Below are 72,089 nucleotides of genomic sequence, written 5' to 3' on the forward strand. Positions count from 1 at the left end.
CTTCCTTCACGATCTAAGTCAGGGCTGGGCAACACCGGCCCTCCAGATGCTAATGAACTACACATCCCAGGATGCTTTGCATTAGTTTTGCTATGTGGCCATGCTGAAACTGATGCAAGGCATGCTGGGATGTGTAGTTCATCAACATCTGGAGGGCTGGTGTTGCCCAGCCCTGATCTAAGTGGACATAGACTTAGATTATAATAGTGTTCAGAAGGTTAGGTTATAATAGTGTGCTTGTGTCAACCTACATAGACCATGTCAAACTTTTTATGTGTTGCCCTATTGACTGTCGACCAATAGGAATCAACCTATGTACTGTCATCCTAATGATCTCCACCCATTTTTTTTTTTTTTTTTGGAAGGCTTTATTTTCAGAACACATAATTAGGTCCAAATGTGTGTGAGAGAATCAGAAAGTGAGAGGAGCGGTTTCCCATTTTTTTAAAGCGGCATTCATTTACACTGAAAAACCAGGTTGATTTTGCCGTGGAAATGATCGCCGCTTTAAAAAAGTAGTGAAAACTCTCCCAAAATCTCTCACTATCTGATTCGCACAACTTATTTAGTGGTGTAATTCCCACTAGGCTCGTTAGTCATGTGCCTAGGGCGGCACGCCAGCTTCCTTTCCTGCATGATGCAAGGAGAAGCGCAGCTAGAACGGGACAATGCATGGGATCTAAAGGCAGTGTCATTTTTCAAGACCAGCCTGTTACATGGCAGTTAGGAGCTGATTGGCTGGTGGTTTATCACTCTCCACTTTATCACTTTTTTAAGCTTGATACATCTGGCCCTAAAGGAGGGGGGGGGGCACATTCCATCTATACTATAAGGAGGCACATTCTAATCTATGGGGGGGGGGGGGCATGTGCTCTCTAAGCTTCGGGCACACTATTCTTTTCTCCCTCCACGCCCTAGTGGATGGTAGGGCATGAAATACCGCCTGTCGGCACAAAAAAAGTGGAAAACACATGCCAACATTTTGCAGTTTACCTCACTTTCACATTTGATACATACTGCTCGAAGTCCCACTGGTGCAAAAGCCTTTAGACGAATATAAAATTGAACATTGGTAAAGGACATGTCCAACTGAGAAAGTCATAGATGATACGTGAGATGAAACAGAGGTTCCCATTCAGACACTTGTCACTTTCAACGGTCTAGGATTTAAGGGGGTCATTCAGACTGCACACCAGGCAGCCAAAGCGATTGCTGAACGGCTGCGCATGGTACGCAGTGCGCATGCTATCTGCCCGAAGGCCCATGCAAAGGCCAGCAAGGGTGATTGATACACTGCATGCATTTAGGGGTGTGCCACTGGCATTTACTGGGTGTTCCCCAGACAACTCAGTCATCCCGTGGCCATTGGGTGGGGAGGACCGCTAACGTCATCAGCAGCCTCCTCCCCACTCTGCAGCATGGCCGTCGTTAACTATAACCTCCCTCATCCGGACAGGTTTGCGCTGCCAGGAAGCTTTCTGAGCGATATTGAGAACAACATCGCCTAGTGTGGAGCTTAACACAATGTGTAATTAGTGGAGCAATTAAAAAAAAAACAGGAGGGAGGTTGCTGATGGGGGGTTTATTAGGGAATAATGACCATGAAACAGGTTTAGTGCAAAATGAAGAAAAGAATAATAATAAACCAGTTTATTCCATGGAAGAGACCACAAACAAATGTTCCTTCAAGTACAGAGTATGTCCGCCAACCACACCAGCTAAGTCTGCTACTCTGAAAAATGAAATAAAAAACAAAAAAACATAACAGCGCCTACACAAACTGGAAAGACAGCACATGTAATATAGGTGAAGTTTAGGGACTGATATTACTTTATTTTGTATGGAAAACTAGAGATATAATTCCTGTAATCTGGTGAACCTTAGGTTCCTACTGACATAGTTCTATTGTATGTTACCGGTAGGGTCAGGATGATACGGTAGGTTAGTAGTAGCTGACAAAAGTGGCCCCGCAGCTTGGAGCGGTTGATGTTGCATGCGGAGACTGAGGCGGAGTCCCCGTTCATGACTAAAGGGTATATACAGTAAGACTGGTTTGGTGCTACTACTGCCGAGGTGAGTAGATAAGTGTGTGGGCCTGAGCTGGCAGTTTTTCCCGATCGCTGCAATTGGAAGATTGGGGGACGTTGGGACCAATTCGGTCAGGATCCTATTTGGTCAAATGACTAATTTTATTCATGCAAAAATGGTTATAGAAAGTACTGCAGCTTGAGAGGCAATAACTGTGGTATTTAACATGTTAAGATAATTACATTTATGACATCTTATTTCAATTATAAGCTCCTATTGATATAAATTGGGAAAATAGATGTTTTTTCTTCATGGCTCCACTGCACTGATTTGGATAAAACCAAGAGAAGATGGTCCGGTTGGATCCTCGCCGAGGTTTTATGGGGGTTCAGGGTCCCGGTGTGCCCTAAAGGCAAAACAGGCTGGTCAGAACTTCGATGCAGGGAGCCTGTTTTGCGCATTCCACTGGATGTATTATTTGGAAATAAACTCCACATGGTGGTAACATTGGATCCTAGAAGACATACTATGGTGTTGGTCGGACCTCACAGGTGAACGTGCCAGAAGAACTTTGACCCATTAAGTACATCCAACTTATTAATGATTTAACTGGAAAATATGAACTTGGGCAATGCTGGGTTCTTCAGCTAGTCATCGAGTCATAGTCAACTTTGCCACTTCCCACCACTTGTGGATTATGGTTTAACATCATAGGCTTGGGTTCTTCAGCTAATCATCGAGTCATAGCCAACTTTGCCACTTCCCACCACTTGTGGATTATGGTTTAACATCAGAGGCTTAAGTGAAAGCCACCAAAAGGTCAACCTTGAGTGGAATACCACCCTTAGTGGAGAAAAGTCATCAGCCCCTTGAAGGTGAGTCAGGTGATGATGTTGCATGATGTTGGATTGATTGTTAATGTAAAAGTCGATACTACTCAAACAATAAACGTAGACATCGGTAAATAAGACTATTAGAACAACTTACAGAAATGAAAAACAGACAAAAGTTAACGCTACCAACATTATAAAAAAACCAACATTTATTTTGTAATATATAGTGAAAAATAAAATATTAAACGTGGATCCGAATACCGTTCCTTTACAGGGAATCCAGTTCAGTGTAGGACTTCTCAATCAGCGCCAACATGTCTTTATACACTGAACTGGATTCAACCTGGGAGAGCTCTCTTAAAAGTTTCTTGGAGTTTTTTGACTTCTGAACAGTTTCCTATAGAAAAAAAAAAAGAAAGAAAGGCTAATGAAAATGCAGCTAACATTAGACAGCGCAAACAAATTGAAACATCAAATGATTTTTGATACTGTAGATCTCTACTGCTGGACAAGGTATCCCAGAGTTCACTTACACCGGCATGCTCAGGCCATGTATAGAACTGCAGCAATAGCATTGTTGCCTAAAAATTAAGGCTAGCATACACCAGTGACTGTGAAAGAAGGATGCAGATTGATTTCTGTCAACAAGTACCAAAGTCTCATAAGCTCTAGGGGGAATTCAATTAGGTGTGAATGGAATGAATTAGCCATTACTGCAGCGCTTCACTGTCAGCAGCCGGTGAATACTGGACTCTTCTAAAAAGACTTTGCTATCCTATGGGTTAGTAAATACTTCGGTACTTGTGGAGTATCACGGCTCCCACGACCTTCATCGTATTCTGATTGTATGCTAAAAATCGCATCGCATCGCATGCGATGGCACCCGATTTTGCACTGAAATGCATCAGAATGCATTGAAATGTGTATTAAACTTGTGAAATGCCCCCAAATGCCATTTGTCATAGTGCACCACCCCCACTATCAACGTCAACCCGAAGCGTGGCGAGCGCAGCTAGCCCGCGAGGGGCGGCGGTACGCGTCCTATGACCTTTTCATACCCCCACTATCCACGTCGGCGTGGAGTTGAGAATAGAATAGTGTGGCGAGCGCAGCGCGCCCCGCGAGGGGACGCGGATACCTTCACAGCTATACGTGTCCCCTCGCGGGCTTCACAGGTATCCGCGTCCCCTCGCTGCGCTCGCCACGCTTCGGGCTCGCCACACTATTCTATTCTCAACTCCACGCCGACGTGGATAGTGGGGGTATGAAAAGGTCGTAGGACGCGTACCGACGCCGCTCGCCACGCTTCAGGTTGACGTTGATAGTGGGGGTGGTGCACTATGAAAAATGGCATTTGGGGGCATTTCACTAGTTTAATACACATTTCAATGCATTCTGATGCATTTTAGTGCAAAATCGGGTGCCATAGCATCGTATCGCATCGTATGCCACTACATATGGCATACGATGGGAGCCGTGATACTCCACAAGTACCAATACTTCTCAGCGAGATCCCTGCTGCTGTAAAGTGAGGCAGTGATGGGGGAATCCTTCCAGCACCTAATTGAATTACCCCAATGGTTTCTAAGGGGATGTCAGCATGGAGCTCATAGGAAAAGTGCAACAGTGGACAGAAGCGTGTTATTCGTGATTGTTAGAACCGAGCATTCATTGGAAGTGCTTAGAAGAACAAGCCAGCAGATGCAAATCATTGACTGCTAATTGAATTAAAACCTGGGGGACAAGCAACCAGTATTCAACAAATATGGTTGCTCAAAAACTCAAGGAGAGTCCGGCAATGGCGGATAACCTGCTATTTACACCTGGCATGCATGCCTGCAAGCTCTGTGGTACAAAGCACACAGGCAACAGTGTGACGTGTTAGGAAGGTGATACGGGGAGATGAATCGTACTTCACCATGTTCTTCACGAAGGGACAAGTACATATATGCTCCATGACTAAAGACTTCAGAGCTGGTTGGCAACGGGTGACTAATGTAGCGGAGGGCATTTTCCCAGCATGCTTTGGGTGCAGTCTTTGCCTTAGAAGGAAAGCTAGTGGCAGTTGCTACTTCATGTCACGTGATCACGTTCAGCTCACGATAACCCGACAGACTGATAAATGATACTGAAGATACCACACCGCTGGTTCTCAAACTCTGTACACAGGACCCCACGCAGTGCATGCTTTGCAGGTCTCCTCAAGAGCCACAAGTGAAATAGTAACCTGTGCGCCTGCCGTGTGACCTGGAAAACGGGAACTGTGCTGGGTCCTGAGGACCGATTTTAAGAACCCCTGCTCTACGCAATAGACAGTGTCTAAGTCCATATCAGATTTTTGGAAGTCTGCTGCAATATGAAATCGCAGCTGTACAGATCCTGCGTGCAGTGCTTGCCTGGGGCATGAAGGTCCCACTAGAGGAATGCATTGGTAGGGACCCATGCATGATAATGTACCAGACAACAGAACATACACCATAGTCCTGTGCAGTATAACATAGGTGCAATGTATCATTCAAGAACACAGCCTTTAACCTGATATGTAGAGGAGGTGGGCCCCTCTAGATAGTGGGGCCCACAGTGGGTTTACCATGTACCTCTGTAGGCCAGTCCATCCCTAACTGCGTGCATCTTTGAATCAGGGGCAGATTTATTAAGCCTGGTGAAGTGATCAAGTGGCGGTGATAACACAGCAGCCAATCAGCTCCAGTTGACAGTTAGCTGATTGGCTGCTGCGCTATCACTGCGCTGTGATCTTTTTTTTCCTAAATCAAATGCTATGGTATGGATAGATAACACTTTCCCACCAAAATCCCAGGTCATACCCGGGATTTATGACTGGATTTTAGCGGGTCTCCACTGCACTGTATTTCAGGGTGGACACAGTTTCCACTAAAATAAAATAAAAAAAAACAGGAAAGCAGGGCAGTGTGTGGTGATCGGTGGCCAAGGCAGTGGGAGGAGTCTCCATTTATAATCCTAGGTAAGAGCCATTTCCACAGCTCGTTACCCGGGAAGAGACCCACTGAAAACCCTGCAGGGTAAAAATCCCGTGTCACTTTACCTGGGATTTTCAACTTGTCACTATTTCCACTGACAAAAATCCCAGATAGGTACACTTTAATGTGCAGAAACCCAGGATTTTTAATGTCAGTGGAAAAGGGGAACAAGAAAACAAAAACAAACAAAAAATTAAAATGCGGGAACGGTTCTATAGAATATTCTTTACAAAAAAAAGCAAACAAAACATACCTGCATTGTCGGCGCACTAAAGGTAGCTTTCGGAAGCTGTAGGGGGTCCAAATTTTTAACTGCACCCTGTATATCAGAAATAGAAAAGTGAAGAAGAGGCCGTGTGCTCCGACACCATACAAACAGTTTAAATACCTAAGTGACCTATATAAAGCCCTGAATGGCCAATTCAGGATCACAGAACACTCATTGCACCGTCCACTGCAGTGAGGAAGGGGCGGGCAGCAGCAGAACACCCAGTGTTCCGCTGTAGAAGCAGGCGTTTCAGTATAGACTGACTTATTACCAAAGGGGAGCGAAATCATTCGATAGTCAGTGACCATCGAATCATTTCTCTTCCCTTCAGCCGCATTGCAAGGGGAGTTGTACGCGTACACCTCCCCTCGCATGCTACAGTGGGGATGCGACGGTGGGGTTCGGCCAGGCTGCGTTTATGGGCTTGCTAGGCAGCCAACCTGAATAAGGCCCTGAATCCAAAGCGTGGCTTCAGTATCCGAAAAGCTTCCTGACAGAGGCCACATTTTGTTCCGATGACAAATAGGAACACAGCAGACGTCAACGATTATCTGCAGCCTGTGAACACTGACTGAGAAAGGAGACCGGTATCGTCCAAAACATTTCAGGGTCATGGAAGAATTATGTCACCTTGCTCTTATTCATTACGCTTCTGCCAGTGAGGACATGCTATTTGTCATTCGCCTGTTAATTATACACACCGGTGATTGGTCATCTCCATCAGCTCGCTGTTCCAACGACTCAAGCTTTGCTTCTATAGCCTCCGTAGATTCCTCGATCGTGTTTGCAGCCTCCACGGCCTTTTCCGTTTCGTTCTAAGCAAAACAGAATCACTGATTTGACACCATTTCTGCTTTATAGCACACATACATGAACTGTACTCAAATGTGTGATCGGTCTTGGCATGCTGATTTGGCTACTGTCTACTTTGCCATTGCTGTGACCGCCACCAGTATTAGATAAGACCAAGGTCAGCAAGGGGACCAATTCACAATTAAAACAACAACAACAACAACAACAACAACAACAACAACAACATAATGGAAGAGTATTACGTGAAGGGGAAAAAAATAAAAAATTACGATTATGATCCTTAGATCCGTGTATATAAAGTAGACATATTTAATATTTTTAAACTTGGTCCTCAAGTCACCTTTTTTAACAGTCCAGGTGTCTAGTATATCCATGTGTGGCCACAGGTAACTTAATACTTAAGTTAATTTGATTTAACATTTGGGCAGTATGGGTGGTGTAACTGGTAGCATTACTGCCTTATAGTACTGAGGATTGATTCCATGGCTCCCCCTTTTTATCTGCCGCTTCTATCTGTGCTGAGGCATGGATAGACTTAAACCTAGAGATGGCCATCGACGATTCAAAATCATCAATGGTTTACGGCCGATGTCGAATAAGTTCAAGATTGTTGATGGACAGACGGGATTTGAGAGCTTTCCAACGACCTTGAAAGGACTTTACCACAGCTCCCCAGCCCCAAAGAATGCCATCTGTTGTCAGCAGAATTTAATCGGGTGTGGCAAAGGAGGGGCCCATGCTCAGGTGGGAAGGTGATCCTCTGTGAATTTAACTGTGTGGCAAAGATCCAACCTCTTGTCATTCGGCAGGAAGACTCTCTGGGCAACTGTGTCCAACCGAGCTACCAAATAAAGCATGTCCGTGGAAGGAGAAGTGCAACCATGGGAACTCAGATGTGTCAGATAAGTTAGGCGGAGATGATCTCGAAGTACCTCTGAAGACTGGGTCAGCAGAAGGAAGTCATCCAGTCGTCCAGGTAAGGGTGGATGCAAACTCCCTGCTGGTGAAGGGTTGCCGCCATCACCTTTGTTAAGGCATGTGGCGCCGTTGACAAACCGAACGGCACAGCCGGTACTGAAAACGACGCCTCACACCGAAGGAATTGCTGATGAGCCTGGTGTATCGAAATATGCAGGTAGAAGTCCCCCAGTTCCAATGAAGGAATTATTTGTGATGTATTGTCTTTTTATGCTTGTATTATATGCAGTATATGAAATGTATTCACTGGCTGGCTAAACTGGTGTACTAAAGTTTAAACGGTATATAAATATTGCCTATTCCCCTACGCAGTTTTATTACAAAAACCTCCCCCCGTTTTCTGAGCCCCCTCCCCTCTTCTCTCCCCTCCCCCTCCTCCCCCTCCCCCTAATACTACAGCTACAGGGAATACAGGTAGCAAAAATCATAGGCACAGATAGGATATCTTGGTTGCAGATCCAGACTTAATAAGTTGCTGGTGCTGCTGTGTGACTGTAAAAGGTACCTTGTTCTTCAACTGTAAACGAACAGAGAAGCTAACGAGCTTAACGAAACAGGGTTTGTTCAGAAAAATAATATACACCCTGGCCTAGCAGGATGCTGCAGAAACCAGCAAATTATAAGCACTATACAGGTTTGTTTCTAAAAATAACAAATACGCCAGCAATGTAAATGGTATATTCTAATCACTAAGCTATAGTGTTACTACAGAATATATATGACAGACTGTAATAAAGCTAGGCAAGAAGCATACAGAAATATATGAAACTGAATCAAATAGGAGCAGAACCAAGTACAGAGACTTATACAGTAATAGGAGCACCTTATACCCGACACCAATACAGACAAGTGAGGTGGGGCAGAGAAAACCTGGCACCGGGGCAGTGGAGGTATAAGAGAAGCGGATACAGTTTCTCCCTGCCGCTGAGCAGGCAGGCAGTCTGTAGCAAGATGGCCTCTGGACACAGGAAGGAGATTTCACTCCCCAATAGGAAACCCAGGACAGGTCGCTGCCAAGGAGATGGAGGCGGGGCCACAGAGCACAGCGTCACCCCCTTCTGGGATCTCCAGGGCAGACGCCATAATGGCTCTGTGTAGCAGAGCTACAATGCCCTGGGGGTCTAAGCAGTGCCTCAGAAACAACTGAGCCCTGCTACCAGGCCACCAGGGGGACCCCCCCAGAGGTGTGAGCCCTGATTACCGGCCCTCCGTTCGTGCTGACCGCTCTAAAAAGTGTGGGCGGGGGGAGATGTAAAAATAAGGGTTGAAAATAGCTCTCTCCTCAAAAAAAAGGCGCCCTGTTACCTCAGGCACCAAGAAAAACTGGAGAGGGTATCAGGGAGGAGGAGCAACGGGCTGCACTTCTCTAAAGACGGTAACTCCTTGGTGCCTGGTTCCTTCCAGAACCAACCATGTCCAAGCATCCAACATAGGGCCGTATTCAATGAGCCTAATTCGCCATGTTTTCTGGCGATTTTGTGCTATTTTCATGCTGTACGGCGAATTTTTTACTAAAACGGTGAATCACCCTATTCAATGACCAGATGGCGAATACATTTCAAGGATTTTTTCGCCATGATTCACTGAGTAGCAATCACTATCTTTTTATGGTGAAGTGGAATGTGAACTTTTAAAATAAAGTGTTTTGTTTTTTACATTTGGTATCAAGAAATCAGGAATTTTATTCTGAGGAGGGGCATGCTATTTTTATTCATGTGCTGTAAGTACATGAATATATATTTAATTTAATGTATTTAATTACACTAGCAGCCAGCAGGGGGGCCGGAGCCGAGCCGCTCATTAGATGTTCATATATTCAATGCACCTGATCATTACCATATGCACGATCGGGTGCAGTGAATATCTGCTTCCCTGCTGGCTCTCCGGGGGGGCAGCCTGTGCTGCCTGGCACTCGGGGAGCCCACCTCCCCCCCCCCCCCCCCACAAACTTCTGGGGCAGGCAGGGAGACTTCCATCTCCCTGCCTGCCGCTGTCCTAAGGCTGCGAGTTAAAATTCGCCAGTCAGGGGCAGCGAGCCCCTGACTCGTTGAATACTGGAGCCGGCGAGGCTCCGGAACGCGGCGGGCAGTGGCGAATGTGCAGCGAATCCTAAACAGGATTCGCTGCACGTCGTCATTTTTCTCATTGAATACTGCCCAATGACTGAAAGGAAAAATAATTATTCTGCAAAGGCGTCGAAAGAAAGCCGCAGACTTAGCTTTGAAAGGTGAAAGCAAATCTGTGACTATGGCTCTGATGATTGTGGTACAAAATATTGGTAACTGGTCAGGATTTACACACTACGTACGGTCAAAGAATCCAAGGTTTTCTGGTTTATTTCCAACTTGCGTTGTTCCTCGATCAGCGCTCTTTTCAGGCTTTTCACATTCCCCAGCTTGCTCACAGGGACTTTTATTTTTTTACAGTGTTGAAGAATCCTTTAAAAAAAAAAGGCACATGTTACTCAAATGGACAAATATACCCAATTATTTTATTATCTTATTAGTTACAAGCCCGTCAAAATGAAGGCTTAGTCCCTACTTGCACCTACCTCCAATCTCTGTATCCAGGGAGTTTGAAATAGATCATTTTGCTTTCAGTTTCTGTTAAGGAGTAATTTTGTCTATAGAGTGGCCTCTAGTGGTCACTGGGAGTACTTTACCTCAGAGGTGAGGAGAATTTCGCCTAACACACACATTTTCCTTCAGATCTACCAACAGTTCATGTTTTCCAGAACACAAAAGAGAAAAGAAGTAGCGCTGATGACAGTATTCAAAAAGAAAACCTAAAGCCCGGCTGCTAACTAATTAGGATTAAGAATCCTGATACGGAAAAACAGACAAAGAGCAAAAAGAAAGCGCACAGGTTTAGGTATTTAGAAAAAGCCAGTTAGAGTGTAAAGTGAAAAAAAATAGTTTTATATATATTTAAACATACAATAAAAACATAAATTGACAAATAACACACAGCATCAAAATGTTATAACAGGTACTCGCCGATACCAAACGTACATGAAAGATAAAAAATACAATTGAAAGAATATATATATATATATATATATATATATATATATATATATATATATTCTCAACTCCACGCCGACGTGGATAGTGGGGGTATGAAAAGGTCAGAGGACGCGTACCACCGCCGCTCGCCACGCTTCGGGTTGACGTTGATCGTGGGGTGGCGTTAACAATTGGGGGGGCCATTTCACACTTCAGGGTGGCTATTTGGGGTCTGTGGGCCATTTAACATTGTTCCCTATGTAAAATCGGGTCAATTGGCCCATTTAACATTGTTCCCTATGTAAAATCGCGGTAATCGCGTCGGTCGCATCGCATGCGATTTTTTTTGGCCGCATGCGATGCGACCCACGCAATTTTTTTCCTTGCGATGCCTAAGATCAATATCGTGGTCGCCATACTAGGAAACAAGTACCTAATATTTTAAAATGACCTCATTATTTACAGAAAGTGAATACAATAAAAAATGGTCCCAATTGTAAAAAACACGTTTGGTAACAGCCGGTACCTGTTATAACATTTTGATGATGTGTGTTATTGTTTGTCAATTTATGTTTTTATTGTATGTATATATAAAAATTCACTTTATACTCTAACTGTCTTTTTCTAAATACCTAAACCAGTGCGCTTTCTTTTTGCTCTTGGTCTGTGTTTCCAGAACACCCAGCTGCTGCACAGGTGCAGTCGTTAATAAGGGTCACATTTTCAAATACGTGCTGTATTAATTTCATTTTACACATCCACAGGTGAAGTGGAAAACATGACCTGTTGATAGATCTCAAGTACTGGTTTGGCCACCCTTGCTTTACATGACAGGTTTACCCAGCGAGATTGATATGGACGAGGACCCAGCCGCGACAAGTTCATACACACTTTGACCCTTATTCACTCGCAAAGGCAAATTCCTTCTCAAATGGACAAAAGCATGCTGCACTGCAGGTGGGGCAGATGTAACATGTGCAGAGAGAATTAGATTTGGGCGGGGTTTACTTCAAAGTGAGATCTATATTGCAGTTTAAAAATAAAGCAGCCAGTATTTTCCCTGCATAGAAACAAAATAACTCACCCAAATCTAATTCTCTCTGCACAAGTTACGTCTGCCCCACCTACAGTGCAGCATGGATTTGTCGGTACTTGTTTCCTATCTGGGCGCCCAGGTTTTCTACGTACGGCACCGTAATGAAATCGGATCGCATCGCATCGTACACATACACGATATTGAACGATGCGATGCGATTTCCCATAGGAAACAATGTGAAATGGCTCAATTTAGCCAAATTCTCATAGGAACAATAGTAAATGGGCCAAAAACACCCCTGAACATTGAAATGTCCCCCCAAAAGTAGTTGACGCCACCCCGCCATCAACGTGAACCCGAAGCGTGGCGAGCGCAGCGAGCCCGCGAGGGGCGGCGGTACGCGTCCTCCGACCTTTTCATGCCCTACTATCCACGTCGGCGTGGAGTGAGAATAGAATAGTGTGGCGAGCGCAGCGAGCCACCGAGCCCGAAGCGTGGCGAGCGCAGCGAGCCCCGCGAGGGGACGCGGATACCTTCACAGTTATACGCGTCCCCTCGCGGGCTTCCCAGGTGTCCATGGCAACGCAAACACCTGGGAAGCCCGCGAAGGGACACGTTTACCTGTGAAGGTATCCGCGTCCGCTCGCCACGCTTCGGGCTCGGTGGCTCGCTGCGCTCGCCACACTATTCTATTCTCACTCCACGCCGACGTGGATAGTAGGGCATGAAAAGGTCGGAGGAGGCGTACCGCCGCCCCTCGCGGGCTCGCTGCGCTCGCCACGCTTCGGGTTCACGTTGATGGCGGGGTGGCGTCAACTACTTTTGGGGGGACATTTCAATGTTCAGGGGTGTTTTTGGCCCATTTACTATTGTTCCTATGAGAATTTGGCTAAATTGAGCCATTTAACATTGTTTCCTATGGGAAATCGAATCGGATCGCATCGCATCGCATCGTTCAATATCGTGTATGTGTACGATGCGATGCGATCCGATTTCTCTACGGAGAATAGCATGGTGCGCAATTAACTTAGTGGGCGCCCAGATAGGAAACAAGTACCGATTTGTCCATTTGAGAAGGAATTTGCCTTTGCGAGTGAACCAGAATAACCCCCTTTCTGTAGCAGGTAATCCCTAGCGACGTCCCTCGATCGAGTTGCCTGTACAGGCAACGGGGGATGTAGCTAGTGAGAAGGTGGGAAACGCATATCGCTAACGATCCAGTTGTTGCACACTACACATTATTAAGAATTGGTCATAAGGAACGGTCAGACTAGATGGGCTAATTGGTTTTATCTGCCATTAAATTCTACATAAATGTTAAACTTTGGATAAATCTACTGTGGCAGCATCCGTACACACGAAAGAAATGTGGAAGATCCAGTCCAGGTTTTAGAGCAGCAGCAAGAAAACCGATGTGTCAGGGTTGGGCTGATTGGCAGAACATGTGGCTGCGCAATAAAAGGGTTTCCAGGGCAGGAGGTCATTGCTCCTGATGGTGGAATAGCTGCCCAAGTGTTATGCTGGGATGTGGGCTACGGTAGGGATCACTGGTGCATTATGAAGAGTTTGAACTCTGCTGGGACACCTGTACTCTGCTTGCTGTAACTGTACTTGCCTATGCTGTGTACCTGGTATGCTGCAACCTTGTAGATTTACAACAGCTGTAGAGCCACAGGTTGACCAGCCCCCCAATAACATCTTGGCCCCTATTCTAACTGATACGCTCCCCTGCATGTACTTCCAGGGGATCGATTTTTTAACAGTGCCGACGGGGGGGCAACGGGCTGGGAGATACGCCAATGGGAATGCCCAGCATGGTACTTCCCCGGTGATGGGCGCCTGCAGATCTGAGACACCACTGAGGTGTCTCAGATCTGCGAGTGCTGGAGAAATCATTCGATGGTCACAGACCATCAAATGATTTCTTCCCTGCACCCAAGGCTGCAATTGGATGTTTAGAAAACATCCATTTGCAGCTGTACGGGGGATCGCGGCGTGGGGGGGGCAGTGTCTGGTGGAATCACAAGGCTGCGAAATTTGTAGCCTCTCGAGTAGGGAGGCCAATCCCGGACCGTTTTTTCAATCCCGGGATGGAGGAGCTGTGCGGCGGCATGCGGTGGAGGAGCTGTGCGGCGGCATGCGGTGGAGGAGCTGTGCGGTGGCATGCGGTGGAGGAGCTGTGCGGCGGCATGCGGTGGGGGAGCTGTGCGGCGGCATGCGGTGGAGGAGCTGTGCGGCGGCATGCGGTGGAGGAGCTGTGCGGCGGCATGCAGTGGAGGAGCTGTGCGGCGGCATGCAGTGGGGGAGCTATGCGGTGGAGGAGGCGAGGTGACTCGGCTGGCCAAGGAGGAGGTGGTAATTCGGTGTCTGGGCAAACGCGGCAGCGTGGGAAACAGTGTGTGGCTGCGCAGCGTGATGTGATCAGTCACATCACGCTGCGCAGCCACACAACCTTGTTGCCAGGCAACGCAGCGTGATGTTAAAGGTCACGCTGCGCAACCACACAGTGTTCCCACACCGTCACGTCTGCCCGGACTCAGAGTTACCAGCCTACTCCCCGGCCCGCTCAGTGCTACACGGGAGAAAGGGATCAAATGCGCATGCACATTTCGGTCCCGTAATCCTGGGATTGGAGCCTCCAATCCCGGTCAAAAATGCCCTAAATCCCGGGATCCCGCCGATCCCGGGATTGGCATCCCTACTCGCGAGTCAACCAGAAAAACCTCCCTTGTCACCTCGAAGGAACACCGCCTATGTCAGATAACAGACCCAAGACAAATCTCAGAGTAGTATCTAGATTTGGATTATCATTTGCTAGAAAACCAACGTGGGACTCCAAAACTAGTAGTGATATTACCGCCATCAGGAGGTCCATCCAGTGAGGCAGGGATTACCCCTTCCCCAAAACAAAGAACAATGTCCAAAACAGCCAAAGCAAATAATCTAAGAATGGTCTCCAACGACCAATGCACTACTTTCAAATCTGCAAATTCAGGAATGTATTTAAGGGTACAAGGCAGACCAAACCATTGGTGTAAAAAGTATGTCAAGTGGTTACTGCAAGTCATCAGGCCCACACTTATCGTAACACAAGGAGTCCTTCAGTCTGATTCCGCAGCTACCTCACCTTCTTCAGAACAGGACTCCATCAGACTCATCCCAGAACTGGACAGACAACTCTGATGATTCCGAGACTTGGAATGTCCCAGCATTCTCTCTATGGTGGGGTCCAAACAGGCTCATATAGGGAATTTAGCCAGCTGGCCCCATTACCAAAAATACATGTATGGCATAGAACCATTCACGAGGCTTCAATGACAGTGGTAAGAGTCAAAGGCTCTTTTACAGTAGCACAAAGAGACCAACCTAGTCCCAAACTGCAGCTGCAGAATTAAACATAAGGCAGCCAATCCCTGGATCAGGATCGGTGTGATCCCGGGATTTGGCCCTAAAATTGCGGGGTTTTGAATGCCAGGATTGGCCTGTGCAATGTAATGCCAGGCAGCGTCTCAGCACCCATTCAGACACTACCCGGATGTGCAGCTCTTTGCAGTGTGACGCCGTGGTTACATTGTGCAGCCCGCCAGTCGCGCCACTTCCACGCGCCAGCCGCACCGATTCTTGAGCATTTTTCAATCCCAAATCCCAGGATTGAAAAAAATGCCCTGGGATTGGCCATCCGAATCATACAGTAAACAAATCTCAACTGCTGAAGCAGCACTGATTAAATAAAGGAAGAAGTACCGAGACGGTCTGCAGATCTATATAAAGCTATATACAGTAATTACCTGCTCTTGAGACTAGAGAGCTGGGCTTGCACTGTATTGAAGGAGGTCAGTTTCCTGTTGCTCAAAACAGACCTAATAAAAATAACAACAGAAAAAATGGACAAAATGCTTATACAGGGGTGTAGGCCACATACGGTAATGCTGCTTATATCTTAGATAGCATGCAACACGCTGGACAGCTTCAGGTTCATTACTAACATTACCCGTTTCTAGTTTCGAAGCTTACAGAATGTTGAACCGTAGGGCTTAAGCTTAAATGCGGACGGGCACATCGTCATATGTGATTACGCTATTTAGATTTGTATTTTACAGGCATTGGATACAAAATAACACAATCATTGGGGTTGAGACATTGACATTTAACTCTGCTTAACCATCAATCCAAGAGAGGTGTGATGGTATAGCGCAGAGGTGCTGCTCAAACGGATCCACAAGGAACCTTAACAGTGTGTGTTTTCCAGATCATCTAGATCAGGCATGTCCAAACTGCGGCCCTCCAGTTGTTGTGAAACTACACATTGCCATAGTTTTAGCATTCCCTAATAGCAAAACTGTGGCAAGGCATGCTGGGATGTGTAGTTTCACAACAGCTGGAGGGCCACAGGTTGGACATGCCTGATCTAGATGATCTGAAAAACATGCCCTGTTATGCTTTTTGCACACGGGTTCACAGACATCGCGCTGAACAGCCAGGCCAATGGATCAGCAATATATCGGCCGTTCATATGAATGACTGATATACCGCTGGTCTGTCGGCTAGTGTGTACTAGCGATATATCGGTGATAGATGTTGTGCACAGACATATCTAGTGGCCTGTGAACTCAGCTTACTGCAGGAGCTGGTGGTTGTAAATGTGCCTGCCCTGTTGTGATGTCAGTCAGGATTGGACGGGATGTGTATGGAGAACTCACTGCTTGATTCGTTGAGAGATCAGGTGGTGCGCCTCATGGCTACATCGCAGGCGCAGATGCCCATTAAGCGTGCCTAGTCGTAGCTGCCGTTCCGCTGGCTAACGCACGCTCAATGGATCGTGGGTGCGACCAAACACAGACTAGAAGAGCATGGCTATATCTTTATATTTGCTGATCAATTGATCTGCAGATCTAGAAGTGTGTACCAAGCCGTAGGTCTTACATGAGGATGGAAGGCCAGAAGTATTATGCTTGGAGGAGTGATCAAGTGGACAGTGATAAGGCAATGGCCAATCAACTCCTAACGGTCAAGTTACAGACTGGGTTTGAAAAAGGACAGTAAGGAGCTGATTGGCTGCTGCGTCACCACCGGCCACTTTATCACTTTTCCAAGCTTAATACATCTATCCCCGAGTCTACCTCTCCCGGCACCGGATTTTCCATTGTGGAGTCACCTGTTAACACAGCACCATCAACCGGGTCCTTCCCGTGTTCAACACTGGTCAGGACCCGGCTAGGATTCCCAGGAATACGGACCTGGATTTGGGGTGTTTTTTTGTGCACGTTTCAGACCTTACACAATTATTATATAGATGTTAGAGGGGAGGGGTGGGGAGATATTTTCAGAAATACTCACATTATGGCAGTATCAATACAAATCTCGATGTACTCCAACACCCCAGGCATAATGGGCTTCTGGAATTTAGTTTTCGCCACACGAATGGATTTCCCTGCAGAAGGACTGCGGCCTGCACACAGATATGACGTGATGTCAGATTGGCACACGGGATAAACACAGAAATCAAAATGAAGCTGCCTACACGCACAGACCTGACCTGTCAGCCTGAGTGGCTGTAGTACATTAGGTCGACATACTGAAAAGATCGACATGAGATGTGTTATTTTTGGTGTTGACACCTGAACACCTGTGTCAGAGTAAACTTTAGCAACTGTATGTAGAACCTGAAATACGGGCAAACGGAATGAGCCCGTGTCTGGGATATCAAATACACTTAACCACCTGCCTGGCCTGGTCACATCAGATGCGACCGGGACAGGATGGGCTTTCCCTGACATGGTTGCATCTGATGACACCAGTCACAAAGTCCACTGTGCACAATAGCATCTTCCAGAGGTACCTTCCTGTCCCCCGGCTTCCTGGTTCCCTACCTCAGTCTCCTGCTGCCTGGCCGATAGGGCATTCTAGCTAACCTGGAGAATATCTGCCACTACCTCAAGTAACAAATTGCTCTCATGGAGCCTAAAGGTGGGTACACATGGGGAAATATATCACTCAATGTCTCCTTTTCATCGGCGACCAGAGATGGCCGCTGATGAAAAGAAACCTCTGCCGGCGGAGCCACAGAGGTAATCAGCTGGTCCAGCGATTATAACGGGGCTGAAAACGGAAGCGTGCACCCCCATCACTGGTAATATGGTACCAGCGATCATATTGCCAGCGATATCAGCCCATATCACTGCCATGTATACACGGCTTAATTCAGAACCATGCTGCACTGCAGGGGGTAAGATGTAACATGTGCAGATAGTTAGATTTGGGTGATGTGTGATCAAACCGAAATCTAAATTGCAGTGTAAGAATAATGCAGCCAGTATTTACCCTGCACAGAAACAAAATAACTCACCCAAACCTAACTCTCTCTGCACACGGGCCCCATCTGCAGTGCAGCATGGTTTTGTCCATTTGCAATCAAAATGTGCCCTGCGATCAGGTCTGAACTAGGCCCATGGTAATAGATGGAACAGGTTCCCGGCGATATTATCTAGCAATAGGACATCACCATATGGTTAACAAATGAAAAGTCAAATGAGTGTTTAAAGTTGACACATTCAAGTGGTCGACAGGTTGTGTATTTTTGGTTTCCTTTTAAGCTTTCCCTCTTTCGACTATCCACATTAGCTGCAGAGCGAACCTCATTGATATGATGAAACATACAAAATGACACCCCCCTCCAAAAAACTTGTGTCAACCATTGCCATGTCAAACTATGGACTCGGTCGACCTTAGCCACGGTCGACATACACACCAAAAAAAGTGAACTAATGTTGACCTTTGCATTTCACTCTCACTCATGTGTCAACCTATTGACCAGTGGCGGTTTTTACCTATGGGCTGCAGCCCCCAGGTAAAATCCGCCACTGTAGACTGCTCTGGCTTCACTGTGGCTGGCAGTGACTTCGAATTGGAAGTCCGACCTGCCAGTCACAAAGGCAGTCCCATTGGGAGGTGTTACCTCCCTCCGGGACGCCTTTGTGCGGGCTGCCCTGCAAAAACGGCAGATGCGCATGTGCAGTACCTATATAGGTACTGCGCACGCGCTGGTCCCGGTGCCTGTAACTTACATTGGTACTTGTGAGTTATCCGGGCTGCCGATTTTTTGATTGTATGCCTTAAGTTAAGGCATACAATCAGATGCGATGCGATGCGATATCGCATCGCATGCGACCATCGGATGCGATGACCCGATTTTTCCATAGGAATCAATGTTAAAATGGACTGAGTCCATTTTAACATGGAATTCAATGGGAAAAAGGGGCCCTTTTATACCCCTACTATCCAAGTGGGCATGGAGTTGGATATAAACCTGTGGCGAGCGTAGCGAGCCACCGAGCCCCGCAAAGGGGACGGTATTCTGTGTCCGCTCTCCACAGGTTTATATCCAACTCCATGCCCACTTGGATAGTAGGGGTATGAAAAGGACCCCTTTTTCCCATTGAATTCCATGTTAAAATGGACTCAGTCCATTTTAACATTGATTCCTATGGAAAAATCGGGTCATCGCATCGCATCCGATGGTCGCATGCGATGCGCCCGATCCGACCCGATTTAGAAATCGGCAGCCCGGATAACTCACAAGTACCCTTACATTGTACAGGCGCCGGGACCAAAATTGCTTCTATGGGCTGTTGCCCAAGCAGCCCATAGAAGTTGGCTGCATGCGCGGTACACGTGTGTACTACACATGCGCCAGTCCCAGCGCCTGTCACTCATCGCAGCGAAGGCGCCGGGACCGGGTCAGAAGAGGAGGCAGGAGCAGCGGTGGTGACAGGGGTGCCTGAATCGCGGCACCCCCGCTGCAGGCAGAGGCAGTCCCCCTCCCCCAATAAGGTACGAGCCGCCCAGTAAATGGGTAACCATGCCAACACAGTCACCTAATGAACTTAAACATTCATTTCATGTGCGGGAAAGATCACTGGATGAGAATAAGGAGGAAAGAGGTTCCATACGTTGTTTTTTATTCGGTGCCTGCGTCTGATCATCTGAACCTTGCTTCTTGCGCTTTGTACCCTGTGAAAAAAAAAAAAGAGATATTAAAAGGGTGTTCGTCACGCAGTTATATTTGTCTTTTGTGGGCTGTGTGGATGTTTCTCCGCTGCATAGTAACAGCGCCAGCAGCAGAACTGGGCCGCTCTAGCAAGACAGAATGACACACGCTGGAAGTCACTGTGGTGCAAATGTATGAAGCTTGGACAAGTGGTATCTATCCCGGGTTGGGATCATTTGGTCTACAGCATTATGGTCGACAGTCATAAGTTCGACCGGTCATTAGTTCGACATTGTCTAGGTCGAGTCAAAAGGTCAACATGGGGTTTTTCACAGTTTTTTGACCTGAATGTCAACACAGTCAACATGGATACAGTTTAAAGTGCGCCGCATCCCCTCGGCACACTGTGTTATTCTCCCACCACACCCTAGTGCAGGCTTTCCCAACCACGGTCCTCAAGGCACACCAACAGTGCAGGTTTTAGTGATATCCAGGCTTGAGCACAGGTGACTTAATTAGTATCTGAGGGATTGTGATTAAACCATCTGTGCTGAAGCCTGGATATCACTAAAACCTGCACTGTTGGTGTGCCTTGAGGACCGTGGTTGGGAAAGCCTGCCCTAGTGGATGGTAGGGCATGAAATACCGCCTGGCGGCACATGTCGGCTCAAAAAACAGTGAAAAACTCCATGTCGACCTAGACAATGTCGAACTAATGACCTGTCGAACTAATGACCTGTCGACCTATAACCATGTCGACCTAATACCTGCCGACCAAATGACCGCATCCCATCTATCCCCATAAAGAACGTTATATGCAAGGTGATAATGGCACTACAAGAATCAGCATGCCCTTCTTATTGCATAGAATAGACCCCTACCATTCAGAACTGTAACAGCTGCTTCACCAACAGGTATGAGCACATGCAACTTTGCATAGACTCCTCTGGCTAATACTTTGAATAAATGTAATGTTCACCTGATTTATAAATGTAATATGTTCTGTGCATCCAGAAACCTATAGCACACCCCTCGTACACCTGCTGTGTACTTCCACATTACAACACGCTGAGCTTCCATCCATCTGCAACAGATACCCAGCAACAACTAGATCTGTGTAATGCTGTCGGCGTCCCAACCCAACCTGCCCATCCACACACCAGGAAGATATGGTGGGTCATGTGACCACACACCAGGAAGCTATTACAGGTCTCTGCATGTTTGTTCTTCAAGCAGACACGGTTGGGCAGCGTTAAAAAAAAGCCTCATCCCTACGTCTGTAAATCTCCCCCCAAGTCACTGATCAGACAGACAGAGCTCTTTACGTCTACATTACTTTCACACTTGATACTGTTGTTCATTCTAGCAACCTGCATCATTCAAAACCTGCGCAGTACCCTTTCTGCTGTGATGCTGCTAGCACAGGTCTGTGATGCATATCAGTGCTGAAATACAGACCAAACTGTGCTAGGAGCACCACAGCAGAGAGCGAAAGGGGAGAGGAACTGCACAGGTTTTGAAAAATGCAGGGTGCTCGAATGAAGTGAACACTATGATACCTTATGAGCAGGACAGTTAGAAACATTTATCTTCTTAGTTACCCATTAGTGCAAGTATCTACCACTGTCAAGGTCATGGCTGCCAATACACACAAATTTCGGTACTTGTGTAGTTTCACGGCGGCAAGCTACGCATTCAGCGTAGCCCAACGGCAGCCTAGCATAGTCAGCGTGGTGTCCCAGCGGCAGCCCTGCGTAGTCAGCGTGGTGTCCCAGCGGCAGCCCTGCGTAGTCAGCGTAGTGTCCCCTTCAGGCAGCTGAAGTTACTGTACTGTCCCCGTGAGCTGCAGCTCTGTCCCCGGCATCCCTGGCAAGCCTAGTGAGCTAGGGATGGCAATCGACCATCGATGATTCAAAATCATTGATGGTTCATGGCCGATGTCGAATACTTTGCCATCAAAGGGGGAGAACCAGATGGTTTCACTCCATCGATGGAACTGCAAAAAAAGTTTTGCTTTTTTTTTTCAAGGTGCCGGGACACAGAGCATAGCTCCGCCCCCGACACCCGTGAAGCCTCGCCCCGTGTTTGATTGGCCCACAGGCCAATCAATCAAACATAATGGATGACCATCGATATGTAAGAATATTAATGGTCATCCATTGCATAGTTTACCACTATCGATGGCCAGCTGCAGAATTGCCATCGATGGCAACGATGGCCATCCCTGTAGTGAGCGCCTCTCACACAGCACCGGTAAACATCAGATCCCCTGTGCTGGAGGACGCCAGCGGAGAGGGGATCATGCAGGTACCGGCGGAGAGGCGCTCCATCTGCCTGAGACGCAGGAGCGTCTCATAGACTTGTGCGTCTCAGTAATTCGTGCGGCAGGGTACGGCAACCCTGCACGTGTCCGCTTCAGGAAGATGGACAGGGATAGGGGTTTGGTAGCGCGTGCGTCTCATGCACAATAAAGGAGGCATTTGCCAGTGCTCCATGTTACATACTGGCAAATGCCTCCATTTCAAACCCCCACTATCCACGCCAGCCCGAAACGTGGCGAGCAGACGCGTGACGCGTCCTCCCGACCTGTTCCTACCCCAACTATCCATGCCAGCCCGAAGCGTGGCGAGCAGACGCGTGACGTGTCCTTCCGACCTGTTCCTACCCCAACTATCCACGCCAGCCCGAATTTCTGAACTTTTCTTTTTGATTTTTGACCCCGTGCGGATCAGGGCGAAGGACATCTACCCAGGGTGCTTGGTTAGAGATTATTCTCTCCATGACACCACGGGTTTGCAGATGAAATTCCCCCTGACCCCCACGGATCTCAAAATCCTAAGGATCCCAGATAGTTACCCCAACTGCATTAGGTTCCATCAATGATGATTATACCCACTATGTAATATAATGTTATGAAATATATTATATATTTATTCAGCTTATATTGAGTTTTTTTATTATTATTTTTATAATTAACTTTTTAATATATACATTATTCTCAACCATTTCTTTATTAGTCTCCTATGTTTCTATATATATACACATAAGAATTCTTTACATTTATAGAATTTCATTTATATGTGTATTTTTTTTTTTTTTATATATATTGTTTATATATATATTTTTTACCATTATCCTCTATTTTTAGTTTCATATATTTATTTTTCTAGCTATATTTATTTATTTCAATAATGTTTTCTATTTTCACCACCTCAATATACATATGTGTTACATATATACACATATGTATAAAAATTCTAGATATCTATATTAAATTACCCTCAATTTATTGTACCCTATCTCTCTCCACTCTATCGCGGGTGTGTATACCCCTTTAAATGAAGTTACAACACCAAATATGCAAAATATAATTATTTGAATGATATAAAACCACCAGATTGTTCACTACATGAAGACCGAATTCTATCAAAATTGATAGAAAAGATTTGCTAAAATGAAGAAAATAATGCATTACTGTTTAAATGATGTAATGAGCCATTTCACTGGACACACGAGCTTTTAGAATTGTTTTAATTATATGTTGATTACCCTTATGATCTGATTGGCTAATGATTGCCATACAGCCTTTAAATAGGTTTGTGTAGAGCCTGCTTAACATCCGTCTTGAAAAAGTCTCCGTTGCCATAGAGACGAAACGCGTCGACGTCATATCCGGTTGCGTCAGCAAGCCTCCGTGATTCCCCTGCTTTTTTGTCACTACCTCCAGCTGGTCTGCCGCGGTCTTCAGCCCACAAGCCACCGTCATCTGGCAGCAGCTACTCTTTCCACACCTAGCGGTCGAGCGTCCCTCCCGCTACCCAGCTATTCCATCCTGCCGTTACTTCTCCTGGCTACTTCCAACCAGCTGGTCTAAAATCATCAGACCCAGCACACAGCGGGTAGAGCTTCCCCACTTCAAGCTCCCCGCCAGCAGCATCATCTTCCGGGTACGAGCTGATACCAACTGGAGCTCCCCGACGCCTCCCACTACCAACGAACGGAGGGTGAGATAACATCCACTAATTACAGTGCCTCATTCTGGGCTCAGATTCATCGGCTTTATTAACCCCGCATGTGCTGTGCATTCATCCACTAACTTTGCTATTTATCCATACGCATTATTTTTTCCCCTTTCATTTCCTCATCATTCTGGCTACCCCCAGTGACTGTTATTACTAACCCATCACGGAGTACTCCACAGCTTGCTAACGTAAACCTAATGGCCATTTAGGTATTTTATTGTATTGTATGCATTTATGCTATTAATTTACATGTATGAATTGTTTTATTTTGTTTTTCCTATATAAAAAGTTATTTGTACATTTCTAGCAGTGTGTCCAGTGTCATTCTATCCAGTGGTATTATTAGCTTTTAATTGGTGTACTAGCAGCGCAAGGTGGTTTAAAACACCATAGTCTTCTTTCCTCTTCTTTGTGAATTGTTGCTTATTCACAGAAACCACATGCAGCAGCAGTAACCTCCCAATTGATTCCATATATTCTTCTATATTAATTATTTTTATAACAGCGCCAGAGACACAGTGCAATTTGTGGCGATTTCGTTCCCCACACCTTGCACACACCTCCCCTTTGTTTCCTACTTGTTGCTAATCGTTTCTGTGCAGCTGATTTATTTAGACTCATTGGTAGTCCATTATACCACTGGACAGAATGAATGACTTCAAATGTTACAATGACCGCAAATCTAGAAGAGAATGCTATTTATCCTCATTCAATGTGAACTCAAGGAGCGATGAGCAGCTGCCAGGCCCAAATCCAAATATGAATAAATTATTTTTGAACTTGGAAGATCTTTTAAAGGATGAAATGAGAAACTGGTGGGACAGTGTCTCACTTCAGAAGTACCTAGATGCCAAAATCATCCCAAGGGGATTAAGGATTTTTAAACATTTATCCATAAATGATCACCCCGAATTATTAAACAAATGGAATGAGACCTTAGACAGCTGCTCATACGCTCTGATGAGAACCCTCATACAATATAGAGAGGAAATGGTCACCAAAACCATAACTAAAATCGATAAATTGAAGGATGAGTTGCTACCATTTAAAGACAACCCATCATTCAAAGAGAGAGACGAACAGGTGAATAATAGAGTGGAGCGCTTCGAAAAGGAGCTATTAATAAATAAAAAACGCAAATGGGATAGGGACCATAATGACTACCAAAAAGGTATAGTAAGAACTTACCATAAAACCAATACTAACATGAACCCTAATCCTAATAGAGAGATCCCCTCAATATATACACAAAGACCCCCGTACCATCAAAGAAAATCATCCTATTCAAGGGGTAGAGAGAGATACAATTCGTATAGAGAGAGATCAAGTCATAATTACACAGAACCCAGACAAAATATTCATATAAAAGAAAATAGACCACCATATCAACAGCCAGCGGAGTCTACCCATAATTACAAAAACAAAAAAGACCAGGTTTTTCAATTAGGGACTTGGAAGGATTACAATCCGTACGAAGTCCTAACCAATCACACACCAAAACGCTCTCGAGAAGGAGGGGCGGAAGAGGAGGTCGAAAGAGATCCCAGAAAACCGCGACTAAATTAGATACATCGGGACTTTTTAATTTGAGCAAACAGGACCTTAGTGAAGCCCAAAAATCCCTATTATGCAAAGGACTTAATTTTGCCCCACAACAAGATCCCAACATTTTTGATTTATTTGTGGACCTAAACCGGTTCACCAGGGACCTTTGTAGAAAACGTTATTTTTCAATGAAAGCACTTAAATCCATAAACACAGATGCAGATGCTGTACCTGTGATTCTGGATGATGACGATCTACCATCCCTCCTTACTCTAGAATCTCTTCTGAGTGAAAGTCACCCAGAGGAAGTAGAAACTTTCAACATCAATACGATAACAGATTCCCAACCCGTACCCCGCTTCAAAAAGAAATCTAACTTCTTCCCCCTAGAACACAAAAGCCCTGCAATAACCATTTTCTATAATAAAACCTTAGATGACTTTAAACGATTATGTTCTAAAACCCAAAAAAGAAAAAATAATAAACCCTATTTATCAGGAAAAGATAATCTAAGTAAATCTGAACGCCAAGCATTGAGTTCCTTGAAAAAAGATTTATCACTGGTAGTTAAACAGGCTGATAAGGGGGGTGGGGTTGTGATAATGGACCGTGAAGCCTATGTTGCAGAGGCTTTAAGACAACTTAACGACCAACATTACTACACATTACTCCAGTCCAACCCCACCCCCTTATACCAGTCCCAATTTAAAGATCTACTCGAAAGAGCTGAGCTACAGAACGCAATATCCAGGGAGGAATCACAATTTTTATTTCCTTACCACCCCATCACCCCCACCTTTTACTTTTTACCCAAAATCCACAAACACCTCACTGCACCCCCTGGTAGACCCATTATTTCAGGTATGGGGTCCCTCACATCTAATTTGTCACATTTTGTAGATTCTCACCTTCAAAAATTCGTCACTTCACTCCCCTCGCACATTAAAGACACTACCCATATTCTAAATTTAACTCACGAGCTGTCCTGGACTGAAGGTTGGGCTTTTCTCACACTGGATGTCCAGGCACTCTACACTAACATTCCACACACTGAGGGTATTAAGGCTATTAATCACTATTTGGACCAGGATTTCACCATCTCTTCACCCAGAAAACAGTTTATCTTAGATTCCATTTTATTTATTCTCACACATAATCATTTTATTTTTGAAGACCACCACTACCTTCAGTCACTTGGAACGGCCATGGGGACCAGATTTGCACCTAGTTTTGCCAACCTCTATATGGGCCGCCTGGAAGAACAACTTATATGGGGCGGCCCATATAGAGAGAATCTGGTCCTCTATGGCCGTTTCATTGATGACCTCTTCATTATATGGAGAGGGGGTCACGAAACAGCTCTTGAATTTGTCAATTACCTTAATCACAACACTTATAATCTTACTTTTACTCATACCTTTAGTCACACATCCATTAACTTCCTGGATATTGCGTTCTCAGTTCACGAAGGTCTTCTGATTTCCACCAACTACCTCAAACCGGTGGGGACAAATAACTATCTCCACTTTAATAGTGGACACTATAGACCGTGGATTCGGAATATCCCCAAAAATCAACTATTGCGACTTCGTCGCAATTGTACAAAAAATTCAGATTTCCAAACTCAATCGGAATCAATGCTTGGCCACTTTAAAAGAAGAGGTTACCCTGATAAACTCTTAACGGAAGCATCTCAATCTGTAGCTAAAGTTAATAGAGAAAGTCTACTTGAGAATAAAAATAAAAACAAAAATAAATTTATGGAGAATGACTCCCAATCACTAATATTTATCTCAAAATTCAACAGAGAATCACATAACATCAAAAAGATATTACGTAAGAATCTAGAGATTCTGAATTATGACAAAATTTTACAAGGAAATCTAGAAGAAAAAACAAAAATTGTGTTTAGGAGGAATAGAAACATAAAAGATCAGATAGCACCTAGTTTGCTACCCGCCCCAATGGTAACTCCAAATCAATCCTGGATTCCCAATAAACCCCCCGGCAATTACAGATGCCACAAAAATATCTGCTTAACATGCAAACATATGAGAAATAAAGTAAAAAATATAACATCATCACACAATAAAAAAACCTTTACTTTGAAACAATTTACTAATTGTGACACAACCCACTGTGTATATCTTCTTGAGTGTCCTTGTAAATTACAATATGTGGGGAGGACAACACGGAGTATTAAAACAAGGTTCAGGGAACACAGAACAAATATTTTAAAGAACTATGTGAATCATAGCATTCCTCGTCATTTTTCTCAGCATCATCAGAGTGACCCCAGTGGACTAACAGTTACAGCTATTGAATTTATTCCAAACACTAAAAGAGGAGGAGACCGTTTTAGAAAGTTATGCTTAGCCGAAACCTCCTGGATCTTTAAACTAGATACACTCAGTCCACAGGGCCTTAACGAAGCACTAGATCTAACATGTATGGACTAGAACCCTCTCTGTACCTGATCATTTTAATTATTCATTCCTCTTGTTCTTTTTCCCCTCGAGGGTCTTATAATGTTATTCAAAAATCTCTATAAAAATTTCTGAACTTTTCTTTTTGATTTTTGACCCCGTGCGGATCAGGGCGAAGGACATCTACCCAGGGTGCTTGGTTAGAGATTATTCTCTCCATGACACCACGGGTTTGCAGATGAAATTCCCCCTGACCCCCACGGATCTCAAAATCCTAAGGATCCCAGATAGTTACCCCAACTGCATTAGGTTCCATCAATGATGATTATACCCACTATGTAATATAATGTTATGAAATATATTATATATTTATTCAGCTTATATTGAGTTTTTTTATTATTATTTTTATAATTAACTTTTTAATATATACATTATTCTCAACCATTTCTTTATTAGTCTCCTATGTTTCTATATATATACACATAAGAATTCTTTACATTTATAGAATTTCATTTATATGTGTATTTTTTTTTTTTTATATATATATTGTTTATATATATATTTTTTACCATTATCCTCTATTTTTAGTTTCATATATTTATTTTTCTAGCTATATTTATTTATTTCAATAATGTTTTCTATTTTCACCACCTCAATATACATATGTGTTACATATATACACATATGTATAAAAATTCTAGATATCTATATTAAATTACCCTCAATTTATTGTACCCTATCTCTCTCCACTCTATCGCGGGTGTGTATACCCCTTTAAATGAAGTTACAACACCAAATATGCAAAATATAATTATTTGAATGATATAAAACCACCAGATTGTTCACTACATGAAGACCGAATTCTATCAAAATTGATAGAAAAGATTTGCTAAAATGAAGAAAATAATGCATTACTGTTTAAATGATGTAATGAGCCATTTCACTGGACACACGAGCTTTTAGAATTGTTTTAATTATATGTTGATTACCCTTATGATCTGATTGGCTAATGATTGCCATACAGCCTTTAAATAGGTTTGTGTAGAGCCTGCTTAACATCCGTCTTGAAAAAGTCTCCGTTGCCATAGAGACGAAACGCGTCGACGTCATATCCGGTTGCGTCAGCAAGCCTCCGTGATTCCCCTGCTTTTTTGTCACTACCTCCAGCTGGTCTGCCGCGGTCTTCAGCCCACAAGCCACCGTCATCTGGCAGCAGCTACTCTTTCCACACCTAGCGGTCGAGCGTCCCTCCCGCTACCCAGCTATTCCATCCTGCCGTTACTTCTCCTGGCTACTTCCAACCAGCTGGTCTAAAATCATCAGACCCAGCACACAGCGGGTAGAGCTTCCCCACTTCAAGCTCCCCGCCAGCAGCATCATCTTCCGGGTACGAGCTGATACCAACTGGAGCTCCCCGACGCCTCCCACTACCAACGAACGGAGGGTGAGATAACATCCACTAATTACAGTGCCTCATTCTGGGCTCAGATTCATCGGCTTTATTAACCCCGCATGTGCTGTGCATTCATCCACTAACTTTGCTATTTATCCATACGCATTATTTTTTCCCCTTTCATTTCCTCATCATTCTGGCTACCCCCAGTGACTGTTATTACTAACCCATCACGGAGTACTCCACAGCTTGCTAACGTAAACCTAATGGCCATTTAGGTATTTTATTGTATTGTATGCATTTATGCTATTAATTTACATGTATGAATTGTTTTATTTTGTTTTTCCTATATAAAAAGTTATTTGTACATTTCTAGCAGTGTGTCCAGTGTCATTCTATCCAGTGGTATTATTAGCTTTTAATTGGTGTACTAGCAGCGCAAGGTGGTTTAAAACACCATAGTCTTCTTTCCTCTTCTTTGTGAATTGTTGCTTATTCACAGAAACCACATGCAGCAGCAGTAACCTCCCAATTGATTCCATATATTCTTCTATATTAATTATTTTTATAACAGCGCCAGAGACACAGTGCAATTTGTGGCGATTTCGTTCCCCACACCTTGCACACACCTCCCCTCCATTTCAAACCCCCACTATCCACGCCAGCCCGAAACGTGGCGAGCAGACGCGTGACGCGTCCTCCCGACCTGTTCCTACCCCAACTATCCATGCCAGCCCGAAGCGTGGCGAGCAGACGCGTGACGTGTCCTTCCGACCTGTTCCTACCCCAACTATCCACGCCAGCCCGAAGCGTGGTGAGCGGACGCGTGACGCGTCCTCCCATCCTGTTCATACTGGCTAAACGGTCCCGGCGGGGGGAGGGGAGCAAAAGTTTTTGTTACGCCACTGTGCCACGGCAAACAGTTTGGGAATCACTAGATAGCAGCCCCCAGAAGGTCAATTAGCACAGCAGAGGCGTAACTCTGGGAGGAAATGGAGTCATCTGCCACTGGGCTCCTGCTTCCAAGGGGGCACCCCTGCAAGTTTGAATTAGTTCATTGAAAGCTGTCAATATCACTTCTGTGGCAGACTCCTCCTCTTAACAAGGCCATAGGCATCACAGTCTAGATAGATCGATTCATAAGCAATAAAGAGAAAAAAAATCAGAAGTATAAAAAAATAAAACGACTTAACTATGACAGCAAATGAAGCCGCAGCACTGTACTATTTATTATGCAGGATTTTACACAACATATTACACATGTATATTGGGGAGAAATATCCATTAAAGCAAACAAGGCAAGACTATACTTACTCCTTTATTGATGGATTCATGTCCTTTTGTTTTAGTCAATGTAACCTTCGGTGCTTTGTTTTTCGGAGGCATTTCTGTTTGTTCATTGATCCTGAACGCTAGAAAAGAAGATTTATTGACAGTATTTTAAACCGCAGCTCAGCGTGTTTATGCTTCTAGGATAGGAATGAACAGTTTTTCTCCATTTAAATAGTTTAGAGCAGGCATTCCCAACGTCGGCCCTCAAGGCCCACTAACCGTCCAGGTCAGGGGTATCCATGCTGGTATCCGGACAGGCCATAGACTGGCTCATCGTAGACAGTCATATGGTCGACAGTCAAAAGGTTGACAGGGGTTTAAAGATCGACACACAATAGGTCAACCGGGTCTAAAGGTCGACAGGAAAAAATGTCGACATGTCTTTTTTTTCCCTACATTTTCAGCCGACATATGCTGACATGCGGTATTTCATGCTCTACCATCCACTAGGGCGCGAATAAAATAGTGTGCCATGCGCAGCGAGCCCGAAGCATGGCGAGCGCATCAAGCCATGCGAGGAAGAGGACGCCGTAGACTTAGACAGTGTCCATGTCGACCTATGTCAACATAGACACCCTAAAAACATTAAAACCGCATGTCGACCTTTAGGCCATGTCAGCCTTTAGACCTCGGTGGTCGACCATATGACTGTCTATGATTTATACCATAACTATCCATGCTTAACCCTTTGAGTGCCAAGTGAATTTGTCAAAATAGGTGGGAAAATTGCCAAGCAAACATTTCTATTTATTTATTTATTTACAGTTTCTTATATAGCGCAGCAGATTCCGTTGCGCTTTACAATAGTAGACAGCGATAAAACAAACTGGGTAATTACAGACAGACTTGGAGGTAGGAGGGCCCTGCTGCAAGCTTACAATCTATAGGGATATAGGGGGAAACATAAGGACAGTAGTAGATGCATCTGAGGACTTGGAAATCTATAGGACACTTGGGAGCTTTACGGTTGATATGTTGGGGACTGTCTGTGACACATTATGCCACACTGTAATGCCCGTGACACATCATGCCACACTGTAATGCCCGTAACACATTATGCATTCTATTCATCATAATGACCTGTAATGTTACCTTATATAGGAAATCTCATCTTTTTTTAGTCACCATTTTTTATTTGAATTTATATAACAAATGTAAGGGATGCTGGCATTTTATTGGATATTCTGAACACCTCTCACAGAGATGTTGGCAGTCAAAGGGTTAAGTAAAGGTAACCTAACTAATGCCTCCGTCATTTTGATTGAACCATTGGCATTAAAGTCTGTCTATCACTATAAGCAGCAAGATGATTGGGCCTTGAGGCAGAGGGGGGAAATGCCTGGTTTAGAGCCAACAAACAAGACTACGGCAGTTTTACAAAGGGGCATTTATGGCACCCAGGTTTCTCTATATATCAATTGAGAGCAAGAGATGTAATGAAATACACTTATGGTAATAGATTAATTATTGTGGTCAACTCCAGGGTGTAAATGTATGAAGGCTTCTAACGATGTGATGTTGGTTGCCCATAGCAACCAATCAAATTCTGTCTCATTTCTCTATTGCATCCTAGAAAATTATACAAAGAATATAATGCAATGAGCATTACCCACCTGGCAATGAGCAGGACACCCAGAACTTAAAACCCCTGACAAAGAGCATTACACCATGATCATGAAACCCCTAGCAACAAATAGGACATTTTGAATTAATTAGAAGCCTTACTGTGGGTCATATAATATGTAATGGACATTTATGGTGTGTGGCATGTGTCAGGGGCATTACAGCATGTGGCATAATGTGTCACGGGCATTACAGCGTGTGGCATAATGTGTCATGGGCATTACAGCGTGTGGTATAATGTGTCACAGGCATTACAGCGTGTGGCATAATGTGCCACAGGCATTAGTGTGTGGCATAATGTGCCACGGGCATTACGGTGTGTGGCATAATGTGTCACAGGCATTACAGTGTGGCATAATGTGTCACAGGCATTACAGTGTGGCATAATGTGTCACAGACGGCCCCCAACATATCAACCGTAAAGCTCCCAACTTTCCAAGTGTCCTATAGATTTCCAAGTCCCAATGCATCTACTAACAACTCCAGAATGTATCAAAGAACACCATGTTATTATACACATTTACTTATTCGGTGCCAGCAAAGCTTAAAGGGCGCTACACTATGACCCGCCATACACAAAAATACACCACCTGTAACGGCAGGGACGTCAGCTATGCAGCAGCCGCAGCGTTCACGTCCGCAGACATTTCCAAAACAGGAACGCTACACCAAACTTTCCGCCTAGCACACATAACTCTGATTGGCTGATCGCTAGGCGTTTGCGCGCATTGCATTACGGGAATTGTAGTCGCGGCACGTTCTACCATAATAGAACGCCGAGACGAGAGAACCGCAACCCCCAGAAAGCCTTGCGCGACGTCAATCAGAGACAAGTAAAAAAAAATAAAAACGAGTATGCACGGCGGGCGGGACGTTTCGAATCCATTAAGTTGTATAGAAAAAATGGACGTCGTTTTAATACTGTTTGTGTATCACATTGTTTGTTACATTGGCGTGTTCCCATTGAAAGTAAAGCAGGGTTGCCGACTCTCCCGGAATGTCCGTGAGACTCCCGGAATCCTGGGTCATCTCACGGACTCCCGGGAGAGGACCCTTTTCTCCCGCAGCCGCAGCGTGATCTTCTGCAATGTACATATGCGTGTGATCACGCCACTGTCCCCATGACGCCGACAACGCGATGTCGCTGTGACTGCTCTGAAGAACTGCGGGTAAGTAGTACTCTCACCCGTCACGCTCACTCCCGGCTTACCAGCAAGGCTATGTAGCACAGCGCGACGCTCCAGCACACGGCGGCCGCTGCAGCAGCTCCTGGCTATATCCTGGGAAGATGCTGCTGCTGGCAGTGTAGGTGGCGCAGGGTGCGCGGCAGAGAAGCTCCTGAGCGGTGACACACGGGGCATTGGATTTGCTCCCTGCATCTCTCCCTGGTGTCTCCCAGCCTCTGACACCACTGGCTGCTGTTCTATTGTCCCTAGTGGGGGAAACTTCTGCGCTGATATACTGTAATATGCGTCCAACTTCTGATTCAGTAAATCTCGGGGTACAAGTGTGCAATGTGAATGGACTGAGGGGCCTTACTGACACTTGCTTGGTCCTCTAATCCCACAATGTGATAGTAGAAAAACACCAAAGTGCCCATCTCCTGAGCTAATATGCTCACCTGGAATATGTTTTAGTTATGCGTTTACTAAAAAAAAAGTAATTATGCCCATTGTATTTTTTTTTTTTGTGTTGTCGGATTCTCAGTATTCCCCCAAGGATTAACTATAATAAAATATTTAGTTTTGCTGCACAGAAGGCTTACTACCAATTATATAAGAGTTATGTAACCTTTGTCTGAGCCATGGCCCGCCCCCTGATGACACATGACCCGCCCCCTGATGACTCATGCCCCCCCAGCGACGCAAGGTCCGCCCCTAGAAATGCAAGGCCCGCCCCATACCTTTTAATTTTCTCCCTGAAATGATTTTTCAAAAGTAGGCAACCCTGAAGTAAAGTAACTGTGTCCTTATTCTCTATCTCTTGGGGGGTATATTTACTAAGAGGGGACTTTTCAAAGACTAAATTTTAAAGGTGATATGATAACATTAAATGCAAATCCAGGAGTGTTTGCATGTGTTAGTATTGTCCTTTTATATCCTGTGGCCAGACACCTCACCACTTTGTAAAATATGAAAATGGCCAGTCCTCTGTCCCAAATTAGTGGGCACGTTCCATAAGGTATTTTTGCTGTGGAATGCAGATGGTTTAAAAGCATCAATGATTGAGTCATCAATGGATTCATCATGGAAGTGCAGGCCACAGCAAGCATTAGCAACTGCAAAACTCCCAACCATCTTGATTTTGGAGGAGCAATACTGCTTTTGGGGATGCTGTCCTGCCCTTGCATCTGGCAATTGCACCTCTTCCATTTGCATGCACCTTTGGCTTATGAACAATTGCCCCGAATTTAAACCTGCACGAAGGGACCACGAATTTGCAGCACTGACGATTATCGTACGACCACCCTGCGACCGTTTGGGATGTGCTAACCCAGCGTTTTCTGGGAGTGCCCCAGAAAACACAGGTGTTCCCCGGCTATTGGGAAGGAGAACCACTGACCTCAGCGGCTTCCTTCTCCCCATGACCATTGTAATGCTTACTCGCAGCTGCGAACATAGTGATTCAGAATGGTTTTCCCCTCGTGTATGGCGGCAAATGATTTCATAGCCGTGCACAAGGGTGGAAATATGCGTGTACCGGGCGGCGTTTCCGTGATCATTGGGCTCCGAAGATTCGTAGCCCAGCGATAAGGCCTGAAGCGAAGCCCATTGTCCCTTTTCTCTACTCCCAAATGAAAGGAGCTATGCCATTGGGACTCTACCAATGTTTTTCATCGTCAGTGGCCTCCCAAAACTGGTTACCATTGACATCAGATCATCGATGGTTAAAAAATATCAATTATCCAGGGACAACTCTAACTTCTTTATGATCCCCTTGAAGTAAGGAAGGACATTGGAACATGACGGTTTGCAACCATCAAAGTTTTTGTTGTAATGGCATAGGTTTTACCATTCCGATGTTTGCAGCCATCGAGTGATAAACATTAGATGGATGCTGCGATGGTCCCGCCATCAGTCCCATACCCAGGTGACCACATTACACATGTGCAAATGATATGAATTCTAGGTACGGTACTCTTTACTTATCACGGCGGCCATCGCGGGCATTGAATGCACTAAAAAATCGGGTGCGACGCGACCGACGCGATGCCCGCGATTTCCCATAGGGAACAATGTTAAATGTCTCAATTGACCCGATTTTCCTGTTCAATGCCTCAATTGACCCGATTTTTCCATAGGAAACAATGTTAAATGGCCCACAGAGGCCAAATAGGCACCCTGAAGTGTGAAATGGCCCCCACAATTGTTAACGCCACCCCACGATCAACGTGAACCCGAAGCGTGGCGAGCGCAGCGAGCCCGCGAGGGGCGGCGGTACGCGTCCTACGACCTTTTCATACCCCCACTATCCACGTCGACGTGGAGTTGAGAATAGAATAGTGTGGCGAGGGGACGCGGATACCTGTGAAGCCCGCGAAGGGACGCGTTTACCGGTGAAGGTATCCGCGTCCCCTCGTGGGGCTCGCTGCGCTCGCCACGCTTCGGGCTCGGTGGCTTGCTGCGCTCGCCACACTATTCTGTTCTCAACTCCACGCCGACGTGGATAGTGGGGGTATGAAAAGGTCGTAGGACACGTACCGCTGCCGCTCGCCACGCTTCGGGTTGACGATGATCGTGGGGTGGCGTTAACAATTGTGGGGGCCATTTCACACTTCAGGGTGCCTATTTGGCCTCTGTGGGCCATTTAACATTGTTTCCTTTGGAAAAATCGGGTCAATTGAGGCATTGAACATGAAAATCGGGTCAATTGAGACATTTAACATTGTTCCCTATGGGAAATCGTGGGCATCGCGTCGCACCCGATTTTTAGTGCATTCAATGGCCGCGATGCCCGCGATTTTTTTACCTGCGATGCCACGATCAAAATCGTGGGCGCCGTGCTAGGTAAAGAGTACCGGTACTTGTTTCCTAAAACGGCGCCCAGATTTTCTACGTATGGCACCGTAGGGAAATCGCATTGCATCGCATGGGCCATTATAGTGGCATGCAATGCGATGCGATGCGACGCAATGCAATTTTTTCATGTAATGTATTCACTGTGTGCCCCAGGGCATTGCATCGCACCTCCCGCAAAATCGCATGCGATCGAATGCAATTTTATTGGGTGTGCGATGCCATAACATTAGGTATACAATAATATAATTGTATGTCCTTAAAAATAGGTTTTACGCAAACCCCCCCACACACACACACACACTATCAACGCCACCCCAAAGCGTGGCGAGCGGCGGCAAGACGCGTCCTCCGACTTTTTTATACCCCCCATTATCCACGTCGGCGTGGAGTTGATTTTATATAGTGTGGCGAGCGGGCGCGGATTACTTTACATGTATTCCACGTCCCCTCGCGGGGCTCGCTGCGCTCGCCACACTTCGGGCTCGGTGGTTCGCTGCGCTCGCCACACTATATAAGATCAACTCCACGCCGACGTGGTTAGTGGTGGTATGAAAAAAGTTGGAGGACGCGTTGATAGTGGGGGGGGTGCATAAAACCTATTTTTAAGGACATACAATCATATTATTGTATACCTAATGTCATGGCATCACACACCCTATAAAATTGCATGCGATCCCATGCGATTTTGCGGGAGGTGCGATGCGATGCCCTGGGGCACACATAGCAGTGAATAAATTACATGAAAAAATCGCATTGCACATCGTATGGCACTAAAATGACCCGTGTGATGCGATTTCCCTACGCAGAATAGCCCACTAAGCAATAGTGGGCGCCATTCTAGGAAACAAGTACCGAATTCGATTTGACATCCAATCCGATGCACAGTCCCGGGCACATTGCGTCAGAGTAAGGGGTCAGACCTGGAGCACGTCTGACCTTGGACTCCCTCGCAGCAGTGTGGAACGCATGTGCAGGTATTTGGATATATGGAATCCTCTGGGTATGATATGTTTTCTAAGAATAGGTTTTTTTTAATATAGTTTTAAATAATTGATTTATACCCAATATCTTTTTTAAAGTTACAACTTCTATGGGGGATGCGAAGCTCCCCGATGTATCAACATCGGGCATCCCGGCTTCGCACCCCTGGGCTATCGACATTTTGATATGGCAATAGCCCATTGTAGCCTATGGCTACACATCGCACTGACCGAGCGGCAGTGCGGTCAGCGTGGTCGCAAGGGGGGGGGGGTTGCAGCGCGTAACCGCGCATGCGCCTCCGGCTCCGGGCATCGCAGGGACGGGTTCTTTTCGGAGCCCTGTCCCAGCCCCCTGGCCGGTAATACATTCGGGTGAAATGATCGCATTTTACAATGCGATCCTGGCGGCAATATTCCACCCAGATCGCATTGTAAATGCGATCATTGGTAAATGGGAGCCTTTGACTGACCTGAAGCCGGTGTTTGGGAGTGACCGTTTCCTTAGTGGAAGGGTCAGACCTTCTCACAATTGCACGGACGGCAAAACCTTTAGATGGTTGGGGAATTGCGTATGTATTTGTGAGTCGATGCCGGTTAGTGAATCCCCTGGGGCTATTCAATTAGCCCCGGAGGCAGCCCAAAGGCTGAAGTTACAGTGATTTTTTTTTTTTAAGCCAGAGCTTCCACCGATAAATGTGTTAGCACCCGTCAACAGATGATTTACCAGGCAAGAAAAAGGTCTTCTAATTGAATAGCCCTGGGCGTGAAAATTCGCGGCTACCACCCTTTTTCACACCTGAGGCTAATAAAGGGTAATTGAATTCCCCCATTTAGGTTTGAGTGGGGGACATATTTCAACATTACCCAAATCCTGTTGAAGCATTTTTATCTCTCGCCCCTTTACTGCAGGCATATCCTAGTTTTGCTGTAATCCCAACTACACCGTATAACACTACTATGAACCGGTTCTTACTGCTTTCTAGGGCACTTCAGTTACTTTCCCATAAACAATCCACAGACAAGAGGTAAACTGCCTTGTAAAAATCACACAAAGACGATTCAGTTGTCAAAGGCGATGTTGTCAAATATTTTCTTAAATGCTGTAGTTTAACCCATTATTTCCCAACTAGGTGATTCATCGCGCCCTACGGGCGCTCTTCACACCGTCGTAAGGGGCTGCGCCCCCTTAATTTGTGAACATTTGTATATGAGAAATATGGTTAGAATTGTATGAAAGATGCCCTGTATTGCAACTTAGGTGTCCGCGAATCGCGGGAGGGGGGGTCGCGGAGGGTGCCGCGAATTGCAGGAGGGGGGGTCGCGGGGGGTGCCGCGAATTGCAGGAGGGGGGGTTGTGGGGGGGTGGATGCTGCGAATCGCGGGAGGGGAGGGATTGCAGAGAATCGTGGGAGGGGGGTCGCGGGGTGGGTTGCCGCAAATCGCGGGAGGGGGGTTACGGGGGCGGGGGTTGCGGCGAATCATGGTAGGGGGGGTCACGGGGGGTGTGCCGAGAATCGCGGGGGGTGTGTGTGTGCCGTGAATCGCGGGAGTGGGGGTTGCGGGTGGGGGGGGTGTGACGCGAATCGCCACAAGAAAAAAATCAACACAGAAAGGTCAACACATGTACATGTTGACATAAGTGTGGCACTTCATTGGTGTCCATGTCGACACATGAGAATGAATATGAAAACATTCAAAAAATGAAAAAAAAAACTTCAAAAACTCATGTCAACCTTTTTCATTGTCGACCATAGCCATGTCAGTGTTTTCCATGTGCAATTTAATTCTGGAGCTGCCGCGAATCGCGAGGGGGGGGTGCCGCGAATTGCGGGAGGGGGGGTCGCGGGGGTGGGTGCCGCGAATCGCGGGAGGGGGGGTTACGGGGCGGGGGTTGCGGCGAATCATGGGAGGGGGGGTAGCGGGGGTGTGCCGTGAATCACGGGAGGGGGGGTCACGGGGTGGGGTGCCGAGAATCGCGGGGGCGGTGTGTGTGTGTGTGTGCCGTGAATCGCGGGAGTGGGGGTTGTGGGGGGGTGTGACGCAAATCGCCACAAGAAAAAATCAACACAGAAAGGTCAACACATGTAAATGTTGACATAAGTGTGGCACTTCATTGGTGTCCATGTCGACACATGAGAATGAATATGAAAATATTCAAAAAATGAAAAAAAAAAACTTCAAAAACTCATGTCAACCTTTTTCATTGTCGACCATAGCCATGTCAGTGTTTTCCATGTGCAATTTAATTCTGGAGCTGCCGCGAATCACGGGGGGTGCCGCGAATTGCGGGAAGGGGGGGTCGCGGGGTTGGGTGCCGCGAATCGCGAGAGGGCGGGGTTCACAGGGGTTCCGGTGGGGGGTTGCCGCGAATTGCGGGAGGTGGGGGGTCACGGGGGGTGCCGCGAATCGCGGGAGGGGGGGTTGCGGGGGGGGTGTGACGCGAATCGCCACAAGAAAAAATCAACACAGAAAGGTCAACACATGTAAATGTTGACATAAGTGTGCCACTTCATCGGTGTCCATGTTGACACATGACAATGAATATGAAAACATTCAAAAAATGAAATAAATCTTCAAAAACTCATGTCAACCTTTTTCATTGTCGACCATAGCCGTGCCAGTGTTTTGCATGTGCCATTTAATCCTGGGGCTGCCGCGAATCGCGGGGGGTGCCGCGATTTGCGGGAGGGGGGGGTTGCGGGGGGTTGGTGCCGCGAATCGCGGGAGAGCGGGGTTCATGGGGGTTCCGGTGGGGGGTTGCCGCGAATTGCGGGAGGGGGGGGGGTCGCGGGGGGATGCCGGGGTGCCGCGAATCGCCGGAGGGGGGGTTGCGGGGGGTGTGACGCGAATCGCCACAAGAAAAAAATCAACACAGAAAGGTCAACACATGTAAATGTTGACATAAGTGTGGCACTTCATTGGTGTCCATGTCGACACATGAGAATGAATATGAAAATATTCAAAAAATGACAAAAAAACTTCAAAAACTCATGTCAACCTTTTTCATTGTCGACCATAGCCATGTCAGTGTTTTCCATGTGCAATTTTATTCTGGAGCTGCCGCGAATCACGGGGGGGTGCAGCGAATTGCGGGAGGGGGGGTCGCGGGGGTGGGTGCCGCGAATCGCGGGAGGGCGGGGTTCACAGGGGTTCCGGTGGGGGGTTGCCGCGAATTGCGGGAGGTGGGGGGTCACGGGGGGTGCCGCGAATCGCGGGAGGGGGGGTTGCGAGGGGGTGTGACGCGAATCGCCACAAGAAAAAATCAACACAGAAAGGTCAACACATGTAAATGTTGACATAAGTGTGCCACTTCATTGGTGTCCATGTCGACACATGACAATGAATATGAAAAAATTAAAAAATTAAAAATAAATCTTCAAAAACTCATATCAACCTTTTTCATTGTCGACCATAGCCATGTCAGTGTTTTGCATGTGCCATTTAATCCTGGGGCTGCTGCGAATTGCGGGGGGGGGGGTGCCGCGAATCGCGGGAGGGGAGTCGCAGGGGGGGTGCCGCCAATCGTGCAAGGGGGGGTCGCGGGGAGGTTCTTTTTGCCGCGAATCGCGGGAGGGAGGTCGCGGGGGGGGGTGTTTTTTCCGCGAATCGGGGGGGGGGGGTGTGTGTGTCACGGGGGAGGGTTTGCCGCGATTCACGGGAGGGGGGGGTCGCGGGGTGGTGGTTATGCCGCGAATTGCAGGAGGGGTCGTGGGGGGGGTTCTTTTTGCAGCGAATCGCGGTAGGGGGGGTTGCGGGGGAGCGGGTGTTTTTGCCGCGAATCGCGGGAGGGGGGGGGGGGCGCGTGGGGGGGGGGAGGTTTTGCCGCAAATCGCGGGAGGGGGGGCGCTCACCTGGTGGCTGTGGAGTAGCAGTGCTGGGCAACATGGGAAGTCAGTGGGTGTCTGGCACTGTCTGTGGGCTCACTGGGCTGGTTCTCTATCACATACCTCCCAACATGACCCTCTCCAGGAGGGACACAATGCTCTGTTTCTAGACTTCCCCTTAATGTATGATTGCCATCACCTGTTTTAAACAGGTTAATTTCTCAGAAAGGTGTTCAGCACAGATGAAGGCAATCACACATTAAGAGGAAAGTCCAGGAACAGAGCGTTATAGACACAGACACCCACTTTGAGTGACAGATGTAGCCAAATATATAGGAGATAGTGAAACTCCAGTTTTAAAAATGAACTCATTTATTAGTGCTTTAACTGTATTTGGTGACAGGAATTCTGGGAACCTAGTAGGTTTACAATAGGCAGCAGCAGAATGTGAAATGCAGTTTAGGCCTCACAGTAATCCTTTGCCAGGCTTACAGGCATACTTGCCTACTTTTGAAAACTAGTTTCAGGGAGATTATATTTGGTAATAGAATTTTGCACAGCGCCCCATTGAGGGGGCATGTCATGCTCCACCCAAAGGGCGTGTCTAGTTCCATATATGGAGAGATTGTGAAAAGAGATTGTGAACGTGGCACCTAGAAGCGTGGGTGTTTACTGCTACATTCCGGGGTTAAAGTGAGGGGGAACGGGGTGGAACCGAGTTCCACCACCTCTAATAGTGAGGTGGAATATTTTAACCTCCACATTGGCCCTGCACAGTAATTCTCACAGAAAAGCATTCTAGTTTGCAGGGGGGATTCCAAAAACCCTACCACTGGCCCTATCTCTGCCTAATGGGGGGAGGGTAGGAGGGGGGGGGGGGGCAATTAGGCAGCATAGAGAAAAAGGAGGGTAGGCAACTATGATGTAACGGTGTTAAGTGGGCAAGGTGACATGAGGGAGATTGCTACTCTAATAAGGGAGAGAGGGAGATTGCTGCTATGTCAGGGAGTCTCCTGCAGAATGCAGGAGGGCAGGTAACTATGATGTAACAGTGTAATGTGGGCTAGGTGACATGAAGGAGATTGCTAGACTAATGAGGGAGAGAGGGAGATTGCTACTATGTCATGGAGTCTCCTGCAGAATGCAGGAGGGTAGGTAACTATGATGTAACAGTGTAATGTGGGCTAGGAGACATGAGGGAGATTACTAGATTAATGAGGGAGAGAGGGATATTGCTGCTATTTCAGGGAGTCTCCTGCAGAATGCAGGAGGGGAGGTAACTATGATGTAACAGTGTAATGTGGGCTAGGAGACATAAGGGAGATTACTAGACTAATGAGGGAGAGAGGGAGATTGCTGCTATTTCAGGGAGTCTCCTGCAGAATGCAGGAGGGGAGGTAACTATGATGTAATAGTGTAATGTGGGCTAGGTGACATGAGGGAGATTACTAGACTAATGAGGGAGAGAGGGAGATTGCTGCTATGTCAGGGAGTCTCCTGCAGAATGCAGAATGGTAGGCAACTATGCTTTCAGGTTTATTATGGAGGGTTCAATAGGTCGACACACATTTTCCCCAAAAAATGGCAAGTGTAACTTTTTCCACTAATTTGGCTTAACCATACAAAATGACACAAAAAAACTTGCGTCGACCAATTCTGTGTAGATCTTCTGTTCCTGTTGACATAAGGCATGTTGACCGTATGGCCTCAATCCATTTATTATCAGTCTTTTAAGCCACACCCCATTATGGAGCAGCGGTATCAGCACTAACAGTCACCCAACAGAACAGCGCTGGAGATAACAGCGGCTTTTGTAGGTACTACAGCGGGGGATATGGTCATTATGTCGACCCTATTAAGGTCGACATACATTAGGTGGAATACTGAAGATCGGCAGGGCTTAGGTCGTCACCTGAAATAGGTTGACATGGCTTAGGTCGACACAAGCATTAGGTCAACAATAGGAAGTTCCCATTGTGAACCTAATGACTGTGTCGACCTTCCGACCCAGGCCAACCTTAGCCATGTCGATCTATTTCAGGTGTTGACCTACGCCCTTTCGACCTTGAGTGGTCGACTTTAATGCAGTCTACCCTATGACCCATACCCTTACAGAGGAATTAGGCCGCACCTCCCGGAACTAAACACAGTGGGGTCACCCAGGTGCAGTGATGTCATCCCGCCGGGGTCACGGCATAGTAGAAGGAGACCATGTAAGAGCATACTCCTATCAAAAAATGTGTTCGTTACAGGTTATCTTAAGCCAGGGATGGGGAACCTTCAGCCCGCCAACTGTTGTTGGACTGCACATCCCAGCATGCCTTGCTACAGTCTTGCTATTTGGCCATACTAAAACTGTTGCAGGGCATGCTGGGATGTGTAGTTTAACAACAGATGGAGGGCCAAAGGTTCCCCATCACTGTCTTAAGCACCTGAGTGCCAACGTCTCTGCGAGAGACGTTCAAGATATCCACTAGAAATGCTGCCAGCGTCGCTCACATGTGTTATATCAATTCAAATAAAAAAAATCACTTGGTGCTCAAAGGGTTAATGCCAGCTGTAATATAATATCATGGTTTCATTTTACCTTTTTTAGGCAATATGTGGGTTTTGCAATAAGGTCATACAATGCCGCTGTTGACAATAACATGATAATGATACGTGTATAAAGTTGATATTAAAGCCTCTCTGTTTTTTTTGTTTTTTTTAGTTTGAAGAAACTCAGGAGCCCGAGGTGTGCTCCCTACCACCAGTGCTGTGCCTAAACACGTGCAAAGGGGGCCATGCGATCGAAGTGGGCCATCTCCCGAAGGAGACCGGGCCCCGTTTTTCCCCTAGCCCCTCTCAACCATAAGGCCGAAGAGGGGAAAATAGGGAACGGTGGGTCCTCTTCGCCGAAGCTTAGAGAGACCCTCATTCCTCAACCCCCGGAAGGGTTAGGACGGTGGGTCCACCGCACCCGAAGGTTTGGAGAGACCCTCGGTAGACTTCCCTCCGCCTTGCGGCTCGGGGTCGTTCTCGGGGGGCACGAAGCTCTCCCCAAAAGGCGAGAGCTTCGGCACATTGGGGAAATGGAAGGCCCGAAAGGGTCGACCACACTACCCAAAAAACGTGACAAACTACAAAAAAACAAGGAACGTGAAAAGTGACAAACGTGAGAGGGGAAGAGAAATAAATAATAAAGATACCTCAGCCAGAGGGCCGGGGTGGGGGTGTGAAAAATTGTCCTACCTCATCCAAAAGGACGAGGTAAGGACGTGAAGCGCATACCTAGAGGGGAAGTGCGCAGTGCTAGTGCTTACTAGTGCATGGTGATTTTGGGATCACCCGTGCATGTTCGGCACCCCCGAGTTTCCCCGGGGGCACAGTGCAGCCTCGGACTCCAGGCAGCCGACCGATCAGCGTCCGACCAAGGTTTCTCTGTTCCCATCGTAGGGCATTTTCCAACCCCTGGCATGGGAATGGGTACTCCACTGGGCTTTTCGACTGACTCCCTTAGGGGCTGTGACCCCCTCGGAAGAGCAATCTACTCAGTCTCAGTGTTTCTCCGATCCCAAGGTTAAGGTACTAAGCTGGGCCTTTCGCGGTCTCCCCATCAGAGGCTACGAACCTCTGGAACAGGAGCCATCTACTCAGTCCCAGCCTTTCTCCGCTCCTTGGGAATGGATACTAGACTGAGCCTTTTGCTGTCTCATCCTTCGGGGGCTACGAACCCCGTCAAGAGAGTCAAACTACTAGGCCCAGTGTTTCTCCCCCCCTCTTACCAGTGGGTTTACGGAAACAACACCTCCTACCAAAGGCAGAGGTGAAGGTACTCAGCCAGACTTTTCACCACTTCCAGGCAAAAAAGAGGGGTCCCACACCCTCCGCCCATCAGAGCAGCTACTCAGTCCAGCCTTTCTCTATTCTCTGCCAGAGGCCAGTCCATACCCACTGATAAGAACAGATGAGTTTGAAAAAAACTCAGGAGCCCGAGGTGTGCTCCCCACCACCAGTGCTGTGCCTAAACACGTGCAAAGGAGGCCGTGCGATCGAATGGGTCCGTCTCCTAGGAGACAGGGCCCCGTTTTTCCCCTAACCCCTCTCAACCATAAGGCCGAAGAGGGGAAAATAGGGAACGGTGGGTCCTCTTCGCCGAAGCTTAGAGAGACCCTCATTCCTCAACCCCCGGAAGGGTTAGGACGGTGGGTCCACCGCACCCGAAGGTTTGGAGAGACCCTCTGTAGACTTCCCTCCGCCTTGCGGCTCGGGGTCGTCCTCGGGGGGCACGAAGCTCTCCCCAAAAGGCGAGAGCTTCGGCACATTGGGGAAATGGAAGGCCCGAAAGGGTCGACCACACTACCCAAAAAAACGTGACAAAACTACAAAAAACAAGGAACGTGAAAAGTGACAAACGTGAGAGGGGGAAGAGAAATAAATAATAAAGGACCCTAGCCAGAAGGCCAGGGTGGGGGTGTGAAAAATTGTCCTACCCCATCCAAAAGGACGAGGTAAGGACGTAAAGCGCATACCTAGAGGGAAAGTGCGCAGTGCTAGTGCTTACTAGTGCATGGTGATTTTGGGATCACCCGTGCATGTTCGGCACCCCCGAGTTTCCCCGGGGGCACAGTGCAGCCTCGGACTCCAAGCAGCCAGCCAGTCAGCGTCCGACCAAGTGTTTCTCCGCCTCACCAGCAGGCCCTTTCCGGCCCCCCGGCATGGGAATGGATACTCCACCGGGCTTTTCGATGAGTCTCCCCCACAGCGGCCGAATAGACCAACCGAAGGAGAAGAAAACACCTACTCAGTCCCGACATTTCACCTCTCCCAGGGATTGAGTACTGGGCTGGGCTTTTTGCTTTCTCCCTGGCCGAGGTCCATTGTACCCCCCGGACAGTGAGCAATCTACTCGGTCCCAGCTTTTCCCGTCTTCCTGGGATTGGATACTAGACCAGGCTTTTCGAGTGACTCTCCCTCGGAGGCTATAGACCCCCGAACAAGAGCCCCATCTACTAGGCCCGATGCTTCTCCCCTCCCTACCAGTAGGAGAGTGTGTTCCCCCCCCTACGGCAGGATGAAGATACTCAGTGAGACTTTGCACCCGCCCAGAACATGAGGTATACCAGGTCCTCAGCTCAGTAGCAAGGTGGTTTAGTCCAACCTTTCTCTATTCTCTGCCAGGGGGGCGGTCCAGACCCAACTGATAAGAACAGATACTACACTTGATCTTAGCCAAAAGGCCGAGAAGCCTCTCTGTTGCTGCAGTTTTCATGCAATAGCTTTATAGACCAATTAAAATTATTTATAGACCCACGGATGGATGAATGAGCCTATTGTTCATATCAAGACATATTTAATGACCTTTTACATTAACATACTATAGGGGAAATGTGCCATTGCCCATAGCAGCCAATCAGCTTCTGTCATTTCAAAGACTGTGCTAGATAAATGAAAGTTAGGAGCTGATTGGTTACTTTGCCCCCGAAAGGGGGCGTGGTCTACGCGAAGGAGGGCGCGGTATATGCAAATCAGCCTCCATTAGGATACACCCTGTTTTAACCCTCTGTGACGCTGAATAGAAGCTGTGCGCATGCGCACAATGTCTATTCACTTCAGGCTGGGGGACTCCCAACTAGCCCCCCCACCACCATGGGACACTGCCGGTGGGACTGTCCCAAAAAAAACGGGACGGTCCCGCGAAAAACGGGACAGTTGGGAGGTATGTGTTATGTATATCTGTACTGGCACTGTTTTAACTGTTACCTAAATGGCTGTTGCACAGCAATCCAAATCAAATTCCTAGTATACGCAAGTATACCTGGCCAATAAAGCCGATTCTGATTATATCCAAAGCATTTCACTGGGGAGTCATGCATGCTATGTATACAATCTTCCACTAGGGGGCCTTCAGATACTTCTAAATTAGTGAAGAAATAACATTTATAGGACTACACAGGGATCTTTGGGACTTACCTGCTGGATAAGGCAAGTGGCAGTTTGTTAGGGACTTATTTACTATATATTATTATTTACAATTCATGTATGGACATTTTATACGTTCTGTGTGAGAAATGCATTTTATAGAGCATTACACTGTTACATGTTTTGAGGTATATAAATAAAAGCTGGGAGAAAATGGTCTGACCCCACATTGATATGTAGATCACCCAGAGTAGATCTGGATTTGTCTGCTAAAACTCAGAAATTACTTCATTTGAATCAGCATAAACCATAGTTGCCTACCCTCCTGCATGCTGCAGGAGACTCCCTGACATAGCAGCAATCTCCCTCTCTCCCTCATTAGTCTAGCAATCTCCCTCATGTCACCTAGCCTACATTACACTGTTGCATCATAGTTACCTCCCCTCCTGCATACTGCAGGAGACTCCCTGAAATAACAGCAATCTCCCTCTCTCCCTCATTAGTCTAGCAATCTCCCTCATGTCACCTAGCCCACATTACACCGTTACATTTTTGGGGAAAAAAAGGAATGAGAGACAGATACATTTACATTGAATCATCAGCACCATTTCCCAGCACATTACCAAGTATAGTAGCTCTTACTAACTGCTTTGGGTCTCATCTGTATTTGGATTTAAGTAGTTTTACAAGATTCCCCTCAGATATAGCAGTACACAGCCACGCTTCTAGGTGCCACGTTCACAGTCTCTTTTTCACAATCTTTCCTTATATGGAACTAGACATGCCCTTTGGGTGGATCATGACATGCCCCCTCAATAGGGCAGTGTGCTAAATTCTATTACCAACTATAAGCTTCCTGAAACTAGTTTTCAAAAGTAGGCAAGTATGGCATAAACATGCTACACCGTGGTGCCAACCAACCAGATTTGACCAATTATTGTATTGTAAACAATGATAGACAAAATTGGATTAGTCGCTATTGTCAACAACTCCACTTCTGTGTTAGAAGCCTAATTTTGCGCAAAATGTTCATTAGCAGTGTTTGATTGGTAAATGAACACAGTTACTCTGATACAGTTATTCTGAGTGACCTTATAATCGGACACATTTACCGAATAGGTGGAAACAAATTAGATAGTGTGTATACAAATTAGGTGCAATTACTAGCACCACTATCTGGCAACACACTAGGATATCTAAGACGCCGATATGCCAACTTAGGTGATTTGCACTAATACGACTCCCACTGTATGAAGAGTCAATTATTTGGATTATATATCCTCTAATTGATAACCACATAATATCTGGTACAGCTGGTTTACATTAAGATACTGCAATAAGTGCGCTCAGTGACTCATGCGCTAAAATCACAGTAATAAATTGTATAACGCTGGACATAGGGAACTCGCCTCCAGCACATGTGGGGAGTAATTTATTGGCCAATGTGTACCCTGCAATAAAAGGGTGCAATTATTAGCACAGCTATTCCATCATCTCCAACTGTACCCATACGCGATATATCTAACAGCAGTGTCTGTTTGGCAATGATTATAGTTACTCTGATGGAGTGACCTTATATTTGTACAATCCTATTCGTAGGTGGCAATTAATTTAATGATGTGTGTACACGTGCAATCAATAGAACCATTATCTGACATCTTACTACTACATTTGAGAAGCCTATGCGTCAATCTGCAGGATTGCACTTTGAATATAATGGAAATCAGAGGCGTAACTAGACATTCGTGGGCCCCATAGCAAAAGTTTGTAAGGGCCCCCTATTTAGCAACTGATGGTGATAAATGTATGTAAAACATTACTTACACAGCAAAAATGGGCCCCCTTCAGCTCTGGGCCCCATAGCAGTTGCACCCCTTGCACCTATGATAGTTACGCCCTTGATGGAAATGGCTCCATGTTATATGAGAATATTGTAGAACTACATGCTGTACAGAGACGTTCTGACCATAGGCGAATCTAGAATTATGGTAATGGGTGGTCCCAAATCTAGACATAACAGTAGGGGGACCTTAGCGCGGCGTAGCCGCGTGGCAAAAGGGGCGTGGCCTCATGGGAAGGAGGCGTGGCATCACAAAAAGGGGTGTGGTGTTACACTTTAGACCATACACAGTAATGCCCATAACACATTTTAGTAAACTCTGTAATACCCATTACACATAAAGCCACACGCCGTAATGCCACTTACACATAAGGCCACACACCATAATGCCCATTACACATTGTGCCACACATCATGATGCCTATTACATACTATATAACAAACTGTTATGCCCCTTACCTACGTGCTCATTGCTAGGGGGTTCTTGCTTGATGGCACCATAGTACCCATTACACATGATGCCGCACACCATAGTACCCATTACACATGATGCTGCACACATAATGTCCCTTACACATGATGCAGCACACATAATGTCGCTTACACATTATGCTGCACACAATAATGCCCCTTCACATTAAGCCACACATTATGCATGATTCCCCCACATACCGCTACTTGTAGCGTCCCTTAAGCAATGCCCCCAAAAGTGCCACTTACTGTAAATTTTTATATGAGCCTTCGCTGCTGCTGCAGGGAGAGATGGAGAGTGGTGCAGCTGCTTCTATGGGGAGAGGAGCAGAGCGCAGCGCAGAGCACGCTCACACTCCCCTCCTGGTGTCCCCTCTATCCGAGGGGACATTTGAAATATTGTGCGCGCTGTTGTTGTGCGTGATGTCGGGGGAGCACGCCGGGCGCCGGCACCTCATGATTAAAGGGGGGGGGGGAGGCTGAGGTGAAAGCGGGAAGAAGAATTGGAGTGGAAGCTGCAGGGGTGACAGTCATTGACAGCTGGGCAGAGAGCAGGGGGCTGCCCGGCTGTATTCAGAGCACTGCAGGTCACGGCTGTTTGAAATAATACCCCTTTCACAACAGAAAATTCAGGGATTTACCCAGGAAAATGGTCCCAGGATCATGCAGGGACATTCCCAGGCTGACACCTTATACACCAGCCTAGTCCCTGCATTTTCTGGTGTGAGGGGGAGAGACAACCACTTCCCTCTCCCTACCCCCCTTTAACCAACCAGCTATATCTTCAGAACTAACTTTCTTGGTCCAACTATGTCTGGAGTCACCTTTGGGCTGGTGGTCTTATGGTAAGCCTGTGTGGTATCCCCTGTGGTGCAGAAAGAATTGTAGTTAACCAACGCGTTTCCCCGCCTCCGGTAACGGTCTCAGCGGCTTTTTCAAGGAAAGAAAGGAAGAGTAGCAAGTAGATGCCTGTTTAATAGGTCTCATATTTATACCTCAGGATGGTCTGACTTAGCGCCGTCTGGCCGTTTCTGGCTATGCGGCGGCTTTTCGTTGTTTGTTGCTCTGTTTCCGGTCTGTGCGTTCCACTGGACCGGAAACACGTCATTTTGCGTTCCATTTGGCCGTCATTGAAGTGTCCGTCTTTTGTATTCCCTCCGTTTTAGCTTCACAGGTTATTTTAGCGCTCGCCACGCTAATATGACCGCGACCAACTAAAGAGAAGCAAAATCTACTTGGTTTTAAACTTAATTTGACACGACCGGTTGTGCAACTATATTTTATATAACCCCCCCAATTTCCTTTTTTTTAAATTGTGTCTTAATTTTCTGTGTATGTTTTATATGTTTTTTATATTGGTACATAAATAAATTGCATGTACTACAGGTCGAGTATCCCGTATCCGAATATCCGTTATCCGAATTATTCCGAAATACGGACATTCCAGAAAGTGAAAAAAATTTTTTTTTTTGCTAAAAACTCACTGGGGACATATGTAACAGCATCACTGGGGACATGATATGTAACTGGCACTATATATGTGCAAGACAATGATTGCTTGGCATTCAAATTCAGTGCTGAGATAGTACACACATTTTGTTTCACGTTTTGAAACCTTGTTTTTTGAACAATTAAAATATGTTTGTGTGTATTTTATGTGGTAATAAAATATATTTGTGTGTATATTATGTGTTTATACAGCATAAATGCAAGATACTTCAAAATACATCATTGAAATATTAAAATATTCCGAAATACGGAATAATCCGTTATCCAAAATTCTCCTGGTCCCGAGCATTTTGGATACGGGATACTCAACCTGTATATACCCCTTCATTGCGCAGTTCTACTCTGTTTTTTTTCTCTGGTAATCAACTTGGGGAACCGAGCTACCCCCCACAGAACAGCAGCAGTTAACGGGGTGCAATAGTCTGTGCTATATTTGAATACTTTTAACGGATTAGTAAGGTCAACCCACTCGCAGCGCAGGACTTAGCCAAAACCTTCTTTTTCAGAACTAACTGACCCATTTACATGAGACCAGTATCATATTGAAGAACTTTTGAGTTGGCTTCGAATGATTTTGGTCCCGTGAAACTGGACTGTTTGGTTACAGAGAAATCTGCCCTCAAAGAACATAAACAGTCATGAAATTACATTTAAGAAATGAAAAAAACAAAACGGTTTAACCTCAATATCCCTGGAACCAATTAACCCATATGGATCCAGCCTGGTATCAGATTGAAGGCCCAGCAATTTGGGTTCGACTGAGATCAACCTCGAGCTTCAGTGATGCCGAAGGCGGAACTGGCAGCCGTTGAACTGGGTGGGGGTCGGAATTAGCGGGTCCCATGTTATCCTATAGGGAAAATATACCAACTTTGCCTGGTCGTATCTCCGGTTCCCAGGGGGCTAGAGACACGGGGCTGGACTCGTTGGAAAGCTCCAGCCCTTAGCTACAAAATGAGCTAATGGGTGGTCCTGTGCACCCCCGGACCACCCCCTAGATTCGCCTATGGTTCTGACATCATTTTGATAAAAGCAGATAATAGCTTATCAAACAAGACCAACATTAGTGGTCAGAGTGGTAGTGAGCAGCGATCTGCTCTTATAACTACACACACATTCAGGGCCGGTGCTAGGGGGTTCGGCGCCCTCCTGCAAACTATAAATTTGCGCCCACCCAAGCTTTGCAAAGGGACAGTGCACACGGAAAGAAAAACGTGTGATCTCACAAGGAAGGGGAATGGCCACACAATAGTACTCCTACTCCATATTACGCCACACAGTAGCACAATATTATTCACCTTACACAGCTGTAAATAGCCATTTTGGTGCCATGAGTTAAAAAACAGGGAGAGTTCGTTTTTGCCGTGCAAAAATGTAGGAGCGTGGCTTCACGGGGAAGGGGCGTGGTCACATAAAAATATCAATTACACCGTACTCCCCATACGGTGCTTCACACCTCAATGCCCATTACACATTATACCCCACACAGTAACGCAAATTATACCTGACACACATCATGATGCCCCTTACACAATATGCAGCACACCATAATGACCATTACACATTATGCCACACACAATAATTCCCCTTACAAAATATACCATGCACCATAATGCCCATATGACATTGACACACATTATGCTACACATAATGCCCAAGTACTCCTGCATATGCCCACATTTGTAGCATTGCTTATTCATAATGCCCACACCAGTTGCCAAAAGTAGTTGCTCTGCTTATACATAGTGCTCACACCAGTTGCCGACATTAGTAGCACTGTGTAACCATATGCCCACACCAGTTGCCGACAGCAGTAGCGCTGCCTATACACCTTGCCGACAGCTGTAGTGCTGCCTATACACGTGCCCACACCAGTTGCCGACATTAGTAGCGCTGCCTATACACATACTCACACCAGTTGCCGAGATTAGTAGCGCTGCATAACCATATGCCAACACCAGTTGCCGACATTAGTAGCACTGCCTATACAAATATGCCCACACCAGTTGCCAACAGAAAAAGCACTGCCTATACACAAGCCCACACCAGTTGCCGACATTAGTAGCGCTGCCTATACATAATGCCCACACTAGTTGCCGACAGTAGTAGCGATGCCTATACATAACACCCACACCAGTTGCAGACACTAGTAGTGCTGCCTATACACGTGTCCACACCAGTTGCCGACAGTAGTAGCGACGCCTATACATAACGCCCACACCAGTTGGCGACAGTAGTAGCGATGCCTATACATAACGCCCACACCAGTTGACGACAGTACAATCTCTGCCTATACATGTGCTCACACCAGTTGCCAACATTAGTAGTGCTGCCTATACACACGTGCTCACACCAGTTGCCGACATTAGTAGCGCTTCCTATACACATGCTCACACCAGTTGCCAACAGTAGTATCGCTGTCAATACACGCACTCACACCAGCTGCCGACATTAGTAGCACTGCCCAGTGGTGTAGCTAGGTGCCACTGTGCCCGGAGCAAGGGCGTGTTTCGCGCCCCTTCCGCCATTTGTAGTAGGCAGGGCTCTTGCACGGCGAAAAGGGCCTAACATTATACGACACACCGTAATACACATTGCACATTTTAGCGAACTTTGTAATACCCATTACACATAAAGCCACATGCCATAATGCCAATTACACATAAGGCCACACTTGATCTGTCCTGCGAGTCTACGTCCTCCGCCTGCCAGCTCTTCCCCCACATTAGACGCACGGGTGGATGGCTTCAGCATCATGATGTCACCCACACTATGTCCATCACTGGCTTCCAGGGATCAAGAGGAAATTAATGTAAGACAGATGGCCGGGCCCCTGGAGCGGAGGCGGCTGGACATGTCCTCATACAGGAGGCCGGCAGCCATGTTCCTGTAGCCGCGGCCATGTTTTGAAAGCTGCCACTTACAGGACTGGATATGTATTTACAGTTTCTTTATAGTGCAGCAGATTCCGTTGCGCTTCACAATAGTAGACAATGATAAAACAAACTGGGTAACAACAGACAGACTTGGAAGTAGGAGGGCCCTGCTGCAAGCTTACAATCTATAGGGCCAACTGACCAAAAGCCACAACATCCGTATTCTACAGGTATTCAGCTAGATGGAAATTATTGATCTAAAGTTTGATTATAGTTTACACTAGGGCACAATAAATAAGCAAAGTACAAAAAAACGCAATAGGTGGTCTGGATTTCCATATTCCCCCAAGTAAAGCTCCCACTTCCTGTATTCCTGAACTGCAAGCAGGACAGAGCTTGCCTCTCTCCAAGCAGCCAGCACCCTGTGTACTCACCAGGGGCTGGCTGGCAACTTTTAGCCTAGGGGGCAAGTCCAGAGCACTGGCCCATAATCAGCCAAGTCACCGTCGGAAGGAATGCTTTTGCGCGCCGTAGGCGCGCCGAAAAATTAGGGGCGTGGCCTATCATAAGGGGCGTTGCCTGTACCATGATTGTATTGTGTACCTGCAGATTGCACATTTTAGCGAACCTTGTAATACCCATTACACATAAAGCCACATGCCGTAATGCCAATTACACATTATGCTGAACACCATGATGCCAGTTACACATTACGCCCAACACTGCGATGCTAATTACTCAATACACCGCACACTGTGATGCTAATTACACATTATGCTGCACACCTTGATGCCCATTACACCCCATACTGTGATGGCAATTACCCAATGCTCCCCACACCGTAATGTCCATTACGCCCCATACCATGATGCCCATTACACCGCACAATGTGATGTCCACAGTGCCAGATATGCCCCCACAGTGCAAGATATTCCGCCACAGTACCAAATACACATATGCCCCCACAGTGCCAGACACAAATGCCGCCACAGTGCCAGATATTCTGCCACAGTGCCAAATACGCATATTCCTCCACAGTGCCAGATATGCCCCCAGAGTGCCAGAGACACATATGCCCCCTCAGTGCCAGAGACACATATTCCCCCACAGTGCCAAAGACACATATGCCCCCACAGTGCCAGATATGCCCCCACAGTGCCAGAGACACATATGCCCCCACAGTGCCAGAGACACATATGCCCCCACAGTGCCAAATACACATATGCCCCCACAGTGCCAGATACACATATGTCCCCACAGTGCCAGATACACATATGCCCCCACAGTGCCAGATACACATATGCCCCCACAGTGCCAGATATGCCCCCACAGTGCCAAATACACATATGCCCCCACAGTGCCAAATACACATATGCCCCCACAGTGCCAGATACACATATGCCCCCACAGTGCCAAATACACATATGCCCCACTGTGCCAGATACACATATGCCCCCACAGTGCCAAATACATATATGCCCCCACAGTGCCAGATATGCCCCCCACAGTGCCAGATACACATATGCCCCCACACAGTGCCAGATATGCCCCCACACAGTGCCAGATATGCCCCCACACAGTGCCAGATATGCCCCCACACAGTGCCAGATATGCCCCCACACAGTGCCAGATATGCCCCCACAGTGACAGAAACACATATGCTGGGGTGAGGGAGGGGGGGGGGGGGGGAGAGCGCTTACCCACTCGCTAGCTGCGGGCCGTGCTGCGGCTGGATCAGCTTCTCCAGCCCTCCTGCGCTGGCCGCGGCTTCCAGAACACGGCCGCGGCTACAGGAAAATGGCCGCCGGCCTCCTGCACTGAGAACATGTCCTCAGTGCAGGGGGCCGGCGGCCATTTTCCTGTAGCCGCGGCCGTGTTCTGTAAGCCGCGGCCAGTGCAGGAGGGCTGGAGAAGCTGATCCAGCCGCAGCACGGCCCGCAGCCAGTGGGTGGGTAAGCGGCCCGGGGGGCATATGGCACTCTGCCCCCCGGCCCAGCCCGCCCCTGGTACTCACTGATAACACACTAAAGGTCCATACACACTGGCCGTCCTCAAAGCCACTCATCTGCTGGTATAACCAGCAGATGAGTGGCTTTCCCGGTGATGGTGCAGGCTGCACCAGAGCTCATCACTGGTGCATACACACTGGGCGGCTTTGGGCTGAAAGTCGTCCAGTGTGTATGGGCCTTAAGAGGTTTCACAACGAAGGTGTGTGCTCACCACTAAGGACGGCGCCGCCAACTGTAAGGAATAGGGCATAAAAGTTCACAGAATAATCTCAGTTTTCTGCTCTCTAGAAAGGGAGAACTAGATCACTTTGATGCAATGATCATATTCTGTGACAACCATAGTTCCTGTTCCATAGTTCATGTGACAACCATAGTTGTAATGGATCATCCACACGCATGATACCCTGCAACTACATGCATGTGTGAATGAATGCTATTAGGAAGTAGACAGAATGTCATGTTGCAGAAGAGGATGATATTAATGAGATTTGCACAGTGACAGCCAGGTTCCTCTTTACAGTGTGCCCAATCTCCTTACACACAGAATACATATATTCATGCTTTCACATGTGACATGTATGTACTGACTGTGCAATCAGGACCTCCACCCTCTGCACATGTTACATCAGAAGCCCCCCCAGGCTGACTCACTTGACTACACAGTAGGCTACTGATGTATGAGTCAGCTGTGGATGTACATGTATAAGGCCAGCCGTGTTCTCTGCACACACCTGTACAAAGATGTCCAGCCCATGTCCCGCTCACACATGCACAGCAGCACAGGTATAGAAAGGATATCCCTGGATAGCTCCATCCACTTACCCCTCGTCCGGACTCTGCTGCGCGTCATTCGCCTCCTCATCTTCGCCATCCGGGTCCGTGCAACAGCGGCGGCGACAGGAAGGGAGCGGTAAAAAACAACAGCACATGGCTCCCTGCCCCTGCGTGCCCCGCTATTTTCAATTAAGTCTCCCGTTGGACTGCTAGCCAATAGGTGCTCGCAGTCCAGCAAGCGCCTATTGGCTAGCGGTCCAGGGTGATTCTTAATTGGAAATAGCAGCGGACACAGTACAATTTCTGCCGGGGCAGCCGGGCACCCGGCACAGCAGGGAGCGGGTGGGTTAGGCAGCGGGGGAGCGGGCGAGCAGGGTACTGCTGACCAGTGACCTGATGTTTAGGAGCCTGCCTGGAGGGAGCTCTGTGCCTCCGGCGCTGCTGCGTGCCCTGCAGTGTGACAGGCGCAGCAGCAACCGGCAGCCACAGAGACAGCAGGGGATGCACAGCAGGGACAGTGGCGCCTCTCCTGCCTGGCGCCTACCTGCTTTGCATCCTCTGCTGAGCGGGTAGCGCCGACCCTGCACACATTGTATCAAAGTAATTCTTTCATAGCATCCAAGCAACATTGTTTCAAGTATCAGCAACCTGTTTGCAAAATATTGAAAAACGTATTCTGGTGGCTTTTCAGATTGATACGTACACAAGAACAGAATAATCAACACACAGTGCAATATTTCAATCAGAGGCGGGCTGGGCCGGGGGGCAGGGTGCCACTTGCCCCCCAGGCCACTATACTTTTAGACATTTGGGGCTGCGACCAGCATTCTCTTGTTGCCTCTGGCTGCTAGCTGTCTGTCAGTGACTATCAGGGCTGCGGTCACGCTGTGGCTGTACTGCTGGGTGAAAACTGTGTTGATTGGTGGATAGCGCTGACCATCCACCAATCACAGTCGTAGGAGAATCTAAACCAATCAGGTTAAATGTCAGTGTAAATGTGCTCCCTCTGCCAGCTAGTGTGAATGCGATGCCGCAGGAGGCAACACTAGAGGAGGAAAGTGACAAGTGAGTACTAGTATTGGGCTGACGCTGACTAAAAGATCTGAGGTCTCCTTATTGCAGGGGAATCAGGGGCGTCGGAACAGGGAGGGGGGAGGGGGGGCAGATTAACCCCCCTTCTAATTATTTGAGAGGGGCACCATATAAGGTATCCAGCAGGGGCCCTAGAGTGGCAGGCAATGTCAGTCAGACTACTAGTCTGAACTCCGGAGGAGCGCAGGAGACTAGAAGGGGCGGGTGCAGCAGCTCGGCAGGAAGGAGAGGGGGAGAGACTAGCCTGACACACTAGAGATGGGTCGTTCGCGAATGAACCAGATGTTTTGAACGGATCCCGCCCAAGAACGAATGAGCCGCCGATCCCAAAAAGGTGATCCGTTTCAGTTTACAATGCATTTTCCTGATCTCAGTGCTGCCACCTGTGGCAGCTGAGATGTACTACCTCTGTAGACTGAGTACAGTGCTGTGACTACAAGTGATAGAAAGATTAGCTGCTGCTGCCAGGGAAGGCCATCGGTGCAGACGCCATCGATGGTTGCCATCGATGGTGATTCTGCACCCAGCCATCGATCAGTGTTTTCACCCGGTCATGTATATTCCCTTTTTTTTTCAAAAGCGAGTCGAGGATCTGTCTAAAAGATATGTATCTTTTCACTGAACGATCCGGCGGTTCCCGGCTCAGCTTAAGGATCCGTTTTGACCATCTCTATGACACACAGTAACATGCTGCTGCAGTGCTGCACCACACGGAGCCAGGCAGGCTGTCACACAGGCATCCAACCAGAGAGGAGAGTGATGTCCCGCCTTCTGTGTCTGCTCTGCCTGTGTATATGGGAAAGATCCATTCCAGGCAGCAACACAAGAAAAGTAAGCTGAGTAGAGCTCTAAGCTTACCTAGTTGAGTTGCATATGAGGTGTGTGGGGACATGTGCAGGGCATGTGAGGTGTGTGGGGACATGTGCAGGGCATGTGAGGTGTGTGGGGACATGTGCTGGGCATGTGAGGTGTGTGGGGACATGTGCTGGGCATGTGAGGTGTGTGGGGACATGTGCAGGGCATGTAAGGTGTGTGGGGACATGTGCAGGGCATGTGAGGTGTGTGGGGACATGTGCAGGGCATGTGAGGTGTGTGGGGACATGTGCTGGGCATGTGAGGTGTGTGGGGACATGTGCTGGGCATGTGAGGTGTGTGGGGACATGTGCTGTGCATGTGAGGGGTGTGGGGACATGTGCAGGGCATGTAAGGTGTGTGGGGACATGTGCAGGGCATGTGAGGTGTGTGGGGACATGTGCAGGGCATGTGAGGTGTGTGGGGACATGTGCTGGGCATGTGAGGTGTGTGGGGACATGTGCTGGGCATGTGAGGTGTGTGGGGACATGTGCTGTGCATGTGAGGGGTGTGGGGACATGTGCTGCGCAATGCCCCTTAGTGGCAAAATTGGGGACACGCACAGGGGTCCTGAGTGGCAGATTTACAAAGTTGGGAGGTATGGGATCCTAACAAAATGCAAAAAATCATGGCTCATTTCAAGATGCCTGAGGTCTGCCTCATGAGATGAGATCTCCTATATATTTGGCTACATCTGTCACTCAAAGTGGGTGTCTGTGTCTATAACGCTCTGTTCCTGGACTTTCCTCTTAATGTGTGATTGCCTTCATCTGTGCTGAACACCTTTCTGAGAAATTAACCTGTTTAACAGGTGATGGCAATCATACATTAAGGGGAAGTCTAGAAACAGAGCATTGTGTCCCTCCTGGAGAGGGTCATGTTGGGAGGTATGTGACAGAGAACCAGCCCAGTGAGCCCACAGACAGTGCCAGACACCCACTGCCTTCCCATGTTGCCCAGCACTGCTACTCCACAGCCACCAGGTGAGCGCCCCCCTCCCGCGATTTGCGGCAAAACCTCCCCCCCCCCCCGCGCCCCCCCGCGATTCGCGGCAAAAACACCCGCTCCCCCGCGACCCCCCCTACCGCGATTCGCAGCAAAAACACCCCCGCGACCCCCCCTCCCGCGATTCGCTGCAAAAAGAACCCCCCCACGACCCCTCCCGCAATTCGCGGCATAACCACCACCCCGCGACCCCCCCCCTCCCGCGAATCGCGGCAAACCCTCCCCCGTGACCCCCCCGTTTTCGCGGAACCCCCCCCGACCTCCCTCCCGCGATTCGCGGCAAAAAGAACCCCCCCGCGACCCCCCCTTGCACGATTGGCGGCACCCCCCCTGCGACCCCCCTCCCGCGATTCGCGGCACCCCCCCCCGCAATTCGCAGCAGCCCCAGGATTAAATGGCACATGCAAAACACTGACATGGCTATGGTCGACAATGAAAAAGGTTGACATGAGTTTTTGAAGATTTATTTTTAATTTTTTTAATTTTTTCATATTCATTGTCATGTGTCAACATGGACACCAATGAAGTGGCACACTTATGTCAACATTTACATGTGTTGACCTTTCTGTGTTGATTTTTTCTTGTGGCGATTCGCGTCACACCCCCCGCAACCCCCCCTCCCGCGATTCGCGGCACCCCCCGTGACCCCCCACCTCCCGCAATTCGCGGCAACCCCCCACCGGAACCCCTGTGAACCCCGCCCTCCCGCGATTCGCGGCACCCACCCCCGCGACCCCCCCTCCCGCAATTCGCGGCACCCCCCCGTGATTCGCGGCTGCTCCAGAATTAAATTGCACATGGAAAACACTGACATGGCTATGGTCGACAATGAAAAAGGTTGACATGAGTTTTTGAAGTTTTTTTGTCATTTTTTGAATATTTTCATATTCATTCTCATGTGTCGACATGGACACCAATGAAGTGCCACACTTATGTCAACATTTACATGTGTTGACCTTTCTGTGTTGATTTTTTTCTTGTGGCGATTCGCGTCACACCCCCCGCAACCCCCCCTCCGGCGATTCGCGGCACCCCCCCCCCGCGACCCCCCCCTCCCGCAATTCGCGGCAACCCCCCACCGGAACCCCCATGAACCCCGCTCTCCCGCGATTCGCGGCACCCACCCCCTGCAACCCCCCCCCTCCCGCAAATCGCGGCACCCCCCGCGATTCGCGGCAGCCCCAGGATTAAATGCCACATGCAAAACACTGGCACGGCTATGGTCGACAATGAAAAAGGTTGACATGAGTTTTTGAAGATTTATTTCATTTTTTGAATGTTTTCATATTCATTGTCATGTGTCAACATGGACACCAATGAAGTGGCACACTTATGTCAACATTTACATGTGTTGACCTTTCTGTGTTGATTTTTTCTTGTGGCGATTCGCGTCACACCCCCCCGCAACCCCCCCTCCCGCGATTCGCGGCACCCCCCATGACCCCCCACCTCCCGCAATTCGCGGCAACCCCCCACCGGAACCCCTGTGAACCCCGCCCTCCCGCGATTCGCGGCACCCAACCCCGCGACCCCCCCCTCCCGCAATTCGCGGCACCCCCCGTGATTCGCGGCAGCTCCAGAATTAAATTGCACATGGAAAACACTGACATGGCTATGGTTCGACAATGAAAAAGGTTGACATGAGTTTTTGAAGTTTTTTTTTTCATTTTTTGAATATTTTCATATTCATTCTCATGTGTCGACATGGACACCAATGAAGTGCCACACTTATGTCAACATTTACATGTGTTGACCTTTCTGTGTTGATTTTTTCTTGTGGCGATTTGCGTCACACCCCCCCACAACCCCCACTCCCGCGATTCACGGCACACACACACACACCTCCCCCGCGATTCTCGGCACCCCACCCCATGACCCCCCCTCCCGTGATTCACGGCACACCCCCGCGACCCCCCCTCCCATGATTCCCCGCAACCCCCGCCCCGTAACCCCCCCCTCCCGCGATTCGCGGACACCTAAGTTGCAATACAGGGCATCTTTCATACAATTCTAACCATATTTCTCATATACAAACGTTCACAAATTAAGGGATTAAGGGGGCGCAGCCCCTTACGACGGTGTGAAGAGCGCCCGTAGGGCGCGATGAATCACCTAGTATATATAAATATATATATATATATATATATATATCTCATGAGGCAGACCTCAGGCATCTTGAAATGAGCCATGATTTTTTGCATTTCGTTACCTATGAAATATATTATATGCAGTATGAAGTGCGAAATTTCGAAGTTACTGTGCACAAGTACAAAAGACAGGGCCTCTTACATGCATTTGCCCCCCAGGCTAAAAGTTGCCAGCCAGCCCCTGATTTCAATCACTTTATTTTCTTTGATTCTGCACATAAAACTTGTTTGTCTATACCAGGGTTGCCGACTCTCCCGGAATGTCCGTGAGACTCCCGGAATCCTGGGTCATCTCACGGACTCCCGGGAGAGGACCCTTTTCTCCCGCAGCCGCAGCGTGATCTTCTGCAATGTACATATGCGTGTGATCACGCCACTGTCCCCATGACGCCGACAACGCGATGTCGCTGTGACTGCTCTGAAGAACTGCGGGTAAGTAGTACTCTCACCCGTCACGCTCACTCCCGGCTTACCAGCAAGGCTATGTAGCACAGCGCGACGCTCCAGCACACGGCGGCCGCTGCAGCAGCTCCTGGCTATATCCTGGGAAGATGCTGCTGCTGGCAGTGTAGGTGGCGCAGGGTGCGCGGCAGAGAAGCTCCTGAGCGGTGACACACGGGGCATTGGATTTGCTCCCTGCATCTCTCCCTGGTGTCTCCCAGCCTCTGACACCACTGGCTGCTGTTCTATTGTCCCTAGTGGGGGAAACTTCTGCGCTGATATACTGTAATATGCGTCCAACTTCTGATTCAGTAAATCTCGGGGTACAAGTGTGCAATGTGAATGGACTGAGGGGCCTTACTGACACTTGCTTGGTCCTCTAATCCCACAATGTGATAGTAGAAAAACACCAAAGTGCCCATCTCCTGAGCTAATATGCTCACCTGGAATATGTTTTAGTTATGCGTTTACTAAAAAAAAAGTAATTATGCCCATTGTATTTTTTTTTTTTGTGTTGTCGGATTCTCAGTATTCCCCCAAGGATTAACTATAATAAAATATTTAGTTTTGCTGCACAGAAGGCTTACTACCAATTATATAAGAGTTATGTAACCTTTGTCTGAGCCATGGCCCGCCCCCTGATGACACATGACCCGCCCCCTGATGACTCATGCCCCCCCAGCGACGCAAGGTCCGCCCCTAGAAATGCAAGGCCCGCCCCATACCTTTTAATTTTCTCCCTGAAATGATTTTTCAAAAGTAGGCAACCCTGGTCTATACTTCGCTGGCTTGCAGCATTTTTAAATTGATTCAAATAAAAGGTTTATTTTAAACTCTATTTTTTGAGCATGCATGATGGGAAATAACAACTGAAAATGTGTATGGTTCATAAACGGCAAGCGGACGGAGGTTGACTGACAGGAAGACGATGTGTGGGGTTGTTAACCGGCCGTTTTGTGGGAGTGTCAGAAAAATGCAGGAGTTCCTAGGCATTTTTAAGGAGGGTCTCTGATGTCAGCCTGTCTCGCAGATTAGTGGAAGCCTCAGAGCTACTCACATCTCCTATATATTTGGCTACATCTGTCACTCAAAGTGGGTGTCTGTGTCTATAACGCTCTGTTCCTGGACTTTCCTCTTAATGTGTGATTGCCTTCATCTGTGCTGAACACCTTTCTGAGAAATTAACCTGTTTAAAACAGGTGATGGCAATCATACATTAAGGGGAAGTCTAGAAACAGAGCATTGTGTCCCTCCTGGAGAGGGTCATGTTGGGAGGTATGTGACCGAGAACCAGCCCAGTGAGCCCACAGACAGTGCCAGACACCCACTGCCTTCCCATGTTGCCCAGCACTGCTACTCCACAGCCACCAGGTGAGCGCCCCCCTCCCGCGATTTGCGGCAAAACCTCCCCCCCCCGCGCGCCCCTCCCGCGATTCCCGGCAAAAACACCCGCTCCCCCGCGACCCCCCCCCTACCGCGATTCGCAGCAAAAACACCCCCGCGACCCCCCCTCCTGCGATTCGCTGCAAAAAGAACCCCCCCACGACCCCTCCCGCAATTCGCGGCATAACCACCACCCCGCGACCCCCCCCCTCCCGCGAATCGCGGCAAACCCTCCCCTGTGACCCCCCCCCCCCCCGATTCGCGGAAAAAACACCCCCCGCGACCTCCCTCCCGCGATTCGCTGCAAAAAACACCCCCCCCGCGACCTCCCTCCCGCGATTCGCGGCAAAAAGACCCCCCCCCCGCGACCCCCCCTTGCACGATTGGCGGCACCCCCCCTGCGACCCCCCTCCCGCGATTCGCGCCCCCCCCCCCGCAATTCGCAGCAGCACCAGGATTAAATGGCACATGCAAAACACTGACATGGCTATGGTCGACAATGAAAAAGGTTGACATGAGTTTTTGAAGATTTATTTTTAATTTTTTCATATTCATTGTCATGTGTCGACATGGACACCAATGAAGTGGCACACTTATGTCAACATTTACATGTGTTGACCTTTCTGTGTTGATTTTTTCTTGTGGCGATTCGCGTCACACCCCCCCACCACCCCCCCCCACAACCCCCACTGCCGCGATTCACGGCACACACACACCTCCCCCGCGATTCTCGGCACCCCACCCCGTGACCCCCCTCCCGTGATTCACGGCACCCCCCGTGACCCCCCACCTCCCGCAATTCGCGGCAACCCCCCACCGGAACCCCTGTGAACCCCGCCCTCCCGCGATTCGCGGCACCCACCCCCGCGACCCTTCCTCCCGCAATTCGCGGCACCCCCCCGTGATTCGCGGCAGCTCCAGAATTAAATTGCACATGGAAAACACTCAACATGGCTATGGTCGACAATGAAAAAGGTTGACATGAGTTTTTGAAGTTTTTTTGTCATTTTTTGAATATTTTCATATTCATTCTCATGTGTCGACATGGACACCAATGAAGTGCCACACTTATGTCAACATTTACATGTGTTGACCTTTTTTGTGTTGATTTTTTTCTTGTGGCGATTCGCATCACACCCCCCCCCCCTCCCGCGATTCGCGACACCCCCCCGTGACCCCCCACCTCCCGCAATTCGCGGCAACCCCCCACCGGAACCCCTGTGAACCCCGCCCTCCCGCGATTCGCGGCACCCAACCCCGCGACCCCCCCCTCCCGCAATTCGCGGCACCCCCCGTGATTCGCGGCAGCTCCAGAATTAAATTGCACATGGAAAACACTGACATGGCTATGGTCGACAATGAAAAAGGTTGACATGAGTTTTGAAGTTTTTTTTTTTTTTCATTTTTTGAATATTTTCATATTCATTCTCATGTGTCGACATGGACACCAATGAAGTGCCACACTTATGTCAACATTTACATGTGTTGACCTTTCTGTGTTGATTTTTTTCTTGTGGCGATTTGCGTCACACCCCCCCCACAACCCCCACTCCCGCGATTCACGGCACACACACACACCTCCCCCGCGATTCTCGGCACCCCACCCCGTGACCCCCCCCCTCCCGTGATTCACGGCAAACCCCCGCGACCCCCCCTCCCATGATTCGCCGCAACCCCCGCCCCGTAACCCCCCCCTCCCGCGATTTGCGGCACCCACCCCCGCGACCCCCCCTCCCGCAATTTGCGGCACCCCCCCGCGATTCGCGGCAGCTCCAGAATTAAATTGCACATGGAAAACACTGACATGGCTATGGTCGACAATGAAAAAGGTTGACATGAGTTTTTGAAGTTTTTTTGTCATTTTTTGAATATTTTCATATTCATTAATGTGTCGACATGGACACCAATGAAGTGCCACACTTATGTCAACATTTACATGTGTTGACCTTTTTGTGTTGATTTTTTCTTGTGGCGATTCGCATCACACCCCCCCCCCTCCCGCGATTCGCGACACCCCCCCGTGACCCCCCACCTCCCGCAATTCGCGGCAACCCCCCACCGGAACCCCTGTGAACCCCGCCCTCCCGCGATTCGCGGCACCCAACCCCGCGACCCCCCCCTCCCGCAATTCGCGGCACCCCCCGTGATTCGCGGCAGCTCCAGAATTAAATTGCACATGGAAAACACTGACATGGCTATGGTCGACAATGAAAAAGGTTGACATGAGTTTTTGAAGTTTTTTTTTTTTTTCATTTTTTGAATATTTTCATATTCATTCTCATGTGTCGACATGGACACCAATGAAGTGCCACACTTATGTCAACATTTACATGTGTTGACCTTTCTGTGTTGATTTTTTTCTTGTGGCGATTTGCGTCACACCCCCCCCACAACCCCCACTCCCGCGATTCACGGCACACACACACACCTCCCCCGCGATTCTCGGCACCCCACCCCGTGACCCCCCCCCTCCCGTGATTCACGGCACACCCCCGCGACCCCCCCTCCCATGATTCGCCGCAACCCCCGCCCCGTAACCCCCCCTCCCGCGATTTGCGGCACCCACCCCCGCGACCCCCCCTCCCGCAATTTGCGGCACCCCCCCGCAATTCGCGGCAGCTCCAGAATTAAATTGCACATGGAAAACACTGACATGGCTATGGTCGACAATGAAAAAGGTTGACATGAGTTTTTGAAGTTTTTTTTTTCATTTTTTGAATGTTTTCATATTCATTCTCATGTGTCGACATGGACACCAATGAAGTGCCACACTTATGTCAACATTTACATGTGTTGACCTTTCTGTGTTGATTTTTTCTTGTGGCGATTCGCGTCACACCCCCCCCGCAACCCCCACTCCCGCGATTCACGGCACACACACACCCCCCCGCGATTCTCGGCACCCCACCCCGTGACCCCCCCCTCCCGTGATTCACGGCACACCCCCCGCGACCCCCCCTACCATGATTCGCCGCAACCCCCGCCCCCGTAACCCCCCTCCCGCGATTTGCGGCAACCCACCCCGCGACCCCCCTCTTGCGATTCTCTGCAATCCCTCCCCTCCCACGATTCGCAGCATCCACCCCCCCACAACCCCCCCTCCTGCAATTCGCGGCACCCCCCGCGACCCCCCCTCCTGCAATTCGCGGCACCCTCCGCGACCCCCCCTCCCGCGATTCGCGGACACCTAAGTTGCAATACAGGGCATCTTTCATACAATTCTAACCATATTTCTCATATACAAACGTTCACAAATTAAGGGGGCGCAGCCCCTTACGACGGTGTGAAGAGCGCCCGTAGGGCGCGATGAATCACCTAGTTTATTTATATATGGCTAACTAGTCCTCGCCCATATGAGGTGAAGTACCACCACTTACCACTAGAGGCCACTCGATGGACCAGATTACACCTTTGTGTGCTGAAAGATGTCACAACAGAAAGCGAATGGCAATTATTGCAGGGACACTGATATTTCAAAATGGCTGGATACAGAGAGGGGGAGCTGTGAAGACAGAGATTGGCGGTAGGAGCAGATAGGGACTGCAGGTGGCGTGGAGAGTTTGTGGGCTAGAAACTGTCACAGCTCAAAATTCAAAGTAGCAGAAGCCGTCATTTTGACTGGCTTATAACTTGTAGGCATATATTGGTGTATCATTTATTGGAATTTAATTTAATTTAGTAAATAGCAAACAGTTTCTTCTGCCAAATCTATATCTGTGTCTTTATTTATATTATAGTTTAAGGCCTGGTACACACCAGAACGATTAGGGCACGATTAGGGCAAATTTCGACGGTTGTAACGACGGTTGTGCCTGAATTGGTGCACAATCGTTTGTATTTTACTCACGATCCTGGTCGTTTGCGATTGGATGCGCGCTCCCGGCACGTCGTATGTCGCATTGGAGATTTTGCCTCCTGCAGCAGAATCAGCCGATCCGACCGCTGATTGTGTGCTGATTTTATGCACATCGTTAGCACATTGTGTGCGCTTACGTCGTCGCGACCATCCATCCGATCCGGGTTGTTTACGGCAGAGATCCAGGACACTCCCACCGCAGCCATATTGGAGCCTCGTGGATGCAGCAGAGATCACACAACGTCTGCTCCAGCGTGCACCGGACTGCAGGTATGTTTTTGTCAGGCCACTGCAGTCCACCCTACCCCCCCGTGTACCCGCTGCCCACCAATGTGTTTTGCGATCAGGCCACTGCAGTCCACCCTACCCCCCCGTGTACCCGCTGCCCACCAATGTGTTTTGCGATCAGGCCACTGCAGTCCACCCTACCCCCCCGTGTACCCGCTGCCCACCAATGTGTTTTGCTATCAGGCCACTGCAGTCCACCCTACCCCCCCGTGTACCCGCTGCCCACCAATGTGTATTGCTATCAGGCCACTGCAGTCCACCCTACCCCCCCGTGTACCCGCTGCCCACCAATGTGTATTGCTATCAGGCCACTGCAGTCCACCCCACCACCCTGTGTACCCGCTGCCCACCAATGTGTATTGCGATCAGGCCACTGCAGTCTACCCTACCCCCCCGTGTACCCGCTGCCCACCAATGTGTATTGCTATCAGGCCACTGCAGTCCACCCCCCCCCGTGTACCCGCTGCCCACCAATGGCAAAGGCCCCAGATGCATTATGCCACCACAGCCCACTATGCTCCCCTGCGGCCTACCCACTACACAGTATGCCACCACAGGCCACCCCACCCCCCTGCGGCCTACCCACTACCCAAAGCATAATGTTACCATCCAGCTGCCCTTTTGCAGGTGATGTTCTCCCACCCCCAGGATTTAAAAAAGTTTTGTAAACAAAATATTATAATAATATTTATTAAAATTTGTTTAATAATTTTGAAACCAAACATGTATTCTTAATAATAATATACAGTGTATTGAAACATATTTACATATACTGTTTATATGAAGACAACTTGTTTTGTCAAAAAGTATGTACATAATAGGTTTTTTCAAAATCTATTCATTTTTTACAGACATGGCCCAGGCGATTGCCAAGGAACACGAATTTATAGAGGCGTTCCTTGAGAAATATAGGGAGCTGGACTGCCTTTGGAAAACTAAATCGAAGGAGTACAGCAATAAAATTAAAAGAGCTCAAGCGCTTCAGGAGCTGGCCCAATTCAGCAAGAGCTACAATCCCGAGGCTGATGCGGACTGGGTCCGAAAAAAAATACAGAACTTGAGGAGCGTGTTCCTTAAAGAACACAAGAAAATTCAATTGTCCAAAAGGTCCGGTGCAGGAACTGCAGATGTATACGAGAAGTCTTTATGGTACTACAACCTGCTGACCTTCACGTTGAGCCATGAGGTGCCAAGGTCGGGACACTACCTAATGGTGGAGAGTGAGGCAGACGATGTGTTTGTGGGCCTGGATGAAAGTTCCCAGCCGTTGTCGGTAAGTACTGGTCCAATGTGTATACACCCCTTCCTCCTTTGTTTGTTTTAGGCTCCTATAGAGCATTCCTTTGCGGTCCCATCATTTTTTAAATGTGGTCTTCCTGCCAGGGGACAGCACCAACGCCATTAAAGTACTCCTTATATTGGTCCCTGACCTGTTTGGCTCTTGCTGTCCCCCGGTACTGCTGGGCCGGCGTCTCCAGGGACACGATTGGTGCAACCTCCCTAGGCTCGTCTGGGTCCTCCTGTGGTGCTGGTCCTGCCGGCCGATGGGCCCTTTCTTTGCGCCGAAGTAGATTGTGCAGGACACAGCACGCCATGACGGCCCAGTCGATTTTATCCAGCCGCAGGTTAATGGCTGTGTGGAAAATGCGGAATCTACTAGCCATAATTCCAAATGCACTTTCCACAAGCCGCCGTGCCCTGGAGAGCCTGTAATTGAAGAGCCGTTTGTCGTGGTCAAGACCACGTTTGGCATAGGTGGCATGTGGCATGTGTTCATGAAGCCCAAATGCCTCGTCCGCCACGAAAACAAAGTTCAGCCCATGCTTCGTTTCTTTGACTGTGGGCAAGTGCAGGGTGTTGGAGGCGAGCCTCTGGTAGAACTTTGTGTCCTTCAAAGTTCCACCATCTGAAGCCCGCCCATTCCTGCCGACATCCACAAAGATGAATTCATAGTTCGCATTTACCACAGCCATCAGCACAATACTGAAGTACCCCTTGTAGTTGAAGTAGTAGGAAACACTGTGGGGTGGCTGATTGATGCGGACGTGTTTCCCATCAATGGCTCCTCCACAATTAGGGAAGTTCCACGCCTCGTCGAATTCAGCAGCGATGTTTTGCCACTCCTGCACGGTGTTGGGGAACTGGAACAAAAAAGAAAAGGAGATGTTAACTAATTGTTGTTATTTTCTTTTCAACAGACAACAAGCACAGAGAAAGAGGTTGGCCACACCTCAACCCCTACCCCAACCCCTGAGCCACCTGCAATTGACTCATCTGGAACAATCTGTGGAGTGCCAGAAACCCCCACCCCGCCACAACTATTCTCAAAAAAGAAAAAACGCAGGACCAAGACAGTCCCTGACCCAGACCCGGATGATGATATACTTATACGAGCAGAGCAGGTGCTGCGTAGGCCCCCTGACCAGTATGACACCTTCGGCAAATACGTGGCTGAGGGCTTGCGGAAGTTGAATCCGGAACAACAGATGGCGCTCGAACGTCTCACTAGCGAACTCCTGTTTAGGGGCCGTCTTGGCCTTCTGACAATTCAAACCAAATTAGTTGGACTTCTCCCATGGCAGGAGACGCCATCTACTAGTAGTGCCGTACCCTCACCAGCACTTGCCTCATTGCCTGAAACCACCTCACCGAGTGCGCAATCCTGTACCCAACCGGCTACACCTCCTCGCTACAGTCACCTGTATACATCATTGTTGAGTGACAGCACGGACCAAGACGAAACACCGGTTTAACAAGATTTATAAGCACATTCCATACAATTATTTCAAAGTTGGCATGGAGTAGTATGGCACACGGTGCTTGTCGTGGAGATAATGGCTATGGTGACCTGTTGCATACCGCAGAACAATGGGTAATCCCTGATGGCCCTTTCATTATCTGCGCTACAAGCACCGTCTGTCATACTGCTCCATACCACAAGGCAATGAGGCATTGGTTTGGTTTTATGTTAATACTTGTTAGGGCACTTTGCCTAGGTTTTATATATTACTAGGTGATTCATCGCGCCCTACGGGCGCTCTTCACACCGTCGTAAGGGGCTGCGCCCCCTTAATTTGTGAACGTTTGTATATGAGAAATATGGTTAGAATTGTATGAAAGATGCCCTGTATTGCAACTTAGGTGTCCGCGAATCGCGGGAGGGGGGTCGCGGAGGGTGCCGCGAATTGCAGGAGGGGGGGTCGCGGGGGGTGCCGCGAATTGCAGGAGGGGGGGTTGTGGGGGGGTGGATGCTGCGAATCGTGGGAGGGGAGGGATTGCAGAGAATCGCAAGAGGGGGGTCGCGGGGTGGGTTGCCGCAAATCGCGGGAGGGGGGTTACGGGGGCGGGGGTGCGGCGAATCATGGTAGGGGGGGTCGCGGGGGGTGTGCCGTGAATCACGGGAGGGGGGGGTCACGGGGTGGGGTGCCGAGAATCGCGGGGGGTGTGTGTGTGCCGTGAATCGCGGGAGTGGGGTTGCGGGGGGGGTGTGACGCGAATCGCCACAAGAAAAAATCAACACAGAAAGGTCAACACATGTAAATGTTGACATAAGTGTGGCACTTCATTGGTGTCCATGTCGACACATGAGAATGAATATGAAAACATTCAAAAAATGAAAAAAAAACTTCAAAAACTCATGTCAACCTTTTTCATTGTCGACCATAGCCATGTCAGTGTTTCCATGTGCAATTTAATTCTGGAGCTGCCGCGAATTGCGGGGGGTGCCGCAAATTGCGGGAGGGGGGTCGCGGGGGTGGGTGCCGCAAATCGCGGGAGGGGGGGTTACGGGGCGGGGGTTGCGGCGAATCATGGGAGGGGGGTCGCGGGGGTGTGCCGTGAATCACGGGAGGGGGGGGGTCACGGGGTGGGGTGCCGAGAATCGCGGGGGAGGTGTGTGTGTGTGCCGTGAATCGCGGGAGTGGGGGTTGTGGGGGGGGTGTGACGCAAATCGCCACAAGAAAAAAATCAACACAGAAAGGTCAACACATGTAAATGTTGACATAAGTGTGGCACTTCATTGGTGTCCATGTCGACACATGAGAATGAATATGAAAATATTCAAAAAATGAAAAAAAAAAAAAAAACTTCAAAAACTCATGTCAACCTTTTTCATTGTCGACCATAGCCATGTCAGTGTTTTCCATGTGCAATTTAATTCTGGAGCTGCCGCGAATCACGGGGGGTGCCGCGAATTGCGGGAGGGGGGGGTCGCGGGGTTGGGTGCCGCGAATCGCGGAGGGCGGGGTTCACAGGGGTTCCGGTGGGGGGTTGCCGCGAATTGCGGGAGGTGGGGGGTCACGGGGGGGTGTCGCGAATCGCGGGAGGGGGGGGGGTGTGATGCGAATCGCCACAAGAAAAAATCAACACAAAAAGGTCAACACATGTAAATGTTGACATAAGTGTGGCACTTCATTGGTGTCCATGTCGACACATGAGAATGAATATGAAAATATTCAAAAATGACAAAAAAACTTCAAAACTCATGTCAACCTTTTTCATTGTCGACCATAGCCATGTCAGTGTTTTCCATGTG

General features: G+C 48.0%; 2 protein-coding genes and 1 pseudogene across 3 annotated transcripts; 1 reads left to right on the plus strand and 2 right to left on the minus strand.

Moving 5' to 3' along the window:
* Window positions 1-1,611: 1,611 nt before the first annotated feature.
* Window positions 1,612-33,682, minus strand: CENPQ (centromere protein Q). 2 transcript variants are annotated; one of them, XM_083146000.1, is made up of 9 exons: window positions 33,499-33,682; window positions 30,648-30,745; window positions 19,910-19,970; window positions 17,298-17,409; window positions 15,749-15,820; window positions 10,228-10,357; window positions 6,830-6,943; window positions 6,114-6,179; window positions 1,612-3,258 (listed from the first exon to the last, which is right to left on the minus strand). In XM_083146000.1, exons 1-9 carry the CDS (start codon window positions 33,665-33,667, stop codon window positions 3,130-3,132), a joined length of 951 nt encoding a protein of 316 aa, XP_083002126.1. In that variant the 5' UTR covers window positions 33,668-33,682; the 3' UTR covers window positions 1,612-3,129. The 2 variants fall into 2 exon arrangements, with proteins under 2 accessions (XP_083002126.1, XP_083002127.1); XM_083146001.1 differs by lacking the exon at window positions 33,499-33,682 and adding an exon at window positions 32,879-32,990.
* A 12,483-nt stretch (window positions 33,683-46,165) lies between these two features.
* LOC146012781 (U2 spliceosomal RNA) lies at window positions 46,166-46,342 on the minus strand (annotated as a pseudogene).
* Window positions 46,343-57,763: 11,421 nt separating this feature from the next.
* On the plus strand, window positions 57,764-70,699 carry LOC146007551 (uncharacterized). The gene is made up of 3 exons (XM_083146002.1): window positions 57,764-58,414; window positions 68,407-68,828; window positions 69,754-70,699. The coding sequence occupies exons 1-3, from the start codon at window positions 58,378-58,380 to the stop codon at window positions 70,306-70,308; spliced, it is 1,014 nt and encodes a 337-aa protein (XP_083002128.1). The 5' UTR covers window positions 57,764-58,377; the 3' UTR covers window positions 70,309-70,699.
* The last annotated feature ends 1,390 nt before the right edge of the window (window positions 70,700-72,089 follow it).

This window comes from Crinia signifera, chromosome 6 (assembly GCF_055691185.1).
Source record: "Crinia signifera chromosome 6, ASM5569118v1, whole genome shotgun sequence".
Classification (NCBI taxonomy): Eukaryota; Metazoa; Chordata; class Amphibia; order Anura; family Myobatrachidae; genus Crinia; species Crinia signifera.

Coding starts and splice junctions, on each gene's coding strand:
- CENPQ (XM_083146000.1), bottom strand. CDS start 33,667: ATGCAGGGAGCAAATCCAATGCCCCGTGTGTCACCGCTCAGGAGCTTC. Junction 30,746..33,498: donor TGTGCTACATAGCCTTGCTG/GTAAGCCGGGAG, acceptor CTTCTTTTCTAG/CGTTCAGGATCAATGAACAA. Junction 6,180..6,829: donor ATGGAGATGACCAATCACCG/GTGTGTATAATT, acceptor TCTGATATACAG/GGTGCAGTTAAAAATTTGGA.
- LOC146007551 (XM_083146002.1), top strand. CDS start 58,378: ATGGGAAAGATCCATTCCAGGCAGCAACACAAGAAAA. Junction 58,415..68,406: donor CAGGCAGCAACACAAGAAAA/GTAAGCTGAGTA, acceptor CATTTTTTACAG/ACATGGCCCAGGCGATTGCC. Junction 68,829..69,753: donor AAAGTTCCCAGCCGTTGTCG/GTAAGTACTGGT, acceptor TCTTTTCAACAG/ACAACAAGCACAGAGAAAGA.